The sequence below is a fragment of the Gopherus evgoodei genome, chromosome 3 (assembly GCF_007399415.2).
Source record: "Gopherus evgoodei ecotype Sinaloan lineage chromosome 3, rGopEvg1_v1.p, whole genome shotgun sequence".
Taxonomy (NCBI): domain Eukaryota; kingdom Metazoa; phylum Chordata; order Testudines; family Testudinidae; genus Gopherus; species Gopherus evgoodei.
Genome location: NC_044324.1, coordinates 2,918,424 through 2,983,777, shown reverse-complemented (window position 1 = coordinate 2,983,777; position 65,354 = coordinate 2,918,424). Strand labels below are relative to the sequence as shown.

At 60.3% G+C, this 65,354-nt stretch overlaps 1 protein-coding gene across 1 annotated transcript; it reads left to right on the top strand.

Annotated features, from left to right (window-relative positions):
- Positions 1 to 13,891: 13,891 nt before the first annotated feature.
- Positions 13,892 to 64,762, top strand: TNS2 (tensin 2). Its single transcript, XM_030554516.1, is given in 30 exon segments — positions 13,892 to 14,066; positions 33,176 to 33,287; positions 34,378 to 34,415; positions 40,791 to 40,829; positions 44,250 to 44,289; positions 45,751 to 45,799; positions 46,003 to 46,177; positions 46,855 to 46,905; positions 47,067 to 47,189; positions 47,359 to 47,423; positions 48,114 to 48,197; positions 48,340 to 48,452; positions 49,112 to 49,172; positions 49,264 to 49,339; positions 49,539 to 49,668; positions 50,404 to 50,469; positions 50,824 to 50,940; positions 52,316 to 53,208; positions 53,210 to 53,747; positions 54,023 to 54,179; positions 54,641 to 55,485; positions 56,016 to 56,144; positions 56,923 to 57,054; positions 58,434 to 58,526; positions 58,962 to 59,039; positions 59,670 to 59,747; positions 60,192 to 60,360; positions 60,720 to 60,788; positions 62,322 to 62,351; positions 63,473 to 64,762. Coding segments are annotated over 30 exon segments (4,788 nt in total). The 5' UTR covers positions 13,892 to 13,970; the 3' UTR covers positions 63,615 to 64,762.
- Positions 64,763 to 65,354: the final 592 nt, after the last annotated feature.

The window sequence follows — 65,354 nt, the reverse complement described above, 5'->3', positions numbered from 1 at the left end:
TGCCCTCACTCTCTCCCAGCCTCTGACCATGCAAACTCTGCCTTGCAGGCCTTGCGCGCACGCTCTCTCTCTCCAGGTTAGCCATAGGCATGCACCTCCCTGGGAGTCCTCCCAGCATCCCTCTGGAGTGCCCAGGCCCTGTGCCACTCAGCTCATGCAGAGATCTGAGATCTGCTACTCCCCAGGAATACCAGCTTCAACTCCGGATCCCCACGCTCTGCTTAGCACACCGCACTTGGAAATATGTCTGGTGAAAGGAAGAATTTAAATTCATTGTCGCAGAACAGAGATTTAAAAGACAGTAAGTACGAATATGGGGAACAGTTACATAGCAAAGAAAATCATAACACACCTGCTGAAGCCTAAACTTAACCCATCTCCTACAGGCTAGCTTACCCCAAGTCCTTCGCCCCAGTGTTTTCAACCAGGATGACTGAGATTCCCCCTTTGATAAGACTGAACATACTGTCAGCTTGGTTTCACAGAACTGAAGGATCCTAGGGTGTCTCTGCAGCACCACGCGTAGCAGGTCTGACCTTTGATCTTCACCTGAAAATAGGGTCTGTCCCCCTACAGAACAGTTTACCTCTTCCCATTAATTTCTCTGCAAGGGTGTGCAGATGTACCCACGGGGCTCAGCCTTCCCTTGCCTTTGAGCACCAGGGGCTGCGAAACGGCTGCGAAGCCCAGCGCTTGCAAAACACCAAGCTCCTTGCAGGCTGTCGGAGGTCCTGAGGCCGGGAACAGGATGTTTGCTCCCCGCGCTGCCTCCCGTACGTTTTTGCAGGAAGCTGGAACTGGCAACGCTGGGACTTTGTGGCTTCCTAACTGCACCGAGCTGAGAACATGCTTGGCCTTGTCTACCTTTTTTTTTTTTTTTTAATCACTTTGGGGCCTGATTTCATTCCGTATCTTGCAGGAGAAACCAGCACAATCAGAGCTCTGTGTCCAGTCCCTGGGCTTGGATGGCTTTTGTGTTACTCTGGCCAAGACTAATTCCACACCGTCACCCACCCCCAGATAACAATCGGGCTTGGGGCAGGAGCGCTTGGCATTGCAGATCTTCTCCCCGGGAAAGATATTGGTGCAGCAGCTGGCAAACCTGTGCCATCCCGATACCCCACCTTCCCTGCGGGAAGGGATCTAAAGTTGTGGAAACCTAGCAGAGCTGGCTGGGAATGGGAGAGGGGAAATCAGCATGAGAATGCCCCAAATCTAGGCATCCTCAAGACGTGCGTTTATCTAGTTCCTCCTCAGAGTTTGTGTCTGGGGTTTTTAGTTGTTAGAGAGAACCTGGCGTAGGGGCAGTTCCGCTAATAGGGCCAGATATTCAGCTGGTTTCACTTTGCAAAGCTCCATTGACTGTTTTATGCACCAGCCGAGGGTCTGGCCCAGTGTGGAACTGATTGAAAACTCTCTAAAGGGGCATGTCAAACAACTGAGCCTGTTTGAAGGCAAATAGTACTTTTTAAGAGGAGTCTGGTGCACCGTTTGGTTAAGCAGGGTCCTATGTGGGTTGCGTAGCTGAGAAATACACCCCTTTGCTGAAGAATAATGCTGCAAAAGTTAAGTTTTTGATGTTTGATTAGAGCATAAGAACGACCAGACTGGGTCAGACCAAAGGTCCATCTAGCCCAGTATCCTGCCTTCTGACAGTGGCCAATGCCAGGTGCCCCAGACAGAATGAACAGAACAGGGAATCATCATGTGATCCATCCCCTGTTGCCCATTCCAGTTTCTGGCAAACAGAGGCTCGGGACACCATCCCTGTCCATCCTGGCTAATAGCCATTGATGGACCTGTCCTCCATGAACTTATCTAGTTCTTTTTTGAACCCTGTTATAGTCTTGGCCTTCACAACATCCTCTGGCAAGGAGTTCCACAGATTGGCTGTCCATTGTGTGGAAAAAAACAACTTCCTTCTGTTTGTTTTAAACCTGCTGCCTATTAATTTCATTTGGTGACCCCTAGTTCTTGTGTTAGGAGGAGGAGTAAATAACATTTTTATTTGCGTTCTCCACACCAGTCCTGATTTTACAGATCTCTATCATATGCCCCCCTTAGTCATCTCTTTTCCAAGCTGAAAAGTCCCAGTCTTATTAATCGCTTCTCATATGGAAACTGTTCCATACACCTAATAATTTTATTGCCCTTTTCTGAACCTTTTCCAATTCCAATATCTTTTTTTGAGATGAGGCGACCACATCTGCCCACAGTATTCAAGATATAGACGTATCATGGGTTTATATAGAGGCAGTATGATATTTTCTGTCTTACTATCTATCCCTCTCTTAATGATTCCCAAATTCTGTTTGCTTTGTTGACTTCTACTGCACATGGAGTGGATGTTTTCAGAGAACTATCCACAGTGACTCCAAGATCTCTTTCGTGAGTGGTAGCTGCTAATTTAGACCCCATCATTTGATATGTATAGTTGGGATTATGTTTTCCAAAGTGCATTACTTTGCATTTATTAATATTGAATTTCATCTGCCATTTCGTTGCCCAGTAACCCAGTTTTGTGAGATCCTTTTGTAACTCTTTGCAGTCTGCTTGGGACTTAACAGATTCTAGCTGTTGAGGTTGTAAACATAACCTTGAAAATGTGAACAGGATGTACGCTGATGCAATGATGTCTGCTTGAGTTTGCACACAGCCTGAAACAATAGCGCTGGATGGCCTGATTCAGGTAACTGTGCTGTTAACTCTGAAACCTAATGATGGTCAATTGCCAATGCTATTCCTTTTCACAGAAATACCCAGGGTTACAATCTCCCTCCAAGTCTGGCCTGCAGGGCCTCTTGGCTGAGGCATCTCCCTGGACCTGGCCCACTGCCCAAAGTCCCCCTCACTCTCGCCAGCTTCACACTGCTTCAGCCTGGTGGCGGCAGCTGCTGCTCTGCCTTCAGCTTCCTGGGCTGCTGCTTTGGCCTCTCTGGCTCTGGTTGCTGCAGGTCTGCTCTCTCTGTGCTCTGGCTTTTGGGCTGCAGCTCTGCTCCCCAGCTCAGCTTGGGCCCCTGCTCTCTCTCCTTAGCTCGGCCCCACTCTATCCGACTCAGGCAATTCCAGCTCACACAAGGATGGGACCCCCCCCAGCCACCTGACTCCCTGATTAGCCTGGCCCCTGTCAATCAGGCTGAGCTGGTGCATTAGCTTCTCCCTATTGTTCCTGGGGCCTGTTGGTCTCAGGCTCCTGATTTCCTATCGACTCTTCCCCTTTTAGTGCTGGGAGCTAGCCAGTCAAAACGCCCCAGTCCCCTGACACACAGACTGAGGGAACCGCCTGGTAACTATTGCTCTGTCCTCCACCTCCAAAGCCATGAGGCAAATCCATCTTTGCACAAGTGCTTGCACTACTCATCTTTCCCCCAAGCATCACCTTTTCTCGCAACAGGAAGGGAAGGAGCATGTGAGTAGTGGAGTGGGGACAGTGTGCTGTGGAGCTGCAAACAGTCTTTTCTGCTGGCTCCTCATCAAAGACCGGAAGGGAAGTTTGAACTACCTGCTGGAAAAAATCCTTGAATGGTAGAGTTAGTGCAGACTCTCCCCCTCACTCCCTTCCACCTCATTGACTTGATTCATTTCTCAGCCACGCTGTGGGGAAATCCTGTATAATTCCCCTTTCACCATGGGGAAACTGAGGCACTAAGACTGTCGCATGGCCCACTCTGCTCCTAGCTGGGAATCGCCCTGCTGTAACCACTACACAAACTGGACCCATTTCTGTTTGGTGCTGAGCCTCCCACAACTAATGTGAGACCAACTGGAGTTTTCAGGGCCATGCAACAAGCATGTTAAGGTGACCCAGGGTTCTTTCCCCGGGGGAATTAGTCTAACACTTCCCACAGGGCCGCAGCAGGGCTCTGTGCCCCTAAGAGCTCCTGCTTCTTATCAGATGTGGGCTTTGTCCTTCCTATCTATATTAGGAGTCGCCACCCAGTAGGAACCCAGCCTCTCTGGCGCTAGCAGAACTGGCAAGACGGCCTCTGGCTGTCTCATCTGTCTGGATAGCTGTAGTGTATGTGGCTATGGAGTGGGCATTGCTCGGAGAGCCGGATGAGCTGGCTTCTGTTCCTGGCTTTGCTGCTGACCTGCTCTGTGACCCTGGGCTTTCCTGCCGTCAGCCTGAAAGCTCCAGCGCTGGGACTGTGTCTCACCCGGTGCCTGTACAGGGCCCTAATCTCTATTGGCACCTCAGAACCTAAGTGATAATGGTGCTTTACCCAAGCTGGAGGGGCAGGGGGGAGATTTGCAGATATAGCATTGCCCACGGTCTAGACTCCAAGGTCCTGCTGGTCTCTGTGCAACAGCCGGGGGTCCCGGACTGGTGCTGGGCAGCAGGGAGGGAAGACAGGGTGCTGCTGAGGGAATGGGGAACAGTGCTGCCTCTGCCAGACCCCTGCTTTGCAAACGTGCACCTGCCTTCTCCCAGTTCTATTAGCATCTATGTGAGGTCAGGGCCCTCTTCAGCCAGACGCAGCACAGACACAGAGCAAGGGCCAGGCCCTGCCTCTAAAGACACCTATGGGCTAAACAGCACCAGCAAAGGGAGCATCCTCCTGCTGGCCATGTTCATCTCATTGTTACCTTAGATCCTCCTACATGTTGTCTCTTGTCCTATCCCGTTTGTAAGCACCTCAGGGCTGCCTTGTTCGTACAGGCCCTGGCACAATGGTAATCTGAATAATAACTAATGAGCTGGTCAACACAGCCTCAGCTGTGGGCAAGGTGCTTTGTCACTCTGCCTCAGTTTACCCTCCTAGACGGTGAGCTCTCTGGGGTAGGACTCAGCTTTTTGTTCTCTGTTCATAAAGCACCTAGCGCAATGCAGGGCTGGCCTATCGCTAGGATTCAGAGTTGCCACTGCAGTGCAAATAATATTTATTAGCCCTGTTTTATCACAGGGAAGCTGAGGCGCTGGGAGGTCAAATGACATGTCTGAGGAGCCTGGGAATTGAACCTAGGTATCCTGAATCACAGCCAGTGTCTTAACCACAGGGCTACCCGCCACTCTTGGTTTCCCTTGGCCCGTTGCTGCTCCCTTTACATTCTAACTCAAACATGACTGTGATTAGCAATTCAGAGGCTCCCCCAGCCCCTTCCAGATGTTGAAAGCCCTCCTTTGTTCTGCTGTGACTCACATCTGTGTACACATCTGCGGCCACATTTCTGCAAGCACAGGATGCCGCGATTGAGATGCTCTCTTGGGACTGTCTGTGTTGGCAGCTGTTCGCCTTGCTTTAAAGATGGCTTGGAATGGAAGAAAATGGCTTTGTGTCCCTTTTTTTGCTGCTGCTTTATTAGGTGTATTAGGGTAGCACCGAGAAACCCCATCCAAGATCCAGGCTCCACTGTGCTAGGCACTGTACGAACACAGGGGCCTGGTCTTCATCAGGGTAAAGGGAGGTGTGTGTGTGAATCCTAGTATAGACCAGGCATGTAGCAGCTTTGATTAGAACCACGTGACATTCTTCAGCTAAATTTTTTTTTTCTGAAACAAATGCAGATTCAGGTCCCCCAAAATGTGTTTTGCAAATTTGTGTTGGTTTCAGCACGTTATTTCAGTCCAGCCCAAACCAAACCAGTCCCCTCACAACATCCACAAAGCATCCGAACGTGTCATGTCTGAAACGACATTCTGTTTCAAAATTTCCTTCCATTTTTTTTTTTTAAAAACTACAAACATTTTTGAAAAGCGTCAAAATGCAAAATGAAGTGGGAAAATAGTTTGACTTTTCAGTTGGCCAAAAATTTCCAGGGCAATTTTCATTTTGGGGTTGACCTGAAACAATTTTTTCTCCCTTCAATTTCTCAGAACTGCCTGTAAACCAAAGAACCTCATTCCTCCCACAGCTCTAGTTTTGACACCTACTGGCTGATCAATGCCAATTCTAGACCCCTCCCTGGTACTGGAATGAACAGAGCATAGGGCTGGTGAAGGAGGAAGGGTGAAAAAGTGTGTGTGTGTATTGGGGGGGGGCGGGGGTGATGTTCCAGGGTAGAATCACTGGGGATGGGAACCAGTGTAGGGACAGCAAGGCTAATAGTCACATCGTTAGAAGCAAGGAGTCAAAATTTTTAGAGCCGATCAAAATTTTCCATCAAAAATGGGAAACTGGGTTTCCAAGTCAAAGACGCTTTTCACGGGAAATGGCTGCTTGCCTCAAACTGTCGCTTTCTGGCCAACAACTGCAAAGTTTTGACTAAAGCCCAAAGTTTGTTTCAAGTTTTGGTCAAGATTTGTCTGTTTTTTCCCATAAAAAATGGAAACCTGTCTTCTGAAAATGCCCACAGAAGCAACAAATGGTTGGTTTTCATTGCAAATTTGCTGTTGGGAGCAGGGAAATGTTTTTCATCCGACGCTGGCAGCTTGATTTAGCTGTAGCGCTGGCTGGAGGGCTCTGAGAGTGAGTGACCCTCTTAGTGAGGCAGGACCGACCCTGGGGCAAGCACATTCCAGGCTTAACCACGTGAAGCATCCTCTTGCCAGTGTGATCCTCAGGATGGGTTGATCACATCTGACTCCCGGCACAAAGCCGGCAGGGCTTATGGGAGAAGCATCACCACGATTCAGGCATGTGACTTTCCCCGCACCCCGGTTTGAGCTGGTGCTAATAAAGTTCACTCCTGCAGCTGCCTGAGGCTCGTGGGATGGACAAACCAGACACAACAGATTGCAAAAAGGGCAGCTCCATCCACCCAGGCCATCTAGCAAGGGAGGGTGATGCCCCAAGGGAAGTATATAAGATCTGCCAGGCTGCGTCAGGCCAATGGTCCATCTAGCCCAGTAATCTGTCACGGACAGTGGCCAGTACCTGAGCATCACGGACAGTGTACAGGACAGGGAAATTTGGCAGCGATCCACCCCTGTCTTCCTCTCCCGGCTTCTAGCAATCGGAGGATTAGAATCCCCCTTATTAGCAGGGGCGACTCCAGGCCCCAGCACGCCAAGTGCATGCTTGGGGCGGCAAGGCATGGGGGGCGCGCTGCCAGTCCCCATGAGGGCGGCAGGCAGGCTGCCTTCGGCGGCCTGCCTGCGGAGAGTCCGCTGGTCCCGCAGCTTCGGCGAACCTCCCACAGCCTGTGGGAGGTCTGGCGAAGCCGCAGGACCAGCAGACCCTCCGCAGGCAAGCCACTATGATTGGGGCAACAAAATGCCTAGAGCCACCCCTGCTTATTAGTATGAGGGATTAGATGCCTAATCAGCTGGATGGACTTGCCCTCCATGAATTTAGCTCGCTCTTTTTAAAAACCCAGCAATGAGTTATACAGGTTAACGGTGTGTTGGGTGGCAAAGCATTTCCTCTTGTTTGTACTCAACTTGCTGCCTGTTAATTTCATCAGGAGCTCCCTGGCTTTCTCTGCGTGGGAAGGGGTAAATAACACTTCACTGTTCACGTTTTCCACACCCCTGTCATATCCCGCCCTACGCGTCTCGTTTCTAAGCTGAACAGCCTCAATCTTTTTAGTCTCGCCTCATCCCGAAGCCGTTCCAGGCCCTGGATCATCTCAGCAGCAATTCTCTGTCCCTGTCCCAGTTCCACTATCTCCTGTTTGTGATGGAGTGACCCGGACTGGGCACAGGATTCAAAGCGCGGGTGCATCAGGGATTTACATAGTGATATTTTCTGTCCCTTTCCCTAATAGTTCCTAACATGCTGTTAACTGCTACTGCTGCACTTCAGTAGCTCCCGAGCAGCTCACGATCTTTGATAGCGTTGTTCTCAGGCTCCTGCCATGAGGTAGGGCAGTGCTGGGGAACTGAGGCACAGGCTGTATCTACAACAGTGCCGTCAGCCGCACACATCATCACCCAGGGTTCCTGGTGGGCACGCACAGCTCCCAATGCTGCAGCTTCACCTCTTCAGTTCTTGCGCGAGCTCGATTTACATCCTGTGACTGCGGGGTAGACATATCCCAAATCACACGGGCTGCCTGGGTCTCCTAAACCTTAAACTAACCCCTAGCCATGAAGCCATCCTGCAGTCAGCCTACAGCCTTGGAGGCAAGGGCGAGAGCTCTTTGGAAGATCGTGATCAGATACTGTGGAGGGAGGCCCGATCACTACAGTAGCTCATCCCTGGCCCGTTCCTGGCTTTGCAGATCAGGACCAAGCCCCCTGACCTGCCAGCAGAAGCAGGTTGGGAGCCGGCGCATGGAGCTAGATGCTGAGGGCTGATTTTTATGCTGACACTGTTCCAAGCCCTTCCAGTCCTGAGTTCCTCTGAGACGCTTCGGGGCCTGTGGGATATTGAGTTTCTGTCTCTGTTATTAAAATGCTCTAGGAGCCATTCACCACTAACTGTGCATAGCTCCCTAGAGCTACCAGCTGGAGTGCAAGGCAGGGGCGGGCGCTGTGGCCTTGCCAAATGCGTGGGCCTCTGTGACAAAGTGGGAATGTTCTTAATGTTTTCTCCGAATGCTGTGTGGGTGCCTCAGTTTCCCCTATGCCTTTCTTAAGTATCTAGGTGGTGGGATAAGGGTGTGTGATGCTGTCTGCACAGAGAATGGGTGACACCTTGTCTCCTGGCAACTGATGGCCTGGGCCCCTCCCCTGCAAAGGTGCCAGCTGAGGGTGTTGGAGAACAAAGAGATCGGGTGGTCTCCTGGCCTGGGAAAAGATAAAAGTGTCTCCCAAGCCAGCAGAGAGGGTAAGAGCCAAGCTGGTTTGAGCCTTCTCCTGCTAAACCAAGGGCTGTGAGTTCAATCCTTGAGGGGACCATTTAGGGATCTGGGGCAAAAATCTGTCTGGGGATTGGTCCTGCTTTGAGCAGGGGGTTGGACTAGATGACCTCCTGAGGTCCCTTCCAGCTGTGATATTCCATGATGGGGAAGAGTCCCACAGGGGTTAGCACTTTGATGCACCTGGGTTCAATTCCCTGCTTTATTGTCTATGCCTTTCCTTTCCACAAGTCTGTGCCTCAGTTTCCCATCAATACAAGGGGGGACAATAGCCCTGTCTCACAGGGGGGTCGTGAGGGTAAATCCATTACCAATGGCAACATGCTTTGAGAGCTAGTGAGGGAAGGTGCTGCCTGTTCTGATTTCTCTCCTGGGTCCTGCTTCCAACACCCCCCTCTCCAGTGTATCTTATTCCCCTGGGAAATCCCAGGGGCGGCTCCATCAGTAGTTCAGACCCACAGTCTCCCACTCTCATCTCCCCTTTACCAGTCATGGGAAGAGTCAAATCTCTAGAGAGAGACAGAGTTTGTTTAAAAGACTAGAGAAGTTCCTGGAGGATAGGTCCATCAATGGCTATTAGCCAAGATGAGCAGGGATGCTGGCCCGAGCCTCTATTTGCCAGAAGCTGGGAATAGGCGACAGGGGATGCTGATTCCCTGTTCTGTTCATTCCCTCTGGGGCCCTTGGCATCAGCCACTGTCGGAAGCCAGGACACTGGGCTAGAAGGACCTTTGGTCTGACTCAATCTGGCCGTTCTTATGAGACTCCTTAGAAAGAAGGAAGGAGTTTGTCTGGGGATTGGCAGGGGGCGGTTGGCTGGTTCCGAGCTTCTCCCGCAGAGACATTAAACCCCAGCCCTTGGTTAATTCTCTCTCTTTATGGCACCAGCTAATGTGATCAAGGGGCATTGCAGGGGTGGGGGGTTAGAGGATTCCATGGAGGGCTTAAAAGGGCTTTTGCTGACATTGATTTCAGCTGCTCCTTTGCCCTTGTTCCTAATGAATTAATCCCGGCCTGGCCAGAAAGAGGGAGCAGCTAAGGGAACCCAGGTACAATGACGCAGAAAGGATTCCCACGGTGTGTTCTGCTCACTGAAGATAACCTCCCACCGTTGCAGCTGTGACCCTGGGACAGGCCCCCCACGGGCTGGGAGCTGGGCTCAAGCCCCCAGCCTACGGTACTCAAGGCATGAGGCATTTTGGCAGGAGCTAGAAGGCTGGGCCATTGCTTTAAGGGCCCATTGGCCCAGCCACTAGACCACACAGAAGAGCCGAGCATTCTCAGGGCAGGTCCAGCACCGCTCCAGCTGGGCATGATGTCACAGCTACAAAGTGAATCAACGAGGCTGATTCCAGCTGGGAAGAGTCAGCCACAGCCTCGGAAGTGAAGGAAGAAGTCACCAGGGGTGACAAAGTGGGACTGTTCTTAATGTTTCCTCTGAATAGTGTGTGGGTGCCTCAGTTTCCCCTATGTGTTTCTTAAGTTTCCAACGGGCATAAATGGCCGACACTCTGTCTCCTGGCAACAAATGGCCGGGGCCCTTGCCCCCCCCAGAAGGGGATGGCTAAAGGTGAACAAAGAGATCAGGTGACCTCCTGGCCCAGGAAAGAGACAAAGGCCAGAAGGAGGGGCTGGAGGGGGTTTCAGTTGGGGATGAGGGGTGAGTGCAGACGGGGTGGTCTGGCTCACTGGGCCCCAGAATGGACCTGGCCGAGAGGCCCTGTTCTCTGTACCTACAAGCTCTGTTTTAGACCATGTTCCTGTCATCTAATAAACCTCTGTTTTGCTGGCTGGCTAAGAGTCACGTCTGCCTGCGAAGTGGGAGTGCAGGACCCTGTGGCTTCCCCAGGACCCCCCCTGGGCAGACTCGCTGGGGGAAGAGCACAGAGGGGCATATGCTGAATGCTCCAAGGAGAGACCCAGGAGGTGAAGCCATGTGAGCTTCTTGCCCTGGAGCCAGTCTACTCCAAGGGAGAGGAGGCTCCCCAAAGTCCTGCCTGGCTTGGTGGGGAGCAGTTCCAGAGCATCACCTGGGGACTCTGTGACACCAGGTTCCCCAGGTGGCAGGAGAACTCCCCCTTTGGGGAGGCGAGCCCTCCTACCCACGCACCAGAGCCCTGAGCATGGTCCCTCCCGCGCCCCACTGCAAGTGGAGGAGCCCCAGCCCTCCTGAGTACCTGGCCTGCCCCAGCTCTGGGTCGAGTCACTGTCTCACCCCAGCCGTCCACAGGGTCTGACATGGGCCAGGGATCTAAAGCCTCAGAGAGGGCCAAGCGCCTGGCAGCGAAGAATCAGGCAGATAAATCTGTAAGCAGTTTGTTTTGAAACACCCTCCATATCTGGCAGCCAAGAAATGTGCTATTTTTAAGGCTGAACTCTGGATAACCTTGAACCTGACCTCTTCCACCCAACCACGCAGGCTCCCAGCTCCTCCCCGCCTGCCACAGCCCCGGGCTCGGGGTGATTTCAGCAGGGCCCAAAGGGACACGCTGTATCTTCTTGTTTTGCTGGGATCAATCTCCCCAGATTCCCCCCCCTCCCTGCCCCCACTGCTTCAATGAAACTAAGCAGCCGGAGGCTGGAATTCGGTGATGGTTTCCCATCCGTATTAGCAGCCTCTGCCCAGCCAATCGCTGATCCCAGTCATCGAATTGGGAGACTCTTCCGCCCCCGGCAATGCTCAGCTTGGGACAATGCCTCTCTCCCATTCCTGGGAGCTGAGCGCCATTCAGATCGTCTCTTCCCGCGGCCTCGGAAGTGAGACCCAGAGGCTAGCACCGAGGAGCCCTGACTGAGATCAGGGGCCGGGGTGTTGTACAGATCCTGGGGGATTTGTGTGCACCAGGGAAATTCCCACTCATGTAACTGGGATATTAACACACGCTTGATTTCCCCAGACAAGGCCTGAGTGAGAAGCAGCCCCTGAGCCCTGAGGGGGCCTGGCATGGCTCGAGGTCACAGAGCAGGTTGCAAGCAGAGCAGTGATTAGAACCCAGGTGTCCTGACCCCTAGGCTGGTACCTGAGCCACCAGCCAATGCTGCCCCACTCTGCTGAAGACCCATCTTGTGAGGGCAGAGATGACAGACAGAAACTCCTCAGCCCCACACCTCGGGGCTCTGTTTGTTTCCCCCTTGGGCAGGTTTGGGGAGGCGGGTTGACCGTGCATTTGTGACCCAGCAGCAGTGGCTTCAGAGTTAGGGATCAGCTGGGAAAGGAAAACCAGGGAAAACGTGTCCCAAAGCCGAGGCCGTGTCGGGTGCCAGGGCTGGGAGCTCGGAAGAGCAGAATGAACGTAGAGTCTAGGGCCAGCTGCGCTGCTGCTGCTGGTGGCACACGTTGCTTCAGTGACACATTGCCACTGTGCCCACCGAGGCTCGCCAATTGATGTCATCTGGAGTGGCATGTGCTCGGGCTAGAGGGGGCTTGGCGCTGGGAGCGTAACCCCCCCTCTGTGGAGTGTTGAGATGAGGATCCTGCGGTACTCCAAAGCCAGGCATCAGGATCCTGGCCAGGGCACGGACCCTGCTACACACAGGGCCCAGGAGCTGCCACGGCTGGGCTTGCAAACAGGCCTGGCCCCGAGCAGAGCAGCTGAAAACACCGGCAGATCTTACAGCAAAGAATCGGGTTGCAAAATGGGCCCGTTTTGCCCTGGAATATCTTCTCCAGAGGGCTCCAGCCCCACCCCCCGGCCAGTGCTCCCAGTTCAGTCCTGGGAATGATCGCTGGACCCCACCCGCTGCCTATTGGCAGGGGAAGCTCTTTGACCACAGGAGCACTCAGGGGCACAAGACACAAAGAACCAGTCGCAGTCTGACCCGGCAAGACGGATACAGGGTGGAGGGGGACTAGGTGCCCAGAGGGAAGTGAGTGGGGCGGAGCGGGGAATAGCCACCATTAGGGCAGGGAATAGCCCACATCTCCTGATCGCTGATCTAAAGCATCAGCCATGAGGCCACTGCTTAAAGCCGCGCATGTCCCCTCCAGCCCGTGCCCCTGCCCCCCTGCCCCCGGCCGTAACCCAGCCCCGTCAGAGCCGCGCTGCCCAGTGGGACTCAGCTTCCTCACGGCAGCAGGAAGGAATTTGTCGCCCGCCTGCTCTGGGATACTCTGTGTCGACACTGGTCCCTCACATCAGGGCAACGGTTCTGACCCCCTGACCCTTAAGGCCAGGGCAGGGAAGCCCAGGACCCCGCAAGCTGCAACTGTGGTGCTGCTGGGTCGCCGGGCCCCGATCCCAGCCCACGCCTTCCACGTGCAAGAGACTAAATCCACCTTCATCCCAGCCCTGGCTCCATCCGTGTACAACTGCTCCAGTGCCCCACTCCCCAGCCACAGCTCGGAGGGGCACTTCCACACACCAGGCCAGGATGCCTGGGTTCTCACCCAGGCTCTGTCACCGGGAGGCCTCAAACAACCCCCTTCCCTTCTGCTGACCCACGTGGGTGGAAAGCTCCATCAAGCCCTTGGCATCATTAGCAGTTAATTAATGAGCAGGTGGCCAGCAAAGGCAAGCTGCAGAGGCCCCTACCCACACCTATGACCTGGGGGTGGGGGTGCTCTAAAACAGGGGACTGCCTCTAGCCCCCCTCCTGCCGGCTCTCCCAGACCTGCAGCTTGTGTGGTGGCACAGGGGTGGGGCGGATGCCTTGTTCCTCCACTTCTCTCCTTATCTGATCTGCTTCCTGGCCATGTGGACGGCCTGGGAGAGATGGGAAGGGGTGGGTGGGTGAGTGGGAAGCAAAGTCATTCCTCCTCTTGGGAGCTGGGCTGAGGGTCTGCAGCCCCAGAGCCGGAAGGCTGGATGGAAATAGACGCACACATAGACACACACACACATATATATATCTACACAGAGCACATATATCTATTTGCTCTGGAGGGGTTTCAGAGCAGAAACATGTTTCCAATTAGCCACTTCCACGGCTTGGAATCAGGCACTGAAACTAGGATCCCTTCACCCTTAAAATCTATGCCCCCCACCACCACCCTCCGCACATCATTAGCCCCAAAGGTTAAGACGCCTTCCCCATCAGCTCCTGGCCTGGCTGCATCTCGGAGATCTTCTGTCTCCACCTGTTGACGGCCCCAGCGGCGTGAGCTTGCAGCTCACCCTGGCATGGCTGACTTTGCTTTGGCACCAGACGAAATATTATTAAGCGACTGTGTGTCAGAGCAGAGGGGGGAGCAGGGCAGGAGGTGGAGTTTTCAAGGCAGTTTCAAAGAGCCAGAGGAAGAAAACAGCAGCGTAGACGGAGGAAAAGCCGGAGGGAGCGGTGGGGACCTCATGGGCTGGGGCAGTGGCTCCAAGTGCTGGGGATACGACTGCTGCCAGCCACCCCGGGGGAACAAGGGCAGCCAAACAAGAATGCAACTGACCAAGGTGTGTTCTCAAAATTGCGCAGCAAGGGGTGTGGGGGAAGGGAAAAGGGTCAGATCATATGACGAACAGCTTTAGGGAGGGAGGAAGAGCTGCGGGGGGGGGGGAGAAGTGCGTGTGACTGCGGGGGGTTCACCGTCAGGGGATGGGAGCCGTTGTTTTGCAAAAGGTGACGCGATCTAGCGGGTTAAATGGGAAACAGGAACTGGGAACTCCCTGGATTGGCCTCCGATTCCCAGCATGAATCACTTACCCTACGGTGCCTGGCCCCCTATCTGCACAGTGAGGGTCCCAGCTCAGAAATCCCCCTCCAACAGCTCCTGAGGAGAGGGGACCCAGGGTCCGTGGTAATGGAGCAGAGCAGGGCCCAGCTGGTCCTGTGGCTAGCACCAGCTGATTCAAAGGCAGGGGCAGCCCTCCCCAGTATGGACTATTATGCAATCAACATTGCACCAAAGAAGAGCCTTCCTGACCCCCTGTGACTGGCATGTGCCCTGAATTAAATCCGTGGATTTACATCCTTGCTAATAACAAATACCAACTAGGACCAGCGCATGTTCCCCCAGAAACAGCCAATCCTTTTTTTTAACCCCAAAGTCCCAGCCATTTCATGAGGCAGTGAGTTCCGCAGGCAGATTAGGATGGAAGGATGCGCTGGCCAACGTTCGGAGGACAAGAAGTGCTAAGTGTGTTCAAAGAGGAGAGGACATTGCTTTCCTCCTGCCTCCTGGGCTGCCAGAGGGGTTTGAGCCACCCCTCCCATGGACCACATGTTGGGGGGGGTGCCGCCCGTAGCGAGGAGGCTGCTGTGTCAGGGCTCCCCATTTCACCCGACGTGATGGGTTTAAGCGCCAAGCTGCGTCAGGGAGGTGAGAGAGCTGCTGAACGGGGACTTTTCCAGCTGGGAAAATAAAGCCCCTTTCTGTGCTGTTTGCATGTTCCCCAGGCATGGGGCCTACCCAGGGTTTGTGTTCCCCTGCCTGCATATTTTAATTCCTCCCTAGGCTGGGAGCTCTCGCTTTCCCTTTCTCCAAGCCTCTTTCTCTGGCCTTCTTGGCGCCCTCTGATTCGGAGGACGTTCTTTGCATTTTTTGAGGTTAAAACCTGATTTGAGGGGATTTTGTGTTTGTGTTTGGCCGGAGCAAGGGGAGCAGAGTGCACATGGGTGAGATCCAGTCGGGGATCCTCACAGATGTCTAATTCACAGGGAGCGGGGAGGAGGGACCAGGGGGCGCTGATGGGGGCCACTAGGAGAGGGAGCATGGAGAGAAGTGTGGACTCCAGGGCTCGTGGAACAAGTAACTGCTAGGAATCTACTCTGCTGGCAGGAAGCTACTGGAATTCAGCAGGACCAGCTGATGGAATCAACGGGGCCAGAACTGCCCCTGGAGATGACGGGGAAGCAGCGTGGTCTAGCAAAGGCAGTGTGACATATTGACTAGGGCATTGCAATGGGTGTCAAAACCCTCTGGGTTCTCTTCTGAGCTTCCTCCCTGATGTTAGATGAGTTGCTTCCCTGCTCTGATTGCCTCAGTTTCCCCTCTTTGGGGCAGGCACTGCCTCGTGGGCTGTGATCTCTGTTGAGAGGAATGCAAATCGCGAGTGGACGGTGTTTTATTTTACGCAGAAAGTTAGTGACTAGATTTGCCGTCTGCAGACGGACCATGGAGCCTGGGGTATATGGATGGGAGATCCCTCGGTATAGCTAAAAATGTCACTTATCTGAGCACAGCTGATGGGTGGAACACAAGTTGCAACAATGCGTCATTTCATCTCTTCTGAGCTAATTGAAACAGCAGCTGCCTGGGGTTTCAATGAAGTCACAACCCTTCAGTGACTGGGCAGAAGTGGCAGCACGAGAGGAAAACAGCCCTTCCCTGCCTACTCTGCACCCACCCTCTTGAGTCCTTGACGTGAGCTCCAGCTGTGGGACAGAAGGCTGAGGAGACCTGTTCCCAGAGCTTCCACTGGCCCACTGGGTGATGTTAGATAAGTCGCTTGCGGTGTCTTCCCCTTTGCTGCCTTGAGGAGCAGGGACTGTGTCTGTGGGGCCATGATCTTGTCCCCGGGGCCTCAAACTGCCATACAAAATCACTACCAGCGGCTTGTTCTCCCATTGCAGGGAACTGGAGGGCAGGAGCTTGTGGGGGTAGAAGCAGCGGCTCGGATGCCCAGGGAGCAGGCCGACCTGATCAGCAGGGAGTGGCTTTGCAGAGTCACCCTTCTGCAGAAGGGAAAGTTTGCAGGAGAATTTCAAAGGCCTTGTTTGTATTTGGGACTCAGCCATCAGAGGCCAGGAACCGATGCAGCAGACAATGGATCTCGCCAGCTGCACTGGGTTAGCCGCACCAGGGCAAGCCATGGCTTGGTCTGAGTCGGGATCTGTTACACCCCATCCCTTACTGAGCACTTCCTGCAGCAGAGCCCTCCACAGGCCGTAAGGTGGGGCAGTACCATTAGCCCCATTGCACAAAAGGGGAAACTGAGGCATGGCAAAATGACTTGCCCAAGGGCACACAAGGAGTCTGCAGCAGAGCAGGGAGTGGCACCTGGGTCGCCTGTGTTGATGGCTGGTGTCCAGCCATACCGCCTGCCCACACTGGCTGCTGGCCATTGTCTGAACTGGGCTAATCCCCAGTCTAGACATGGATTTCGGGGGCAGCCTGGGGTGTGTGCATCAAACCCAGGTGAGGTCTCTCAAAGCCCTGTTATCATGGCGTAGCTCCTGGCCATTTGATTTCATCTCACAGCACTTTGTTTAGCTGCCAGGCAGGGGCCTTAGGTGAGAGTGCCAGAGGAAAAGATCTCACGGATGTCGCAGCAGTGGTAGGGTAAGGCTGGCTGGCAAGGTGATTTCCACGGGCCCATCACCACGGCATCTGGGCATTTTACAATCATGAATGGATTTTATCTTCACAATATACCCTGTGAGTAGGACAGGACCATTGCTCCATTTAGAGAGGGTGAAACAGGCCCGGAGAGGGGAAGAGAGCGATCTCGAGATTTTTCCAAAAACCTGGAGATAGAGCCCTGGGCTGGGATTCAGGAGACCCAGGTTCTACTCCTGGCTCTGCCAGCAACTGTGGGCAAGCTACTTTGCCGCTCTGTGCCTCAGTTTCCCCCTCTGAAGAAATGGACAGTAATTCTGTTTGCGCTCCCCTCCCATTAGCCCGCAGAAAGACATAGAGACCCTCAGCTGCAAGAGGCTCTCCATGCAAAGCAGCGTCGCCGCGTGTCCTCTGTTTCTGAGAATGGTGTCGTATCCCTCAGAGCCTGTCTGGCCAGCGGGCGGGGGGAGGCTTGAGGGAGGAAACTGCCTGGGGGGTAGAGGAACATGTAGGCCCAGCTCCTGTGTGCAGTGGCACATGTGCTGAGTCCAAGCCAGGACTTTGCGCAAGGCAGCTGGGCTAGAGGGAACCGCAGGGTCTGTCTAGGCCAGACGTGGGCAAACTACAGCCCACAGGCCACATCCGGCCTGCGGGACAGTTCTGCCCTGCCCCTGAGCTCCTGCCCCAAGAGGCTCGCCCCCCGGCCCCTCCCCTGCTGTCTCCTCTCTCCCGCACAGCGCAATGCTCTGGGCTGTGGGGCTGCAAGCTCCCGGGGTAGCGCAGCTGCAGAGGGTCTGCACGGTGCATGGCTGACTCCAGCTGGGTGGCGTGGCTGCCTGTCCTGGTGCAGCTGCGCTGCCAGCCACTGGTGCTCCAGGCAGTGTGGTAAGGGGGCAGGGAGCGGGGGGGACGGGGTTGGATAGAGGGCAGGGGAGTTCGAGGGGCGGTCAGGGGCCTGGGGTGTGGATGGGGTGGGGGTGGTCAGAGGGCAGGGAACGGGGGGTGTGAATGGGGGCAGGGGGGCTGCAGGCGGTCAGGGAGGAGTGGTGGGATGGGGCAGTGGGGGGCAGTCAGGGAGAAGGGGTGGTTGGATCGGGCGGCGGGGGGTAGTTTGGGGCGGGGGGTCTGGGGGCAGTCAGGGAGAAGAGGTGGTTGGATGAGGCAGGGGTCCCGGGGGGCTGTCAGGAAGGAGAGGGGGGGTTGGATTGGGCAATTAGGGGTGGAGGATCTGGGGGCAGTAAAGGGACAGACAGCAGGGGCGTGGATGGGGATGGGGTCCCGGGGGCATTGTCAGGGGGTGAGAAGGAGGGGGGTCGGATGGGGACAGGGGCTCAGTCAAGTCTGGCTGTTTGGGGAGGCACAGCCTCCCCTACCCGGCCCTGCATACAATTTCTGAAACCCGATGTGGCCCTCAGGCCAAAAAGTTTGCTCCTCCGCTCCGGTCTAGGCCCAGCAGCCTCCATAACAAATTATCCAGCCCAGCCAAACTTCTGTCCCTTGCTACAAGCAGAGTCTCTGTAGGGCCGTGGTGGGGAGCTGAGTCTATCGAAGGGTTAATGCTGAGCCCCAGTTGGTTCCAACCCGGAGATGTAACTTCTCCTTGCCCCCGTGGGAGCTGAGGGGCTGGTGGGGTGGAGCCTACACCATGGGCTGGACACCCCCCAAGCCCAGCCAGGCCCCAGGGCTGCGAAGCAGTCGGGGAGTTTTTGGGGAGTGGGAGTCGGGATTTTACACCCCAGACATTATCATGGAGAAGGAGAAAGACGAGGTGGCAGGCTGGAGGCCACGGGGGCTCCCCTGTAGGGCTCCTGGGGTGGGCGAGGCAGCCTCTGAAGGGGGACAGCAAGGGAGAGCAGAGAATGGGAGGGGTCCCTAGCCCATGCCCACCCCCTACCCCTAGATCCCACTCCACTCTCCCATCCCCGGCCCTGTCCTGCCCACCCCCAGCCCTTCCAGCTCCCTGCCCCAGCTTGCTCCCAGGAATCACCCTGCCCCCCATCATCCTCCCAATGCCCCTGCCCCATTTCCACCCACAGGCCCCCTGCTCCATTCCCAGCTCCTGCCGGTCCCACATGGAAGCATGTGCCTGAGGGGTAAACCCAGCCAGGTGCCTGTGCCCACCCTGCAGTGAGCCAGGCCGGGCACAGCAGCTGCTCTGACAACCCTGTTGCTCTGGCCTGGCGCTGCCAGAACGTCCTGGAGCCGGGCCACAGGCCTGGCAAAGCCAGGACCCCCTGCTCAGGTTACTGATCTCAGCCGCCCCCTTGCTCTGCCCCTGGCCCCCCACCCAACCCTTCAGCACAGCCACACCGAGCTAGCCGCGTGGGCAGCGGAGTGAGGGGAGCTGGCAGGGACCCTCGTGAGCCAGACTCCACAGGCTGCGCTGACGAGGCTGGCAAAGGGTTAATTAAGGACATTCCCCCCACACACACCAGTACCCCCAGGCTCTCCATACAGAATAGAGAGGAGACTGGTTAGGAACTGGTACCCGGGGCCAAGGGCTCCGTGGGCAGATCCAGGGGCACCGTGCTAGCCCAGCCTCTGGGGCAGGTTGCACCTATTGCTGATGCCGGGGCCGGTGGCCCTGGCTGGCCCTTCACCGAGGGACCTGAGGCAGGTTACAGTGGCTGGGGCAGGGGGGTTAGAGCTTTTCCCCCTGCCAACCAAGCTGCTGTGAACCCCACTCTCTCTCTCCACAAGCCCCTCATCCAGCCCTGCCCCTGTGTGCCCAGCTGGCATAGAGGGCACAGTCTAGGCAGAGACCCTCCCCCCAGCTGGAGAATGGGGTTGGGAGTCACCAGCCCGTGCCCACCACCATACTCCTAAGTCTCAGTGGGCCAGTTAGGACCTAACTGAGACCCAGCAAACTCATCTCATGTCACATACACACACACACTCACACGTGTTCCCAGCCTGCAGCACAGATTCAGGGCACGCGTGCACACACACACACACACACACACACACACACACACACACACACACACACACACACGTGTTCCCAGCCTGCAGCACAGATTCAGGGCGCGCGCGCGCACACACACACACACACACGTGTTCCCAGCCTGCAGCACAGATTCAGGGCGTGCGCGCGCACACACACACACACACACACTCACACGTGTTCCCAGCCTGCAGCACAGATTCAGGGTGCGCGTGCACACACACACACACACACACACACAGTCACACACACACACACACGTGTTCCCAGCCTGCAGCACAGATTCAGGGCGCGCGCGCGCACACACACACACACACACTCACACGTGTTCCCAGCCTGCAGCACAGATTCAGGGCGTGCGCGCACACACACACACACACACACACACACTCACACGTGTTCCCAGCCTGCAGCACAGATTCAGGGTGCGCGTGCACACACACACACACACACACACACAGTCACACACACTCACACGTGTTCCCAGCGTGCAGCACAGATTCAGGGCGCGCGTGCACACACACACACACACACACACACTCACACGTGTTCCCAGCCTGCAGCACAGATTCAGGGCACTGGGCTGCCAGCGAGCTATGCCCTGGGCATGGATCTGTCTCTGTCTGCACTCCCCCAGCTGGGAACATGTATGGGGAGAGGGTGGGTAAACCCCTTCCTAAACCGGCCTCAATCCCTGGCGCCCCTGCCCTACTCTCAGGCTCTACAGCCCCCGGGCATGGATTCTAACCCCCCCAGGCCCTGAGGAAGCTGGATCCAGGCCTGAATCCCAGCAGCCAGCACAGACAGCCTGGCCCCGCTCCAGCTCTGATAACAGCCTTCCCCTCCTCGGAGCAGGAACAGTACCCTGACAGGGAGCCTGGCGTGATGGAGTGACAGTGGCCAGGACACCGGATGCAGGCAGCTCAGCCAGGCCCTGCTCAGAGAGGGAGTTGGCCATGGTAGGGCTAATTGCCTGTGACGAGCCCATGAAGGAGGCTGAGATCGGCAGCCAATTCCCGCCCCCCTCCCATTTCCTTTCCTCTGATATTTAGCCCCAAGGGAACCGCTGCCAAGATAATAAATATGTTCAAAAATTCCCCTGAATTGGCAACAAGCCCCGCTCGCTCACAGCTGCACAACAGAGATCGGGGCCCTGGTGTACCGGAGACTGCACAGCCACAGCCACAGCCACAGCCAGTGAGTGGGGAAACTGAGGCACAGAGCAAGGCAGGGCCTTGTCAAAAGTCATGCTCTGGGGCAGACCCAACCCAGAGCCCACATCCCCCTCAATCTACTCCAGCACTCTGCCCACTGTGCCACACTGTCTTCCCTTCTACTTGGCTGTTGCGCACATCGCTGAGCACCTGGGCACCTTCTGAAGACGTGGCCTCCTGAATGGCGGGTGGGCAGACTCTGATTCCTGCCACTGATCGCCAAGCACTTTGCAAACAGGAAGCCCCACCCCACCTTAGGGAGGGGTGGACGCTAAGGCCCAAGGACCTGGCCGAGGTCACACAGCGAGGCATTTGCAGAACATCCGAATGCTGAACTTCTAGCATCCCCCGCTCCAATCACTAGTCCCAACTCCCCTCCTCGGCCTGGGATGAGAACCCAGGAGTCCTGACTTCCAGCCCCCTGCTTTAATCACTAGACCACTCTGCCCTCCCAGAGCTGGGATGAGAACCCAGAAGTCCTGATTCCCAGCCCCCTGCTCCAATCACTAGACCCTGCTCCCCTCTCAGAGCCAGGAATAGAACCCAGGCGTCCTGATCCCCCACCCCCTGCTCTCCTCACTAAAGCCCACTCCTCAGTACCAGACCTGGTGAGACACAAACAGCTGATGTGCTTTGATGCTGTTCATTCACCTTCGGGGCAGCAGAACCAGGCGGGGCTTGTTTCACGCCCTCTCCCAGGTAGCAGCCCCTGGTGAGAAAGGCAGGTACGTAGACTGTCAGCTCTTTGGGGCAGGGGCTGTGTTTGTGCAGCCCCTAGCACACTGGGGTCTTAGGACGAGATTGAGGGGGCACCGATAATCCAAATAAGAATAAGAATAAAACTGGAGCCCCTTTGCCAGATGCATCTTGCCCCATGCAGTTTGGTGCCTGCCCACAAGGTGGTGCCCCATGACCTGTGCACAGAGCCCAGGGGCTGATGGCACAGAATTTGCTTCCCCGGGGACTTGCACTGGGGATGCCCTGGCGAGCCTGGCTCCAAGCCATGGAGGTCACAGGAAGCCGGCAGAGTTCCTCCCAAGCCCGGCTCCTGAGTGCTATGGGCCCTGCCTTCACCTGGGAGAGCGGGTCAGGGCCAGGATTTGGGAGTCAGCAGGCAGAGCGGGGCATGGGCGCAGCTCGAATGCCAAGTTGGGGGCGTTAAATGGGGGTAGGGGGGCAGCACAGAGCACCTGGCTGCTCGGGCAACTGCAGCTACCTCCTTGCTAAGAACTTTATCAGACCAAGCAACAGTGTGGTCTAGTGGGCAGAGCACTGGGGTCTATTTCTGGCTCTGTCGGTGACTTGGGCAAAACTCCACCCCCGCTCTGTGCCTCAGTTTCCACTCCCATCCTATTTGGATGGCGAGCCTTTTGGGGCAGGGGCTGTCTATGCAACACCCAGTGCAAGGGGCCCCTGGCCTCAGCCCGTATTGCAGGTGAGGGTGGGTAAAGGGGCAAGGCCCTAAATCAGTTAACAGCCTGGCCCCTCACGTCCTTCGTTACCGTGCTGCCCCCTAGCTGGGAGCATCCTGGGGCCAGAAGAGGGAAGGGGTCCCTGCCTCCCCATTGGAACAGAGATTTCATGAAATCTCCCCTGCAGGGAAGAAGCTGCCGATAGCACCTTGGTCCAGCGAAGATGCCTATTGCCCCTGTTCCCCGGCCAGCCCTGCGGGGGCCGCCCCAAGGAGCTAGGTGGAATGAAAGGAAAACACGAGGCCGGAGGAGCGTCAGAAACGGTCCCGGTTCTCGGACTCTCCGGAGCGCAGCTGGGTTTCAAGGGGGCTTCAGACACTGTTTGGGGTCAGACACGGGGGTCAGGACGGGACTTGGGTCACGTTTGCACCCAGCCCAGCCCAGCAGGGGATACGGGCCAAGTGCCGAGCATGGGGGGCAAGCGTTGGCCCCAGCCCAGCCACTCTGTCCAGCCTCTGACTCCCATGAATCCAGGGGCCACTAGCCCCAGGATTCCTTAGGGCCAAGAGGCCAAGCGATTGATCCCTTGACATTAACGCTTTCTGCGCCTTGCAAGGGAGGTCCCAGGCCTGAGCTGCGTGAGCCGTTATATTAACACTCCCTGCAGCTGCTGGGCTGCCTGTGTCTGGGGGCTAATCTCCCCCGCTGCCCTTAGATGATTTCATTTCTGTGGCAGGAAGCCAGCACGCTCAGCCTCCCTGCAAGGAGGGTGGGAAAGGGGGCCGGGGCGAGCGGCTGAGGGAGGAGAGGGTGTGTTTTCCTCGCTGCTGCTCCGGGTTAAGGGAAGCCAGGGCTGCATTCTGGAGGATTTGCTCTGACCCAGAGGCCCAGGAGTTTCCCCTAAGCAAGATCGCCAGTGGAATAAGACAGAGGAGACACCGCTGTGTCCGGCCAAGGGGGAACGGCTATGCCCGAGCCAGCTGCTGGGCAGCGAGATTAGCATGAAGGTAGGGACCGGGCAGAGCCCTGGGCCGGCGGGCAGCTGTCAGCCCCGTCATGGGGCGATGGGGTGGGGAGGATGGAGCGATGCTGGTTCTCTAGGCAGCCATGCGGGTCCTGGGAATGGGACATAGGATTTAAGGCCGGACGGGACCACCAGGTCATCGGGTCTGACCTCCTGTGCCTGCCAGGCCACCAAACCCTCTCCTCCCCGCATGCTACACCCCACAGCTGAGTGCAGACATTCCCTGGGGGAGGGGGAGCGGGAGCGGGGTCAGGGGAAGCCCCTGGCCCTCTCTGCTGGGGGAGGAGGGGTGTGTCCGATACAAGCAGCTGGTCCTTAGCGTACGGTTTAAATCAATGCAAAAGCTGCAGGGCGCTGGGATTTGTCAGGGAGAAATGGATCCCAGACTCATCATTAGAGAGAGCTGGAGACTGGGGCAATCATTCTTTTTCTTTCTTTCTTTCTTCTGCACCCCAGTGCTGTATTCACTAGGCCACATGGCCTCCCTATAGTACTGCCAGATTCTGATCGTTGTTATCCCCAGTGTAAATGCAAAGCAATGTGAATGGAGTGACTCCAGATTGATACCGGTCTAACTGAGAAGAACTGGGCTCGAGTTTTATTAGAAAGCAGCGTCATTCAGGGGTTGAACGCTGCCGGCCGCGGCGTAGGGGCTTGAAGTCACTTCCACTCTTTCTCCAACCATCCATCCTCTGTGTTTATTTAATCGGTGCAGCCTGATCTGCCCCTTCATTGGAAAAGGGAATGGGCCGAATTCACCACTGGCATAAGCACAGGCAACTCCACTGTTACAGCAGGGAGGCCTGGATTTGCCGGTGCCCCGCACGCTGTGCCTCTCTGCAGAGCTGGCGGCTTGTTTTGGAGCCTGGTTGGGAGCTGAGGGCCTGTGAAATTCTAGTCTGGAGTGGTCCGTTCCGTCGCCGCGGCTTGCTGGGTTTGAGGGCACAGAGCAGCTGGGCTGTGGCAGCACCGCATGCCTCGGTGCGTGTGAGAGAGCATGTGAGGAGGCGCTGGCGGGTGGATCGATTGGCGTGGTGGTGTACAAAAGCTGCTGAGCCAGTTGCAACCCCTAGTGTGAACCTGCTGCGTGAGCCCTCGTGCCAGACCTCTGCACCAGGGTGTGCAGCTCCGTGTGTGCAAAAACACCCAGCGGGGGGAAACCTTTAGGCTTGACTTTCGCCTCCCTAGGTCTTCACACCACGCACAGTCAACCTGTGGAACTCATTGCCAGGTGATGTCGTGAAGGCCAGAAGTGTAACCGGGGCCCAAAAAGAATGAGATATGTTGATGGAGGATAGATCCATCAATGGCTATTAGCCAAGATGCTCAGGGACACGATCCCCATGCTCTGGGTGCCCCATAACCTCCGCCTGGACACCAGGGGATGGGTCGCTTGATGGCTGCTCGTTCTGTTCGTTCCCTCTGAAGCATCTGGCCCCGGCCACTGTCGGAAGACAGGATCCTGGGCTAGCTGGAGCCCAGGGTGGCCGTTCCTATATGGACTCAAGACCTGCCAGATCTCAGCATTTGCCTCCTTTTGCTCTCCTTGATAGCTGGTTCCCCGGCCAGGCCTGGGCTGAGTCGCTCCCCCCACGGCTGTTCCCAATAGGAACAAGCAGGCAAAGAGAACCGTTTTCCAGGTCTGGAAACCACGTGGTTCTCTGGAGGCGAGGGGACGCCCATGCCCCATCTTAAAGGGGCAGCTGCCACTCGGGCCGCCGATCACTTCCCTGGGCTGAGAAGAGCTGGAAACCAGGCTGGGCGGGTGGGACAACGCGGTGGGGGGGTCCCTGCTGAAAACTGCGCCCCCTCCAGGCTTCTGTGGGAGACTGCAAGTGGAAAGATCTTTCCCCCCACAAAGCCTCTGGCCCTGGCAATGCCAGTTCAGCGCTGCAGAACAAGAGGAGTGAGATGGCTCTCTGGGGTGCTCCAGATGGCTGCAGCACCCCGGAATCGTGGTGCTCCCCTGCACGTGGGCTCTGTGCATTCTTGGCCTCCGGGCGAAGTTTCAATGCTGTCCTGCCCCCAGGGCAATGGGGAGCAAGGATCCTGTCCACAAAAGGGATGCTAGTAGCCCAGGGAGGAACGAGGTGACTTGCGCTGGGTTGGTACCATGGGAGGAGTCAAGGCTGCTTGGATGTAGCATGCCTGGTAGTCAGAGCAGGAAATTGGCTGGCAGGACTCCTGGTTCTATTTCTGGCTCTTCTGTGGGCAGGTTATTGCATAACCCACTGCGGGGTGTCACACCCCTTCCTCCTCTGTGGCCAGGGCCGCTGTTGGAGGCAGAGTGGTGCCCCAGAGAGCTCACAATCTAGCCTGAGGATGGGAGGGGAAACTAAGGCACAGAAAGGGGCCATGACTCGCCCCGGGTTCCCCAGCAGGAGGGATGGAGCCGGGCCTAGAACCCAGCTGTCCTGAGGCCCAGGCCAGTCCCCTGACCTCTAGAGCAAGCCAGTCTCAAAGCGCAGGTGTCTCCTGCGCTTTGAGCCCTTTCCGGGGCATGTGCAGGGGATTCTCCAGGCGATGGGCATCAGGACTGATCTGAGGTGCTTGGGGAACAGGCAGTGTTGGAAAAACTCAGGACGGAGGGAGCTTGGGTTTGCACGAGAGCTCCACTCCCCCGCCCAGTAATTAACCCAGGGCCAGGGCGGCAAGGAACTGCGGCGGGAATTTGCCAGGGGCTGGTTAATTAGCGGGTCACAAGATTCCAGTGGCAGCCCCTTGGCACCCTCCCAAGGTGCCTGCGGCCCTGGCAGAGCAGAGACAGCGGAGAGACACAGCAGAGGCGTCAGGCCAGGAGCAGGGGGACAAGCGCGGAGCAGGGAAGGGGGAGGATGGCAGAGAGAAATTCAGGCCGTCTCAATTGTGCCCTGCAATTCATTCTCCAGAGCTGTGTCCACTCTGGCTTGGAAGGGGGAGCCGCACAGGGAGACGGTTCCCCCTGGGGCCCCTTCCCAGTCAGTTTGCCCCAAGATCACCCTGATTACCCAGGAAGGAGCACCCCTTCCCATGCTGCCTGCCACCTCTTTGCCATGATCTGCCCCCGTCCATCCTCGCTGCTTTGACCTGTGCACTGGGCCACGTGGACTCTCAGCCTTCGGGGCTGGAGCCTGGTTTGCTCCATGTCTGTACAGCACCTAGCGCGTGGTGGGTGCTATTGGCCCAAACTTGCCTGATCCCCCCTTTGCCCGAGACAGGATCTCCAGCTCTGAGCCAGCACACAGTGACCGGAGGCGAATGCTTGTTTAGGGGCTGGGAAGTGGAGGGCTGCCTTTTGCTCAGGCGCTCTACATCCCTGGAGAGGCAACTGAAAGGGGGAGAAAAGAAAACAGGATGTTCAGGATTCACACACACACACCCCCCGGCCACTCTCGCAGGGCTCCGCCATGCCCCTCGAGTGGGCCAACCCCACCAAGGCTGAAGAGCTGGAAAGAGCCCCTGGGCTAGGAGAACTGTCCCATAGGCTACGTTTACATTCAGCGGCCCTGGGTTCGAGTCCTGCCATGAGCCACCCACGGCTGTGTCCTTACAGGGGGCTGAGTTCCTCTCTCGGGTGGAAGGGAGAAGTGAAAGCTGATCTGGCATCTTCCAGCGAAGGCCTCCTAGCGGGAATCCCATGCCAGGGGGTCTCTGAGTGGGGCTGGGAGCTCTTGGCCTGGGGGGATGGTATCTGTTGTTGGATGGGAGGGCCGGAATGAATTATTCCTGTGCGTGGGGAGGGAGAAGGTGTCAGGCCCTGACTCTCAGGCTCTCTCTGCTGCCGGGAGTGAGAGAAGGTGGGGGCTGGGGACTCCTGTCCATGTTTGGGGCCTGCCCGCCCCAGGTGACAGGGGGCTGCTGACTCCTCCAGGCCTGACACTGAACTGCCTCTGGGAAGGGGCCAGCAGCAGCTGGGTGTCCCGAGTGCATCGGTGCTCAGCCCTGCCCGGCCCACGGTGCCGCGTGCGATCCTCACCAATGACAGGATCCGAGATGTGTGAGGTGGCCGTGCCAGAGCCCAAGCCCAGCCGTGTCCTGGCGGCCAGGCCCCCGCCTGCGGTGGCCTTCGCTTTGACCTCAGCACGAAGGGAAGCGGCTATTGTGAGTCAGGAAACACCAGCTCGTCCCTTCGTCCTGATCCCAGCCCCTGGGCCGGGTTCTGGCTCATTGTTTCCAGCCTCACATCCTATCCCACGCGCCCTGGCCCCCTCCGGCTCTGAGCGGGCTGGGCTGCTGGGGCAGTTAGACCTCTGCGGCTGGGACGGGCTGAGCCCACCGTGCTGTCTGGTGCCACCCTGGATGGGGCTGCGTCGGCGCGGGCGGGCACACTCCCTGGCCAGCCCAGTACCACGCCCGCTGCCATGAAGCCTAAGAACACCGTGGAGATGCTGCTGAGGGCGCTGGGGAGGCGAGAGAGCACCCGGGTGCCAGGCTCCAGCAGGGTAGGTGTGACCCTCCCTTGCCCCCACCCCCCAACTCAGCTGACAAACCCACCAGTCCAGGGAAGGTGAGGGTGGGATGGGGTGGAGAAAAAAGGATCAACTCCTCTGCAATGGGGGTTTGGGGTGTCAGCAACATAGGGGGTCACTTGGGGGACAAGCCCCTCTCATAGGATCTAGGGGGGGTTAGCCATGGGGCTCACTTGGGGGTCAAATCCCTATCATAGGATCAGGGGGGATTAGATATGGGGTGCAGGTGTGGGGGGAGTCTAGCCCCTCTCATAGGCTCTAGGGCAGTCAGTCACGGGGGGGCTCCTGTGGGTCCGACCCTCCATTGGTAACCAGGGTAACATGGAGATGGGGGGGTGCGCTAAGGGAGGCCAAGCCCTAGCCAGTGGGAGGCGCTCTGCCCTGCCCGTGCAGCGGGAAGGATGTTGAGGGTGGGGGCCACGTGTAGGTCCCGGGGCCGTCCGAAGGTCCCGCGTCCGGCTGACTCATAAATAGCTTCTAGGAGGGCCTGGCCTTGTGACGGGGCTGTCAGGGCGCCGGGGCTGTCAGGGCGCCAGGCCTGTGCTAATCGGCATAACCCTGGAGCGCGGCCCAGCCAGAGCCATTCCAGGCTTGGAGCAGCAGGAGGAGAGGCTGGAATGTGGGGCCTCTGCTTCCCGGGGCACAGCACGGCCCGGACGCTCCAGCTAGTCCCCTGGGCCGGATCGCAACCCTTCAGTAAAGAGTGCAGCATGGTCCTGAGCCCTAACGGGAGACAATGAGCAGAGATGGTGGTGTGTGTACAGCAGGGACGCTGGGTGGAAAGCTGGGGTCAGGGTGTTGCTTCCCAGGCCTGGCCCTGCACATCTCTGGCCGATGCACAGCGCACAGGGCACCGGCCTCCCCTCTGCCACCCTGCTGGGCGATGCCCACGGCTCTCCAACGTCCGCCCCGCCTGCCTCTCAGGGAATATTTGGGGGGGCTGATCTGGAGCCAGTGCGCCCCCTCCTGGGGCTGCATTTTCTGACAAGCTTCACTGGGGGAAGCTCAAGCCTCTTTCCCTCGCTGGCCATCCCCTGCGTGAAACGAGTTTGCTGGGTCTCAGCCCAGGTCCTAGCCAGGTGGTGTTGCCAGGCTGCACAGCGGGCTGAGCCCATAGCCAGGGTCCGTGCCAGGTTTGCCCCCTTTCCCTGCCCCCACAGCACTGCTCTCGCTTCTCTGCCGTGATGACCCATGCCAGCTGGATTCCAGCGCGCTTGGGCAGGGTAGTCTCAGGCACTGCTTTTGCTGTGTAGACAGCCCCACCGTTTATACGCTCCCAGCCTAGGCGCTTTGGGGATTATAAAACACTCTCACGGACGGTTCTAGCACCAGCGTGGGCGGCTGCGATCGGGCGACGGTGGCGCAGGCACTAGGAGATGGAAATGACAGAGACATTCTCTGGCTGGCCAAGGGCCGTGGCTGAGGCTTGGTGCACACAGAGGGTTTTACCAACCTGGTAATTTTCGTGGAATTGGTTTCCAAACGAGAAGCGAGATCCCTGGATTCCGGGCAAGACATTCCCAGGTTCCCTCCCTCCTGGGTACCTGACCCCACATGGGAACCAGGAAGTGAAACTGACAATTCTGCGGGGAGGGGAGTGAAACGGATCAGCGTGGTTTTGGGATCCCGTGCCAAGGGATTGACTGGACGGGAGGTCTCTTTGGACCGTTCAGTTGTGGCCTGATCCGTGGCCCAGGGGAAGAGAGGCTGGTTCTCACATCGATCGTTTGACAGGGCCTATTTTAAGGCCGGGCACCCTCCCTACCCGCTCCCTGCCAGCCATTCTCTGAGCACGGGCGTGTTTCCTGAGCAGGGAACACGGAGCTCAGCTTTAGGGGAACCTCCCATCCCGTGTATAGCTAGACTGAACTGCAAGGGCCAGTGTCTCTGCTGTGGCCTGGTGTGGGTGCCGGGGGGCATCGGCACATGCTCTTAAGGGGTGCAACAGGGCCCTGCCAGTCTACTGGACACCAGGAGCGACCGGAGAGGGGCGGCAGGGCAGAGACTGTCTATGGGGCATCGGGAGCTGCCGTTCTCTGCCAGCTATCGAGGGTGGGGGGTGAATCTCTAGAGGGAGGGGGGAACACATACTCCCGCCCAAGGGTCATAGCATGGATGTCTTTGCCCTTGATCCACCCTTAGGGTGGCACTCACAGGGGCGCTACCCCGGAGGAGGTGCTGGGCACACCTGGCTGCTCCTTGTCTTGTCCCCCCTGCCAAGGGCAGGGCGAGGGGGGTAGAGCAGGGATGGGCCAGGGAGTGACGCCAGCTTGGGCAAGGGAGGGTGTCTCTCATGTTATAGGGAACCCTTCTCCCTCGCTGCTCTGCCAGCTGCCCGGCCTCCCTCAGGCTGGCGGGGAGGTCACAGGCTCAGGCTGAGGAGGCCTGAATCTCCCCTTTCCCGAGTTGAGTGGGGGCTGGATCTGGGTCCTGGCTCCATCCCTCCCTCTGCATTTCTCCTTGTCCTTCCTCCCTCTAGCCTAGCTCACAACACCCCCCTCCCAAACGATGGTGAACGGGCCCCAGGCACCTAACTCTGCCTGCAAGTGGGTGCCCTGCTGGGGGCCAGCCTGGGGCATGTGGATGGGCTGGAGTATGCCCAGTCCCTGGGTGATGCCTAGAGGCCTGCAGGCCCGGGGACGAGGGCCCAGCTGTGGGTATGACCCAATGATGCTGGTACGCTGCCCGAGGCGCGGGCACTCAGCAGGCAGCATCGTGACCCGAGCCAGTGAGTAAACATGTTGTTCTCCCGCCCGGTTCCTGGACTCGGCTGGGAACGGGGAAGGGCTGGCGGGGGGGGAGGAGGGCCCTGACTGTGTCGCAGCTCCCCACGGGTAACGATTGCGAAAGGCAGGCAGAGCCGAGCCAGATCCCTGCTGTATTTCACCGCCGGCCTGGGCAGAGAGCAGCCCGCCCCGAAGAGAAAGGACGCAGGGTGGGAGTGCCCTCTGCCCACCCCCATGCCGGCGCGTCTGGAACAGGATGCTGGTAAGCAGTGCCGGTGCGCTGCGGGTCAGCCTGGCTGGGCGGCACCGCCCACGGCCTGTGCTGCCAGGGGTCGGGGCTGGAGGCTGGTAGGGTTTAAGGATGCGAGGGGCAGGGAGTGGTGCATGGGTGGGGGCTACACCATGTGCGGGCCAGCAGGTGTTTCTGATCCTGCCCCGCCCAGTGCCCGCCGCCGTGCAAGGACGCTGCAGTTCTTATATGCCCGGCTGATGGCACGAGGAACGGGGGAGGGGATAAGCCATCTAAGTGACCTGGCGACTCGGCTGTCCATCAGCCCAAGCTAGTGCCAAGCCGGCTGCACAACCGTGGTGCCCATTGCTGGCGTATCTGAGCCCCCCCCGAGCACCTGTCTGGAGCCAGTGGCTCGGCTGGGCGCTCTCTGTTGGACACGGACCCATGGGTGACTGTGGCGGGTCCTGTGCCAGGCATCCAGCTCAGAGTGAGGAGGGGGCATATTAGCACAACAGGGTTTAGCCCCCATCCCCACCCCCCGATCTCGCTGGGCCCTGCCTGCCTTCTCCACATCTCGCTGGGCCGGGGCCCTTGTCCCACCCCCATCTCGCTGGGCCCACCCTCGATCCTGCCCTTAAGAACGAGCCTTGTTTTCGCAGAACACGCCGGGCAACAAAGCGGGCGATTCATGGCTATTTATAGCGCGGGCGGCCATGCCCGAGCCGGCATGAATGGCCCATTCAGCGCGGTTTACACAGGCGCAGGCACAAGGCCTCTTTCCGTCACCCCTTCCCTTCCCTCCCTCCCCAGGAACGAACTACATGTCCCAGGAGCCTCCTGCCCTGCCTGGGGGGGCAGCGGGGGTGGGGGAGTGGAGGATGCCTGGCTGATTTCAGGCATCATTAACCAGATGGGGGGAAAGCCTGGCTGGAACCAGTTTGGCGCAGCTCCTGCCAGCCTGGATTGAATGGCTTGGCAGCCGGGGGGGGGGGGGTAGTTGGCTCCAGTGTCTGCTGGATGGTGCGATGGAAGAGAAAAAAGCGGGGGGCTTTGGGGCCACCCTATGTCTTTCCTGAACTGGTGACCAGCCCCGGAGTGGGGTTAAAGGTGGGGTGAGGTTCTCAGCCCCCCCCACCTCCCATCACCTTCATATGCAAAACCCAAAGGGAAGCGTGGCCAGACCATGCAATGGGGCTCTGGAAGCAGCAATAAACAGCCCCTGCACTTAGGGGGCAGCAGTAGCAGGGCTGGTCTCTCAGTGGGGCAGGGGCTGTCTTAGTTTTGAGGGCTTTCAGGGCTAACCCCAACGAGGCCTGTTAACTCGGCCCGCCTTCTAAACCCACTCACCTCCCACTGCAAAGGTGGTGGCATTGCTGCTGTTACGGCAGCAGGCGCTGCGAACAGGGTCCTATCGCGCCGGGTGCTGTACATATGTACACAAAACAAAGCTGTCCTGCCCCGTAAAGCTCATGGGCCAAACAGACCAAGAGTGAGAGGGGAAACTGAGGCACAGAGCGAATAAGTTACTTGCTCAAGACCACTGGTAGAGCTGGGGGTAGAACCCAGGTGTCCTGGCTCCTAGTCTAGCACCCACCCCTGTGCCTCGTTCGCTGAGCCCAGTGGTAGGCTCTGGCAAGTGGAATTTGGCCCTGTGTAACTGACCCCTCCCCAGCAGAGGGCCGGTGCGTGGGGGCAGGGACAGAGACTCTGCGGGGAATCCATGGCATTTCAGACCAATCCCACACACACACACACACCCCAGCCGCACGGCTGGAATCCGGCTCCTCGAGAGGCTGTGTTTCCGGCCAGCCAGCTGTTGCGTTTCTGGCTAATTGGTGCTGCACTGTGGGGCTGGGAAGCCAGGAGGGGGATGGGGGGATCAGCGGTTGGGAGAGGCCCCCTGCACCTGGCAGGACACATTCCCTGCCCCTCCGTGCAGAGCTGACAGTCATTGGCCCTAAGTGGCGCTCGGAGGGGCTGGGGGAGTGAAACTTGGCAGTAATACCCTGCGGCGTAGGGCCTGCTATGCCCGGGGACTGGGGCATGGAGTGAGCTGTACAGACCGAGTGCCCCCTGCAGGTGGGTGTCCAGTGCCCTGTCGCGCTCTCCTTTAAGGCACCTCCAGAGAGGCAGTATGACCTAGTGGCTGAAGCACTGACCTAGCACTCAGGAGACCTGGTGTCTCTCCTTGGGCCCGCCACTGTCCTGCTGGGGGACCTACACACTGCTCTCCCCATGCTTTAGTGACCTCAGTACCAATTCTGCCATGTGTTTGCCTCCGTAGCCGGAGAAGGTGCCCGAGCCGCACAGCTTCAAGGAGAAGGCCTTTAAGAAGAAGAAGAAAGCGTGTGTGGTGTGTAAGGAATCCATTGAGGCACTGGGCCTCGTCTGCCAAGGTACCAGCCCCCATCGCCCTTGCCCTCCTCAAACCCAGTCCGAGGGATCCCAGCCTGGAAACCCGCAGCCTCAGCAGCCAAGTACCCAGGGCACTAGCACCAGGACTCGCACTTCCAGCCCCTGGGCTCACCAGGAGCCAGGCCCTAGTGCACTAGCACCAGGACTGGTACTTCCAGCCTCTGGGCACACCAGGAGCCAGGCCCCCGTGCACTAGCACCAGGACTCACACTTCCAGCCCCTGGGCTCATCAGGAGCCAGGCCCTAGTGCACTAGCACCAGGACTCGCACTTCCAGCCTCTGGGCTCACCAGGAGCCAGGCCCCCGTGCACTAGCACCAGGACTCGCACTTCCAGCCCCTGGGCTCACCAGGAGCCAGGCCCTAGTGCACTAGCACCAGGACTCACACTTCCAGCTCCCGGGCTCACCAGGAGCCAGGCCCCAGTGCACAAGCACCAGGACTCATACTCCCAGCCCAGGGCTCACCAGGAGCCAAGCCCCAGCACACGACCACCAGGACTCACACTCTCAGCCCCCGGGCTCACCAGCAGCCAAGCCCCAGCAGACAACCACCAGGACTCACACTCCCAGCCCCCAGGCTCACCAGGAGCCAGGTTGCAGCACATGAGCACCAGGACTCATGCTCCCAGCCCCTGGGTTCACCAGGAGCCAGGCCCCCATGCACTAGCACCAGGACTCGCACTTCCAGCCCCTGGGCTCACCAGGAGCCAGGCCCTAGTGCACTAGCACCAGGACTCGCACTTCCAGCCCCTGGGCTCACCAGGAGCCAGGCCCCAGTGCACAAGCACCAGAACTCACACTCCCAGCCCAGGGCTCACCAGCAGCCAAGCCCCAGCAGACAACCACCAGGACTCACACTCCCAGCCCCCAGGCTCACCAGGAGCCAGGCTGCAGCACATGAGCACCAGGACTCATGCTCCCAGCCCCTGGGTTCACCAGGAGCCAGGCCCCCATGCACTAGCACCAGGACTCATACTCTCAGCCCCTGGGCTCACCAGGAGCCAGGCCCCAGTGCACTAGCCCAGCTGCGCAGGGATCTCCCTTTCACACCCCCTTTTCTCTCCCCTACAGCCTGCAAGATCGCCAGCCACAAGAAATGCGAAGCGAAGGTAGGAGAAGGCACGATGCTAAACTGGGGGCAGGGGGGAGATGGCTAGGCCCAGTCTTTGGGACCATGTCCCTTCCTGGCCACAAGTGATGGGCAAACCCAGCTGACGGGCACCCAAAGCGGCAGACAGGGGTGTCTGTCCACAGAGGGTGACCCCAGTTCCACCCTGCACGGCCCAGCGGGCACATGGCTTGGAGCACTCCCCCCGCTCCAGTTCCCAGGCCATGTTCAGTGGGTACTGGGGGCCCAGCGAGGGATCCCCAGAGGCTGCAGCCAGAGGAGATGCTCACCAGCCTCGGGGAGGGTTGCTCTCCCCCATGGGGCAGGAAGAGGATGGGGACCTGCCCCCCAGAGGGCAGGAAGAGGCTCCTGGTGGCAGGGAATGGGGGAGCTCAGCCAGGGAAGGGAGCCACTGTGGGTGGCAGCTTCAGCACTGCAGGAACTGGTCCCTGTGGCGCCAGGGGGTTGGGGGAGGGAGGGATGAAACAGCCTCAGTGACCCAGGCTCCTGCCCTGTTTGCTGGGGGATCCAGGCTCTTATCTCTGCCTGAACCAGCAAAGGGCAAGATAGCAGCTGAAGGGAGCACGTCTGAAGAGCAGCAGGAACATGGGGCCATGGGAAATGTCCTGAACCCAGGAAGGGCAGAGTGGGGGCCGGCAGCATGGCCGAGCAAACATTCCCCAGGGCTCTGGCATGAGATGTGGAGTCCTTCCCTCTCAGAGAGATGGACCGTGGCTGCTAATGCCAGAACGGGTTTCTGGGGGCTTTCTGTGAGCTACGCTGGGAGAACTCAGATTTACTGGGGCTCTGGCAGGGCACTGCTTTAGGGAAGCTCACAGCGCTGGGGTCCCAGCAGGGCACTGCTTTGGGGAAGCTCACAGCGCTGGGATCCCGGCAGGGCGCTGCTATGGGGAAGCTCACAGCGCTGGGGTCCTGGCAGGGCACTACTGTGAGCAGGGCACTACTTTAGGGAAGCTCACAGCACTGGGGTCCTGGCAGGGCACTGCTGTGGGGAAGCTCACAGCACTGGGATCCCAGCAAGGCACTGCTGTGAGGAAGCTCACCACCCTGGAACACTGCTCCAAGCTTTACTCTCATCCCCTCCTACCACACCTGGCTTGAGACCCAGTGCCAGGGACGGTTTCGCATGGCCCAGTACTCGGCACGCTCCAGGCTTTGAGCCCTGTCTGCCGGATGCAGGTGGCCCCATGCTGAACCCCACGGCTAGCTGCAGCCCTCACCGTGCCAGAGCCCCTGCGTCTCTGGCCCTTTAAACCTTGGTTGTGTAATTATGGTTGCGCGGAGCTGGGAGTTTTTCTTGGCCCTGGGCCAGCGTCTGCAGCTGGAGGCTGCTGGTTCTCCTCCGGGATTTTCCGGGGCTCTTTGCTCGGTGCAGACCCCTCCGTCCGTCCGTCCGTCCAAGGGGCGGAGGGCCATGCTGGAGTCAGATGAGGGGAAGGCTGGGGGTGAAGGGAGAAGTAGTTGAGCGAGGGAGGAGAGGATAGAGGGAGCAGAGAAGATCCTGCACAGGAGGCGGAATTGGGGGGCTCCTCCCATGCGGGGAACAGCTGGATGGAGAAACCCGGCATCCTAAAGACGAGCGCCACCCTGCCCTGCTGACCCGCAGGTAAAGCTCCGCTGCTGACAGCCAGGGGGACCTGTGGGGACAGGACAGAACACCCCTCTGATCGGCCCTCTCCGCCCCCTCAACCGGGGGCAGCCTAGGGCAGAGGAGGACCTGATTGCTAAGAGGACTCCATCTCACCAGCCCCTTTGATTGCCCTTGGGCTTTGCCCAAGAAGTGCCTGTCAGGGGCATTTATCAGCTGGCAGGAGGTGCCCGGGGGGGGGGGGTCCAGAGCCAGCTACGGGGAAGAGTGGGCAGGGCTGGGCTCCATGTCCCAGCAAGCACCCTGCCCAGAGGAGCTATCTCCGTTCAGTGCGCTCCGGATGCCAGGGTCCCTTAGAGGTGAAGTTACGCTGAGCTGACACCTTGTGAGAGGGAGGTTTATAGACTGAGGCATTATCTAGTGCAGTGGTCCTCAAACTTTTTTACCAGTGACCCCTTTCACACAGCAAGGCTCTGAATGCGAAACCTGCCCCCCTCATAAATTAAAATCACTTTTTCTATGTTTAACACCATTATAAATGCTGGAGGCAAAACAGGGTTTGGGGTGGAGGTTGACAGCTCACGACCTCCCCGTGTAATAACCTCATGACCTCCAGTTTGAGAACCCCTGATCTAGTGTGTAGAGGACTGGCAGCAGGACTCCACTGTTCCTTGCTCTGAGATGGAGTGAGGTCTAGTGGTTAGATGAAGGGGGTTTGGGGCCAGGACTCCTGGGTTCTATCCCAAGCTCTGGGAGGGAGTGTGCTTTAATGGTTGGAGAAGGGGGGCGGATAGGGAGCCAGGACTCCTGGGTTCTGTCATTCGTTCTGCTACCGACACAGTGATTCCACAGTACCTGCCACACTCTGTGCCTCAGTTTCCCCACCTACAAGCTGACTTTCGGGGAGGGGAGGGTGAAATGTGGCAGTTGGTAGAAGCAACATGCTCTTCAAACACTGATCCTGTTTGTAGAAAGCGGGGCTGAGGGAGCAGCCAGGGGGACCCCTTTCCACATGGCCCCTGTAGCTTTCAAGCCCATTTGCCTCACTCCCAGAGTTTCTGGTTACGGTGCTTTTCCCACATCTCAGCCCCCTCTCCGTCCCGCAGGCCGAGCCAGATGTTTTCCCAGGCTGAAGCTGAGAGGCAGACCGGGGAGAGGGGGCAGGAAGTTTGCACTGAGGATGATTTGTGCGACACACTTTGCTCTGGACAGCAAATGTTGTTCAGACAGAAACTGCAGGAGGGGAAGGGAGGGGAGTTAACAGGCCGGGGGATGAGGGAGAGGATTGCAGAGGGATGCAAGGTCACTAGCAGGCGCTGCGGAGGAGATGGCTCTTGCACCAAGATGGGACAGGCACCAAATGCCTAGCCAGGACGAGAAAGAAGGAGGGAGAGGAAAGGAGATTGGATGTGTGAGAGGATCCTCGGGTGGGATGGGGAATGCAGGCCGGGGGATGGGGTGTCAGATCAGGGAGGGATTTGGAGGTCAGGGAGGAGGACAGGCCCAGGGGTGTCAGATCAGCATGGGGTTCGGAGGGTCGGATCAGTGAGGGATTTGGAGGGCAGTGGGAAGCACAGGGTGGAAGGGTCAGATCAATGTGTGGCTCGGGGCAATGGGGAGCGCAGGCTGGGGGCGGGGGGGTGTCAGATCAGTGAGGGATTTGGGAGGCAGTGAGGAGCACAGGCCTGGGGGTGTCAGATCAGTGTGGGGTTTGGAGGGTCGGATCAATGAGGGATTTGGGGGGCAATGAGGAGCACAAGGTGGAGGAGTCAGATCAGTGTGTGGCTCGAGGGGGATGGGTTCGGAGGTCTGATCAGTGTGGGGCTCAGAGGGATGGGGAGTGCAGGACAGGAGAGGGGGGCTGGATGGGAGCTCAGTCCAGAGCAGGGCGGGGGGCCAACCTGTGGCTCTGGAGCCACCTGCGGCTCTTCAGAAGTTAATATGCGGCACCTTGTATAGGCACCGACTCCAGGGCTGGAGCGACAGGCACCAACTTTCCAATGTGCCAGGGGTGAGGGGCTCACTGCTCGACCCCTGGCTCTGCCCCAGGCCCTGCCCCCACTGCACCCCTTCCCAACCCCTCCCCTGAGCCTGCAGTGCCCTTGCTCCTCCCCCCTAGAGCCTCCTGCACACCACAAAACAGCTGATTGGGAGGTGCGGAGAGGGGCGGCGGGAGGTGCCGGGAGTGGGGCGGGGGAGCTGATGGGGGGCTGCTGACATATTCCTGTGGCTCTTTGGCAAGGTACATCGGTAAATTCTGGCTCCTTCTCAGGCTCACGTTGGCCACCCCTGGTCCAGAGGATGAGCTCAATGAAGGGCTCGAGCAGGGGGAGGCAGGCGGCCTGGGGATGGCAGGCTGCTCCGGGGGCTGGAGGGGTTTCAAAGCCTGGAGGCTGAGTGGGTGGGGAGAGCTGTTGGAAGGAGAGGGGGCAGGGGGACGTGGACTCATTTCTTCTTATGCAAGAGGCATCCCATAGCCTTTCTCCTGCCAGTTCCTTCCTAAGGGAAGTGCCCCCACCCCCATGGCTCTGGGGGGAGCATATAGGCCCAGCCGGGGGCGGGGGATGTACCTGGCCACTCAGCCCCACAGCTGCCTGGGGAGGGCAGGCCGCGGGGTGGCACTCAGTTCAATCCCTCAGCTGGCTCGTTAAAAGGCCCATCTAATTTTACGACCATTGTTAACAGAGATTTATGTGCCCTGACGGATTCAGTCTCATTCTCCAGGGTGCGGGCGGTCAGGAAGGAATCCCCTCTGCACAGCACGCCAGGTGTTTTATGGGGCGGGGGGGGGGGCAACAGTGACACATCTGGTGTTGGACACAGGATGCCGTCCCAGGGAGACCCTGGCTTGGCAGAACCCACCTTCCTAATTCTACCTTCCCTGCCTGGCGGGACCTCTGCATGCACTGTAATTAGGGGCTTGTTGGTACTCGGTGCTGGCATGCGGGGCTGTGGCGCTGCCAACGCTGGGATGCCTGGGGCTCTGCCCGGCCCCAGTTCCACTAGCTAGTGCCCAGCCAGCCGTGGCTTGTCCTCTCCCTGCACAGGACCAGCACCTCCGTCGGCTGATGTGCCCCCGACTGGCATGGGGAATGAGAGAGGGTGTCTGGGGGTCTGGCTGCAAATGCGGATGAGGGGGTTCATTCTGTAGCCATGCCCTGTCTCCCAGAGGGTTAGGGGCAGAAGTGTGGGGATGGAGCGCGGTTGCGGGTCCCTTTTGGTTCTTAAGTGCATTCCTGCTGCTGCAAAGATGTCCAGGATCTGGTTCTTGGTCTGCGATCCCCATCCCCTCTCTCCCCCCGAACCCCTTATTGATCCAACATGCCCCCCTGCCCGTGTCTCCATTACGCCCCCTCTGATCCCTTCTGTGATCCAACACGCCCCCCCACCCGCCCGCCCACATGCCCCATCCCACCTCCCCCCAATCTCCTCTGTGATCCAACATCGCCCCCCTGGCCTGCTCTCCCCACGCCACCTCCCCCCGAATCCCTCACTGATCCGAACCCCCTGAGTTGTCTCCCCACCCCATTCTCCGCCAGTTCCCAACCCAAGCCTAAGCCCGGGCTCCAAACGGAGTTGCTGGGGTGCTCGCGGTTGGTGGGTGAGCTCTGACAGGGAGCCCCATGTCTGGCCAGCTCCTAGGACGGTGCCCAGGGTGTCAAGATGGCTTGGATGGAGATGTGCCAGGAGGCAGCACAGGTGGGGTGGTATGTGGCAAGACATGGCCTGGATGGATTGCCAGGTCCTGCTCCCTAAGCCAGGCCTGCTAGTGCCCCACGGCCCTTGGGCACACAGCAAGGGGGATCCGGGCAGGAGGGAGTGGGTGAAGGGCAGAGAGGCGCGGACGTGCAGGAGCTGACTCTGGCGGGGGCAGGCTGGCACTGGGGGGGCGGTGGAGGGGAGGGATGTACGGTGCAGGGCGGATGCTCAGAGCTCGAGCTTGGGAACAGGGAGGCCACAAGCCCAGGACCCGCAGCCTTCGGCTTAGCGTGGAGGGTAGATGTAGCAGGAGGCGCAGATTCTTCTGGAGCAGCTCCTCGCCCCACACGGGACTGGGGGGTGGGGAATTGTACTCCCCTTAATACCGCGGAGAGACCAGCTCTGCCCCCAAGACACTGGCATGGACCCCCCCCACCAACCCAGCGGCCTCAGCTCGTCCCTTAGTCAAAGACACCAAGGCATTATGGGAAAGGCAACCTTGGCACAGCCAGGTGCCCCCCTGATGGGGGGGGGGGGCAGGGGAGAGCTCACTGGCCCCCCTACGAATCCGTTTCCTTCTCTCTGGCTGGAGCCGGGCCGCCTGGCATGAGACGGGGCAGAGTGGGAGGGATGGGGCCGGGGGCAGGTGAGGTAGGGTCCAGGCTGAATGGGCTCACTGTGCACCCCCAGCCCAGGGTGGGGCGCAGCCTGTTTATGTTTCTCTATATATAGCCTCCTCCCATCCCTCCACCCCAGCCATGCCGCCACCCAGGCCCTGCCATGAATCGCGGCCTCTGTATGTGCCCGAGCTGGAAAGGGCCAGTCCGGGCCAAGAAAAACACCCCTTCCCCACGGCCAAGGGGGGGGTCCAGCCTTCTCGCTGAACAGAGCCCGCCTCACGGGCCAGCCTGGTCTCCTCCTCCCTGCCCCCAACCCAGGGGAGGAGACGTCCCGTCTGGAGGGGGGTGGAGGAAGCGTCCCGGTGGCTGTCACCGCACAGATTTCTAGGGGACGCTGCCCGGCTGGGGTCCCCGCACCGCGCTGACCCCCTTTGGCTTCTTGTTTCAGGTGGTGTCATCCTGCCAGCCCCTTCCCCCGCCTGAATTGGTAAGTGCCAAGATTAGTCTGTTCCCATTCGCACCCCTCTGGCGATCTCTCACTGAGCCACTGGCTGCTAAAATGGGTAAGGGTGGGGGACAGAGGCGGTTTCCATGTGCCAGCCGCGGGAGCCGCCAGCCTTGCTACCCCTGAGTCCTTATCTCCTGGCCCTGGGTCCCCGGTCGATTGCGCTGGAGGCCTGGATCGGGGCATGGATGGGAAATGGCTCAGGAAAGTCCCAGAGTGACGGGCCGCAGTGTGGGATGCTCAGAAAGGAGCCCTCGTCCCTTGGCCTCGGTGCCGACCCCGGTGCCAGGCACCATGCTGCTGGAGATGCCATCTTTCAGGCCAAAGGGAGAACCAAGCACCTGGTCACTCCTGCTCCTTCAAGATCTGCAGGAACTTTTTTCAAGAATGAGAGCCTCCTCCACCCGATCCTGGCCAATTTCCAACCTGTAATGGGTAATGCCGGGCTCCCTGCTGGGGCGCTGGCAGCAGGAATTAAACCTGGGCCTTTGGGATCTTAATGCACAGGATCTAATGCATGAGCTGACAGATCTGCCTCACCTCGCTGACCCTGTAGCAGGCTCATCAACCTCTCTGGCCTAGATCCCTCCAGAGGCTGCTGGAGATGCACAGCGCCCTGGCATGGAATACACTTGGATTCACTTCCTGTCCTAAACGGGATGCAATGTAGCTCCTAACCAGCTGCCAAGTCCCACCCCATAGCTGGCTGCATTTCAGCGCTGAGTGAGCCATTCACCTATTCCACTGGGCTCTTCGACTTTCGGGTGCCCAGCTGGAGGCCTGATTTTCAGCAGCTGGAGCTCCTGATCGGAGTCTGGGTAAATTTCAGGGGCTTCTAAACCAGTGGGAAGTGGCACAGATACCCATGTGCCGAGTGAGCCTTGGAGTCGGGTGACAGCCAGGCCTCAATGCAGGGGCATATCCTGGCATGGAAAGCTGGGATAATCCCACTGGATGGAGCGCAGTGGCCGGCCTTCCTGGCCAGTGATAGGGGATGAATTGGAGACTGAAACAGCCAAGGGCTGGGTTGGCTGGATGGCTTGTGGGACCAGGCTCAGACTAGTGAGTAGGTCACTGGTTTGAAGCTGGGTTAGGACAGCAATGGCTACTAGTTGTCACCGGCTGATGATCGTTTGGTGGCCTTTGCCTTTGGTGTCTCAATGGACAAGAGTCCCCCATGGCTGGCAGACTGGGTGGGAGGGAATAGAACTCGTCTCCAGAAGGAATAGTCTATGTCTGCTGCTGCACACCCATGCCCGGGGGCTGCACTAGGTACGGCAGCAATGCAGCAGCGCGAGGAAGCTCGATGCTGCTGTGTCTGCCTGGTGCACAAACAGCTGGGTGTGGACGTCAGCCCTGGGACCTGCTGTGTGGTGAGCTCAGGCCTTGGCGGTGAAAAATGGTCCCACTCCACCCTGTCAGAGAAGATCCAGATGTAGCATCTCCCAGCCAGTGGCTTTGGCAGGAGGGTTCCTCTCTGGCCTGAGACAGGAAAGTTCCCTGGGAAACACTCCAGGGCCTGATTCTCTATCATTCTGCGCCTTGAGTTGGCACAGTGGGGGCAAATGACCCCAGCATGTGAAGGCCAGTCAGGCAAGGAGCGTTCTGATGATGTTCAGAGTCGCGGGGGGCTATAGTGGGACTCAGGGGGGCTGGGTTCAAATCCATGCTTTGCCACAAGCTTCAGGTGACCTTGGGCAAATCACTTAGTCGCTCTGTGCCTCAGTTTCCCCACGTGTACAACAGGGATAATAGCCCTGCCCTGCCTCATGGGGGCGCCTCAGCGAAGGTGAGGTGCTCTGATACTATGGCGAGAGAACTCACCTAGGTACCTCAGCTAGAAGTTGTGCCGACCACAGCCCAGAATTTCTGAGCTGCCAGCCTATGGTCCCTCTAGCCTGATGCTGCCGATGCAACACTAACGCTCTCAGGCAGCTTCCTGACCCCCACAGCTGGTGTTGGGCCTGGAGCATGGAGACTGAACACACAGATTTGCTTTCTTGGTGCAGTCAGGCTGACATAGTCCATTTGGGAGCCTAGGAGGCCCCTAGATCCATTCTTGGGCACCTAAATAACTGGCTGGATTTCCACCAACAGCCCCCATGGACCTCAACAGCTTTGCCCTTAATGGCCATGAAACATATGAAGATGGCAGCTTGCTAGGCACTCCTCTTCCATGCTTCATCTTCCATGGCCGTATCCAACCCTGGCCACTGTTGGCTATGGGGCTGGATGGACCCTGGGTCTCTTCTGGGCCGGATGGACCATGAGTCTCAGTCTCTTCTGAGAGGATGGGCCATTGGTGTCTTCTGGACAGAACAGGCCTCCGGTCTGTTCCCCTTGGCTGAGTCCTGCATTGCCCTCTCCATCCCTGGAGTCAATCTTAGCCCTATGTGCCCATGGCCAGTGTGTGGGTGACTCCAGCACCCCACCTTGCTCTGTGTCCTAGCTCATGAGCCTGGGGCCGAGAAGCTCCTGGAACTCTGGCCAGCCTTAGCTTTCCCCACTGGCCCCCTTTGATCCTGAGAACAGCAGGTGTTTCCTTTCCAGACCTCCTCAGCCTGCTGTCAGTTTCACTTCCTGCTGCCCACCGGTTGTGCCAGCTGGACTCCAGGCCACTTGGGAAGGATATGGGGCCACGATTCAGATGAATCCTGAGGCCTCTTCAGTGAGGAGCTATTGGCTCCGTTCCCAGCAGCCAGGGGGGCAGGGGCACCCACAGGCTTCCCCTGAAAAATCTCAGCAGAACAGGCCGAGGAACTCACAGATACCAAACTGGTCCCCTGGGTGAAGTTCCAGCTCATCCCTCCTTATTACCTGCCTTAGAGGGCTCAGCTGAGATTGCGCTGGGTGCTGTACATGCAACAGCTGCCTCCTTGGCGAATGCCCATGTGAAACTTGAAGCATGAGCTGCTAAAGCACCAGGCTTCAAAGCTGTGAAAGACTCAGGGGCTTACCTAACAGAAAGCACACACAATCTAATAAGGAGATGAGAGGCTTGGGGGGAAACTGAGGCACACAGGCTCACCCCAGGGGCAGAGCTGGGACTAGAACTGAGGTCTCCAGTGTCACTGAGCCACGTCGGCTAACAAACAGGTCACTCCACCAGCTGAGGCTATCAACATTGCACCTTTGACCAGCCCTGAACGGCCAGCAGTGCCTCTTGCTGCTTCTTCCCCGTTCCTGACGTTCTCCACCCCCAGCTCCGGGCCACATCACACAGTCGGTGGTTGTGGGACCAGGGGAGGTTTACAAACTCTAGCTGCTGACCTCAGGGCCAGCTGGCTCGGCGCCCAGGCCTGGCGTCTCAGGGAAAGTGGCCAATGCGTCGCTATCAATCTCCTTCTCCTCTTGTCAACTCCCCCTCGCTCTCTTCTCTTTTCCCTTTTCCCCATACTCCAGAGGCGGAACAACCGCTCCGGCTCGGCGCATCGAGCACTTGGTGAGTCACCACCTCATTTATCCCATCGGACCCCAAATCTATGCCCCATTCCTGGCATGAGACTTTCCCTCTGCCCCAGTGGAAGTGGGGAGAGATCCCATCCCTCTTCCCCCAAAGCTTGGAGGGGTGGCTGGACGCTGGGATTTTTTATAGGGAGGGGTGCTTCAATGGGGGTGGTACCTAGTGGGATCTGAGTATAAACAGCTGAGGCAGGGATCCCTCCCGTGCTGGCCTGCTCCCCCAGCCCTGTCCCAGAGTAAATAGAAGAGAAGTGGCTCTCAGACCGAATAAACAAGCCACCAACAGAACTGATTTTCCACCCCTCTGCCTGCTCCCACCACATGGGGTACAGGATGAATGAGCTTCCCCACTCTCACTTCAGACCCTGCCCTCGCCAGTTCCAGGCATAACCCCCCAGTGTCGTTACTCTTTGCCGGCTCGCCTCAGCTCAGTCCCCCAGGGATGCACCCCTCCGTGGCTGGGAAGAAGGCAGATCTGGGAAGCAGCCATGGGGGTTGCTGACCCATAGCCCTGGGGGAATTCAGCCCCAGGGAGCCCTCTTCCTGCAGGGGTGCATTGCCCCGTGGACTCTGCCCCGTCAATTTCAGTGCAGGGCTGGGGGCAGGCTGGCCTTCGATGGCAGAGGAGTGGCACTGCATGGGACATTCTGTGTGAATGGGGTGGGGGCCAGCCTCCAAAACCTTCCCCTCGAGACATCCCCAAAGCCTGATGGGGGGAGCTTGCAAAGGGATCTGGGTTTCCCTGCCAGGACCCTGCATGGTTATTCCCACACCAGCCAAGCGTGGAAGGGAACTGGGCCATGGGGTACGGGGGGGGGGTGAATGGGGTGATGGAGGGGAGGGGGTTGGTTGCCCATCCCCCGGCCCTGCCCTGTGGGGCGTTGCCATAGGACCTGGGGTTGGGCCAAAGCTCCATTGTGCCGGCTGGTGGGAGCCCAGTGTGCTGACCTGTCCTACCCGCGCCCTCTGACGGGGCCCAATGCCCCCACCCAACCCTGGCTGCCCCCAGCAGGTGTCGCTGTGCAGCCTGGGGCAGAAGAGGTGCAGCCAGGGGGCGAGGGGTTAGCTTACTGGTGCAGATCTCACGCGGGGAAGGGGGGGAAGTTAGTGGAGAACTCCGCCCGTCCTCTGGGCTGGGAGCCGGGGCCCTCCGCCCACAGCCAATTCCATTAGGTCAGCGTGACTCTGGGAACAGAGCGAGGGCAGCTTGGATCCTGGCCTCTGACATCCCCCCGGGGGATCGCGAGTTGCAGGCTGGGCGCGGGCGGGACCCGTCCCTTGCTGTCCCAGCTCTCCCAGGCCGTTCCCACCCTGCTGCCCGCCCCACTCCCCAGCAGCTGGGCCTGGGGCTGTGGTTCGGTGCCAAGGAGTTGACAGGGGGTCACGTAGGCCCCAGATTTCCCCACGCTGACCAGCATCCCCCTCCCCTCTCGTCCCCCAGGGCTCCACCAAATCCTCCACACCTCGAAGCAACGCAGCACGCTGCCCAGGTGAGTGGGTGGGGCCGGCAGGGCGGGGGAGGGTACGGGGGGGGTTGGCTCAGACACCGAGTGGGGGGATCCACTGCTGGTCTGGGGGTCCCTCAATGGGGTGCACGAGGTGGGGTAAAGCCAGGCACCTGGCCAGGGAGCTGCCCACCTGCAGGGGTGGGGTACCCCCCAGAGCTGGCACACCCTGACACTCACCCCCCCAGGAGCTTCAGCCTGGACCACGTGATGGAGCGCAAGTACGACCTTCGACCTGACCTACATCAACCGAAACGCATCATCTCCGTCTTCTTCCCCCCCGCCCTGGAGGAGCAGCGTTACCGCGGCAACCTGCGGGAGGTGGCGCAGATGCTCAAGTCCAAGCATGAGGATAAGTATACGGTAGGGGCTGGGGAAAGGCAGCTGGGGCTAGTGGTTAGAGCGAGGGGGCTGGGAGCCAGGACTCCTGGGTTCTATCCCAGCTCTGGGGCGAGGAGTGGGGGGCTGGTGGTTAGAGATGGGTAGAGTGGTAGCTAGGACTCCTGGGTTCTATCCCCAGCTCTCGAGGGAGAGGGCACAAGTGGTTAGAGCAGGGAAGGGTGGGAGCCAGGACTCCTGCGTTCTATCCCCAGCTCTGGGGGAGAGAGGGGAGAGGGGAGTCTAGTGGTTAGCACTTGGGGGACTGGGAGTCAGGTTTCTGCCACTGACTTGTCCTGTGACCTTGGGTGAGTCTCAAGCACCTATCTGTGCCTCAGTTTTCCCCCATGTGGCTGCACGGGGATAACAATGTCAATCACCCTGCCCCGGCGAGGCTGCAAGGTTTCCTCAGTGTTCACATGGGATTTGTGCTCTGGCTAGCCACCGGGGCCCTCCCAGCAGGGCAGAGGGTGGGGTGCTGCAGCCGGCGGGGATTTGGGCATTTGTGTCTGAGGGGCTGCAGGTTGGAGGCTCAGCCCTAGGCGTGGGTCTCACACCAGGGGCTGGAGAGTTTGAGGGTCACGGGATGGGGCAGGGCCGGCTTGGGCCCCTTGGCTACAGTCGCCATCCCACAGCCAATGAGCTCGATCTCTGCCTTGCAGCTTTTCAACCTGTCCGAGAAGCGTCATGACATCAGCAGGCTGAACCCCAAGGTGAGAGGGGAGGGGCACCCCAACATCCTCTGGGGATCCCTGGCTTCTTCCCAGGGCGGGAGCAGCAGGAACCCCACTCTCTAGCTCTGAGCTGGCCCTTCCCAGCTGGCTGTGTTTGTGGGGGGAGAATCTAAACCGCTTGCACCCCCGACATGCTGCAGGTTCAGGATTTCGGCTGGCCGGACTTGCACGCGCCCCCCCTGGACAAGATCTGCTCCATCTGCAAAGCCATGGAGACCTGGCTGAACTCGGACCCCCAGCATGTCGTGGTGCTGCATTGCAAGGTGAGGGGGGTGGGACACAACGAGGGAGGGGGGGGAGGCAGAGCCCCTGCCCTGCGACGGGGTCATGCTGGGGTAGGGGGTTGGGCTGCAGCAGGGACACCCCCCAGGGACCCTGACGGTGCTGGAGGGTTAGGGGGGCGCCGGCCCTGACGCTCTCACTCCGCTGCAGGGTAACAAGGGCAAGACGGGCGTCATCGTGGCTGCCTATATGCACTACAGCAAGATCTCTGCCAGGTATGGGGGGGGGGGGGGCGGGGAGCTCTTCTCCTGGCTGACCCCCCTCTCTTGGTGTGTGCTCAGCCCATTCCCCTATTTCCACCCCCCCACCCCCCGGCTGCTTCCCTTCACCTGAGCCCCACTGCCCAGGGCAGATACCTCCCTCCCCGGCTGTTCCCCCCCTACTCTCCCACCCCCAGCCTCTCTCACCACCCTCGCTGTCCCTCCAGGGCTTTTTCCCCTCACCTCAGCCTACCCCCACCATGGTTGTTCCCCTCAAAATCCCAGGGCTGTCCCCCCTTTACCCCCACCCCCAGACTCTCCCCCTGCCCTGGCTGTTCCCCCCACCCCCCCAAGACTGTTCCCCTCCCTACTCCACCCATCACCCCAGCCTCCCCCCCACCCTGGCTGTTCCCCCCACCCCCAGAGCTGTTCCCCCCTCACTCTCATCCCCTCCATCAGCCTCTCCCCCTGCCCTGGCTGTTCCCCCCGCACCCCAAAGCTATTCCTCCTCACTCCCACTCCCTCACTCCAGCCTCGCCCCCACCCCGGCTGTTCCCCCCACCCCCCAGGGCTGTTCCCCCCACCTTTCTTCCTTCCCTCACCCTCCTCTGCTCCCCACTCCCCTTGAGCAGAGTCAGGCCCCGAGCCCGGGGGTTGCTCTGGTGGCCAGAAGCTCCTGCGCTGACCCTGTCCTCTCCCCCGCAGCGCGGACCAGGCGCTCAGCACCCTGACCATGAGGAAGTTCTGCGAGGACAAAGTGGCCGCATCCCTGCAGCCCTCCCAGAAAAGGTGAGGGGGGGGCGAGGGACGGAGGAGGGGGATGTGATGACCATTAAGGGACAGGGGAGGGTTCTCACTGGCTGGCCCCTCCCCCCAGCTCCACTCGGGGGGGCAGGACCCTGGGGCTGAGCTGTGCCCCCTGCACTCCCAGGTACATCAGTTACTTCAGCGGGCTGCTGTCGGGCACCATCAAGATGAACAGCAACACCCTGTTCCTGCACCACGTCCTCATTCCCGCCATCCCCAACTACGAGGCCAGTGGAGGTGAGTGCCACAGGACACACGCAGACTCCGGCCCCGGGGTGCCTGCAGACGATCACACATGCAAAATGTGCCGCCCACGCAGGGTGAAGCAGCCCTTGTGCACAAAACAAGGGCACACCCACGGGCGAGCCTGCCATCATGTGCAGAATGGGCGCACACACACAAGTGTGAACCTGCCGGCATCTGCAAAATGAGCACACTCACACGTGCACAAATGAGCAAGCATGTGTGGACTGGCAGACCTGTGCAAAGTGTGTATGTTTGTGTGCACGCCAACCAACGGTGCGTGCAAGCGAGCCCTCGTGAACATGCTGATGTGTGCAAACACACTAGCCCATCGGCATGTGCAAAATGGGCCACGCTCACACATGCAAATTTGCCGGGGAGTGCAAAAGGGCACACTCCCAGGCACAACCCCCAGAGTCCCGGGGCACACACACGTCCTGAACCGGCCATGCTCTCTTGGGGGTGCAGGCTACACCCAAACGGCCTGCACGTATGGGTGTGACATTGCACCCTTGCCAGGGAGCTCCCGCCCCTGTGTCCTGAGCCAATCACGAGGGCTCCCTGCCAGACTGGCTCAGCCCTTGGCTGGAACAGCCTGCCCCCTTACCCTCTGCGCCCTCTCCCCCTCCCTTAACCCGTCCCTCCCGCCCAAGGCTACCAGCCCATCCGGAAGATCTACCAGTCCATGCAACTCGTCTACACCTCGGGGATCTAGTGAGTATGAGGCACCTGCTGCATGCGAGCTGCTGGGCCCGGCCCCCAACGCTCTGATCCCAGCCCCGTGTTTCTCTGCCCTCCCTTACAGCAGTGTCCCGGGCCCCGGCCCCCAGAAGCTTTGTGTCACCCTGGAGCCAGCCCTGCTGCTGAAAGGGGACGTGATGGTGAGTACAGCCAGTTCCAGGAAGGGGCTTCCCGGGGGGGGCCTCTGCCGGGTAAGGAGTGGGCACAAAGTCCAGAGCCCCCCCACTGTCGGCTCTGAGCCTGGCAGGGAAGGGGGCACTAGCAACAGAGCAGGACGACCGGGGGAGCTGAGGCTCTCTTGCCTGCCGGGCAGTGCTGACTCTACTTCCTCTCCCCCAGGTGAAGTGCTACCACAAGCAGACCTGCAGCTCTGACCGGGACGTGGTTTTCCGCGTCCAGTTCCACACGTGCACCATCCACGGAGCCCAGCTCTGGTTCGGGAAGGATGAGCTGGATGAGGCCTGGCAAGGTGAGCAGGGCAGGGGGCGGTGCCACGGGCAGCTTCCAAACGGGGCAGCCACCTCCCCGGGGGGCTGACCACTCCCGGCCCTGGGCTGCTCCCAGGGCATCTGCATGCCGCTCAGCACCCCTGCCCCAGTGCCTGGGACCCCTCTGCTCGCCCTGTCCCCCCAGTGCCTGGGATCCCTCTGTTCCCCCCGGCCCTCTCATACCCAGGACCCTTCTGCGCCCCCTGCCCCCAAGTGCCTGGGACCCCTCTGCTCCCTCTGCCCCCTGGTGCCTGGGACCCCTCTGCTCCCCCTGGTCCTCTGGTACCCAGGAGCCCTCTTCTCCCCGTACCACCTCATACGTGGGTCTCCCCTGCCCCCTCATATCCAGGAACTCTGGGCTCCCCCTGCCCCCTCGTATCTGGTACTCCTTTGCTCCCCCTACCACCTCATACCTGGGACCCTTCTGCTCCCCCTGCCCCCCATGTACCTGGTACCCCTCTGTTCCCCCTGGCCCTCTCATATCCAGGACCCCTCTGCTCTCCCTGCCCCCTCATACCTGGGTCCCCTCCGCTCCCCTGCCCCCACTCGTACCTGGGACCCCTCTAGGACCCCTCTGCTCTCCCTGCCCCCTCATACCTGGGACCCCTGTGCTCCCCTCTGCCCCCTTGTGCTGGACCCGCCACCCGCTCTTACTGCGTCCTCAGCCAGTAGCTCCTCTGTTCGCGGCTCACTACCCTCTCCTCTCCTCTCCCCAGACGAACGCTTCCCCTTCGAAGCCAGCGTGGAGTTCGTCTTCTCTTCCGGACCCGAGAAGATGAAAGGTGAGGGGCTGGCAGGCGGGGAGTGGGGAGAGTCCCCCCCCCGAGTGGTAACACCCCCTAAGCCTCCCCCACCCTGCTGCACTCAGCCAAGCTCGCCCAGGAATCCCCTGCCCCCTGGGCCAAGGCGGTAGGACCTCCCCTTTCCCCCACCAAGCCAGGATCGACACCTCCAAGCCAGAAGTCCCATTGCCCTGAGCCAGGAGACCTCCCCCAGCTGGTGGGAGCCCCCCTAATAGCCAGGTGTCTCCCCCCAGGCTAGGCTGCTCTCAACCCAGTCCGTGGCTGCGGGAGCAGCCTACACAGGGTCCATTTCCCAGCTGGAGCCCGTGGCCCTCACCGGTTCTCTCCCCTCAGGCCTGGAGACCTTACGGAACAGCCCAGCCATCACAGTGGATTATAACATCTCCGATCCCATGGTGCGCTGGGACTCCTACGAGAACTTCAACCTCCGTCACGAGGACAGCCTGGAAGGTACCTATGGGCACCAGCACAGCCACCCCCAGCCACCCACTCCCTCACGCCACCGGAGCTACTGGCCAGGGCTATGAGGCCGCTCATACAGAACAATGTGACTACGGGGTTGGGTGGAAATCAGGACACCAGGCTTCTCTTCTCAGCTCAGCCGCTGCCCTGGGGCCTTGGCCAAGCTGCTGCCCCTCGCTCTGCCTCAGTTTCCCCTCCCACCCTTTGTCTGTTCAGACTGTGAAGCAGGAAATGGTTTCCCTGCCCCACAAATATTTTCCAGAGTTTCAAAAATGTTCCTCTCTCAAATCAGAACGAAGAGTCAAAACCTCCAAAAAATCTGTGAACTGAAAAACCGGGGGGAAAAATGTCAGTTTGGGCCAATGGACCCAATGGGTCAATGTTTTGTTTCGATCACTCAGAACCGTTTTGGTTCAATTTTGCCCTTTCTCCCCTCCCACCCCCCATGGAACGTTTTCTTTCAAAATTGTCAAAACTTTTTTCCAGACATGGCTCGAGCCGGGAGATTTGCCGTCCCCGCCCCGGCTTCACAAACCGTTTCTGCTAAATCAGCATTTGTCTGATGAATTCCCCCCACATGCCATTTTGTCAGTAAATCCCCAACTGGCTGTAACAGCGATCGCTTTGGGGCCAGCTGCTTGTGGCATATGTACAGCGCCTAGCGTGGAAAGAGAAGGGGCGGCAGCAAAACCCACCCCTGAAGCAAGAGCCAGTGTTTGTGTAGGACCTACAGTTTTGCAGAGAGAGATTCCAAACCAAGGGGAGTGAATTGACAAAGGGATTGACGTGAGGGTCTGTGATGGTTCCTCTGATTTGGGGGAGGATTTGAGGGGCTGGGTTGAGGGGGCAGGACATGAATGTCTTAAGCAACCAGGAGATTTGTGGGAACGTAATCGGTCTGGGATATTTGGTCATTGGCAGGAAGGGTTTTTCCTGGGGTCTAGCACCCCCTGGTGGAACGAGACTAAGTGAATTTCTGAAGTCGTGCATGTGTGTCCATGAGTATGTGTGTGTTCATGTCTGTATGTCCCTCTTTGGGTTGTGTCTCTGTATATGTGTGTATGTGTGTGTATGTGTGTAACTTTATGTGTGTGGAGGGGAGGGTCTCTGTGTTCATGAGGTTGTGGGTTTCGGGGAGATTTTCAAAAGTATGAATGGGAGTTTGTGTGTGTGTGTGTGTGTATGTGTGTGTGTGTGTGTGTGTGTGTGTGTGTGTGTGTGTGTGCTGCCCCCTGCTGGCAGGGACGAATCCCACTCTGCAAGCATGTGCAGGTGCCTGTGGCTGATGACACGTGTTGGCATCCCTGTGCGGTCGGTGCCCGCGTTGAGCCCTGACTGGGCCCTGCTGTCTGCTCCCCCACAGACATGGCCCACACCCGCGGCCCCATCGACGGCAGCCTCTACGCCAAGATCAAGAAGAAGCGGAACCTGAGTGGCTTCTCCGCCGGCGGCGGGAGCCCAGCCAGCGCGGACTCCACCCAGCCAGGCAGCCGCTTCCTCTCCGTCAGCAGCGACTCGGGCCACTCCTCCATGCTGGCCGAACCCTCCCCTCCCGCCAAGCTGCTGCCCACGCCGGCCGAGCGGGAGGAGCTGGACAGGCTGCTTGGAGGCTTCGGGGTCAAGGCCAGGCCGGAGACCCCCAAGCAGCAGAGGGGGGCATCCCCGCACCAGGAGCTGGGGGATGCCCCGCACAGCAATGGGGCCAGGGACAGGGAGACGGCCATCTTGGAAGACGACCTGGTGGAGATGAGCCCCTTCGGGCCCCTGCCGTACCCCAGCCGGCGCCCCGGCCTAGCCCGCCACTGCTCCTGCCGCCTGGGCTACCGCTCGCAGAGCTGCCCGGGCGCCCACAGCCCCGAGAGGCTGCCCAGCGGTGCCTACTACAGGCCAGAGGGCACCTTGGAGCGCCGGCGGCTGGTCTACAGTACCAATGGAGTCCACCTGCACCCCGCCGAGGGCTACCCCTGCCTGCCACAGGAGGCCGGGCCGGGGGAGAAGCGGCGGGTGTATCGCTCCCTCTCCGAGGGCCTGCAGCCCCTCGCCCACCCCTACGTCTATGAGCTGCCTCACAGCTCCAGCAAGCGAGAGGACCTGGCCTACAAGCCACCCAGCTACCGGGAGGTGCTGCTCCTGGAAGAGGAGCCAGGGTGCGGCTTGGAGCTGTGCCCTTGCCAGGACTGCCAGGAGAAGGCTCACGAGGAAGCCGGCCTGCCCCCCACCACTGCCTTCTACGGCCTGCACCCTGGGCAGCCGTGAGCCTGAGGAGTGGGCCCACGAGAGTGCCAAGTCCCCCCTGTCCCGGGCAGGGCACCCCGGCCAGCCCGTGCCGTTGCTGATGCCGGCCGCCTACAGCCAGCGCACCCGGGGGCATCACGAGGTGTTTGACTTCGAGCCCGCCCACGCCAAGATGCCGACGCACTTCGGCCACGGCTACCCGGCCCAGCCCATGCCCGGCACCCACCAGAAGGGCCACCAGGGCATGGAGCAGAGCCTGGAGACCTTCCACTACCGCTATGGCCCCCCCTACCCCGCCCTGCTGCCCCACGGTGCCTATGCCTGCGGCACCCCCACTCAGTGCCCCCAGCCGCCCTTCTACGGCCGGTCCCCGGCCAGGCCCTGCACCTCCCCGCCGGACATGCGGCCGTACACACCAGGCTACCACTCGCCCCCGTCCGGCTCGGCATCCCCCGTCAGCTCGGCCTACCCGGCCTCCAGAAACCAAAGCTACGAGCCCCAGTCCCCGGAGACAGGCCAGGGCTACCCACACCCGGGGCACCAGGACCAGATACCCGCTGGTGAGTGCCTAATATGGCACCGGCTACCGGGCTAATGGTGGGGACTGGCTAATGGCCCGGGGGGGGGCTGGTGTGTGGCTAATGGGGGGTGGGTAATCTTGCCAACAGCCAGGCAGGGGAGGGGGTTGGTGGTGGCTAAAAGAGGATGGTGGGTAGCTAATGGCTGTAGGGAGAGGGGGCTGGTATGTGGCCGATAGGGAGGGAGGGAAATCTGGCTGACAGCCAGGAGGGTGGGGGGCATGGCTTGCCTTTCACTCCAGCTGCTCTCCCCCCAGAGATGCAGGGCCATGGAGAGGAGGCGCCCTGGCGAGACGTCCCTGGCTCCCTGCACCAGCCCCACCGGGAGGCTCATGCCGCCTGCCCCGCGCCCCCTGAGCTGTCGGGCCCGCCGACTCCTCTGCACACCAGCAGTCCGGTGCAGAGCAAAGACAGGTGCGTGCGGCCCCATGCACAGGGCGGGGGACGCTTATGGAGTCACCCATGGGACAGAGCTGGACCCAGGGATCCCAGGGTGGGCACAGCGAGGCCCAGCGGCAGAGGGGTCCGAGGGCCAGAAACAGTCTCCCCACACACACACACACACTCGAAGGAGACCAGCTCCCCTGCCAGCCCCGCCCCATACCCCTTGATGATGCCCAGGGCACTTCTCCCCCGCACCAGGTGTCTCAGGGTCAAAGCTCCCAGCCCCTAGGGGGACCCCCTAGGAAGCTGTATCATCCCCACTAGATACAGCTTCCTAGGGGTCCCCTGGGGAGCCACCAGCCTATGCCCTGCTGCCATGGCACAAGCTTCTATCTGCCTCCTGTGGGTTGCGGGTTGTATTGTGCCCTGCCATCCATGTGTTAGCTGGTGCCTAGGGTGATACTGAGTGTGCCCCCTCTGTGATTCCACAGCCCCGCGATGCCCAAAGGCGGCACCCCGGCTGCCAGCCTGCAGGAGAGCTCAGCGTGCTCCAGCCCGGAGGAAACGGCCCCACCCAGCGCCAAGAGGACCCCAGAGATGAGCTCAGCCCTGCCAGGGGCCGCGCCCAGCCCCACGCAGCCCCCTTCTCCGACACAGGCCTGTGGCCACGGAGCCACCTCCAGGGCCCAGGCCAATGGGCCGGCCCTGAGGCAGCCCTGTCCCCGAGCCCACAGCCTCGCCAGCCCACCCCAGGGCACCGGCCTATCCAGGGTGAACCCGGGAGAAGCCCCAAGTCACCTGAATGGCCCCAGCTGCCCAGCTGTCTCCCCTGATTCACCCCCCAGAAATGGGACCCCAGCACACCTGCTGCCCCCTGGCATGGACAGGCTGGCCCAGCGCAGCCCCCTGGGCGCGCCTGTCCACAGCCAGGCCTGCACCAGCTGCAGAGCGACAGCTACGCTCAGGAACCCAGCCTCCTACAATGGGCACCTGCCTAGTGATAGAGCCGAGCTGGCCCCGGGCACCCTGGCCCGCTGCCCCAATGGCAGCCCCCTCCCGAGCCCCATTGCCTCCTACAGCCCCTCCGACCTGCAGTGCTCCCCGACCCCTGCCTTCCCCATCGCTACAGCCTACTACCCGGGCAGGGAGAGGAGCCCGCCACCCCCAGGCTCCCCCAGCCAGAGCCACGCCCGCGATTCGCCGCAGCAGCCGCCGTTGCCCGAGAAGCGCCACACGCTAGTGTCTGGCAACTGGGAGAGGAGCTCGCCCCCAGGACGGGGCACTGGGACGGGCCACCACGTCACCTTCGCACCCGACACCACCAGGCCGGACCCAGGTAGGAGATTGGCTCCGCTGCGGGGAGGGGAGGACGGCGCCAGGGCCCTTCATAATCTGCCAGCCCAGGGAGTGAGGGTCTGAGCTGCCCCACAGCCAGCGCTCCTGCCCCACTCCCTACAGCGCCACCTAGTGGGAGAGGCTGGGCAGACTAGCTGGGAACTCCTGCTATGGCCAGTGCTCCTGCCCGATCCCTACAGCACCCCCCTACTGGAAAAGGCTGGGCTGTAAGCCAGGCGCTCCCCCTATGTCCAGCGCTCCTGCCCTGCTCCCTGCAGCGCCCCCTGCTGGAAGAGTCTGGGCTGAAAGCCAGGAGCCATTGTGGCGAATGTCACGTCCCGCCCCGTCCCATAGCACGTGAAGGAAACTAGCTACGCCAGCGGCTAGGGACGGGGCATTTGCTTTCGTCCTGTTTTCCCCGGTCCTATGCAAAGCAGCCAGGGAAGAAAATACAAAGCAATGACGGAAAGCGAGAGCCCTCCAGTTTAGTAGGTTCCCGCTTGAGACGTGAGCACGGTTTTCTTTCACCAGCATCCCCGTCCGGCTCTCCGGGGGCCCGCTCGTCCCTTTCAGACATGCAGCCGGAGAGCCACAGCAACGTCAAATTTGTCCAGGATACGTCCAAGTTTTGGTATAAACCCAACCTGTCCCGGGACCAAGGTACAGTGTGCTGGGGGGCAGGGCTTACCTTGATTCAGTTCACACACGAGTCGGTTAGAATTTAGCAGCAGCCATTTCATATATTTTTAAGTAGGAAAAATCTTTCTCTTGCCCTCCACTCCTGCTCCAGGCTGCGCTCAGTTTCCAGAGGTGGGACTAGAACCCAGAGAGCCAAATCCCACCTGTTCCAATCACTAGACATCACGTCCATCAGAATCCAGGAGTCCTGACAGCTGCCACCCCTGCTCCAGCCACTAGATACCAGTACCTCCCAGAGCCGGGGATAGAACCCAGGAGTCCTGACAGCTGTCACGCCCCCTAGGCTCTAACCACTAGACCCCCCTCCCTTCCTCCATTTGGGGATAGAACCCAGGAGTCCTGGCTCTCAGCCCCTCCCCCACCTAACTAGTAGGCTGCACACCCCTCCCATGGGGCTAGAGACCCCGACATACAGAACCATCCAGGACACCAGGAGCATCCTCAGAGCTCAGCTGTCCGGTCACCCCAGTTAGTCTGTGTGGAGGGGCAGCCTGGGACGTGGAGCCTGAATTCCATCCCATCCAGGGCCAGGCAGCTGGCACCATCTGGGCATTAGCTGAACCCTGTGGGGCAAGAGGCAGCGTGCCCCTCCCCAGAATGGCACCACACCTGCAGCACTGGGCTTGGCTGCTACAGAGCATGGGGAGCCGTGGTTCTCTGCACACATCCGCCATCGTGGGGGGTGACGGCTGGCATAGGAGGCTCAAACAGGCTCTTTCCCTTCTCCCTCCCCGAGCAGCCATTGCCCTGCTGAAGGACAAGGAGCCTGGCTGCTTCCTCATCCGCGACAGCAACTCCTTCCAAGGTGCCTACGGGCTGGCTCTCAAAGTGGCGACACCCCCGGCCAACTGCCTCACCCTCCCTTCGAAAGGTAAGACCATGCCCAGGCAGCCACCATCCGGGGCGCTCAGACAGCCCCGGCTGAGCCCCGCAGCAGGAACCGATCACCATTACCCCCAGGTTGTAGGTGGGGAAACTGAGGCACAGAGCGGGTCAGGAATCTGCTAAATGAGCCTGTGCCAGAGCTGGGAAGAGAACCCAGGAGTCCTGGCTCCCAGTTGCCCCGCCCCAGCTCTAGCCACTAGACCCTGTTCCCATCCCAGAGCCAGGAACAGAACCCAGGGGTCCTCGCTCCCAGTTGCCCCGCCCCAGCTCTAGCCACTAGACCCTGTTCCCATCCCAGAGCCAGGAACAGAACCCAGGAGTCCTGGCTCACAGTTCCCTTGCCTCAGCTCTAGCCACTAGACCCTGTTCCCATCCCAGAGCCAGGAACAGAACCCAGGGGTCCTCGCTCCCAGTTGCCCCGCCCCAGCTCTAGCCACTAGACCCTGTTCCCATCCCAGAGCCAGGAACAGAACCCAGGAGTCCTGGCTCACAGTTCCCTTGCCTCAGCTCTAGCCACTAGACCCTGTTCCCATCCCAGAGCCAGGAACAGAACCCAGGAGTCCTGGCTCCCAGTTGCCCCGCCCCAGCTCTAGCCACTAGACCCTGTTCCCATCCCAGAGCCAGGAACAGAACCCAGGAGTCCTGGCTCACAGTTCCCTTGCCTCAGCACTAGCCACTAGACCCTGTTCCCATCCCAGAGCCAGGAACAGAACCCAGGAGTCCTGGCTCACAGTTCCCTTGCCTCAGCACTAGCCACTAGACCCTGTTCCTATCCCAGAGCCAGGAACAGAACCCAGGGGTCCTCGCTCCCAGTTGCCCGACCCTAGCTCTAGCCTTTAGATCCTGTTCCTATCCCAGAGCCAGGAACAGAACCCAGGAGTCCTGGCTCCCAGTTGCCCCGCCCCAGCTCTAGCCACTAGACCCTGTTCCCATCCCAGAGCCAGGAACAGAACCCAGGAGTCCTGGCTCACAGTTCCCTTGCCTCAGCACTAGCCACTAGACCCTGTTCCTATCCCAGAGCCAGGAATAGAACCCAGGAGTCCTGGCTCCCAGTTCCCTCCCCCAGCTCTAGCCACTAGACCCTGTTCCCATCCCAGAGCCAGGAACAGAACCCAGGAGTCCTGGCTCCCAGTTCCCCTGCCCCAGCTCTAGCCACTAGACCCTGTTCCCATCCCAGAGCCAGGAACAGAACCCAGGGGTCATGACTGCCAGCCCCCTCCCCTGCTCTACTAGCCCTTCCATTGCCCTTTGGGTGCCCATCCCATTGCCAGGGTGCTCCCAGCCCCACTGGCGCCAAGGAGGAGGCAGGGCATGGGGCTCGGGGCGGCAGCGAGGGTCTCTCACCTGGCTGAGTCCCTGCCCCAGGTGACCCCATGGAGCAGCTGGTGCGTCACTTCCTGATTGAGACGGGCCCCAAGGGGGTGAAGATCAAGGGCTGCCAGAACGAACCCTATTTTGGTGAGTGATGGGGGGTGGGGGACCCCCGCTCCTGTCCATCAACTCCCCAGCCCTTGATTACCTGCCCTTGGCATGTCGTCCACACAGCGATCGGCACCCACAGCAGGGGGCATCGTGCCACCCCAGCCTGTCCCAGGCACGGAGCTTTGCCTTGGGTCTCCTGCGAAGATGCCAGCTCACCCCTCCTCTTGGGGCTTCTGCCCCCCCACCCTGCAGGGGGGAGCCTGGAGTGCACTGGCCGGGGGAGGGGCAGCAGGCTGGACCTGCTTTGGGGTCTTGGAGGGGGTGAAAGCAGAAGGATACCGGAGCTGGGGCTTTGGGTAGCAAAGGGCATCGAGGAAGGGGGCCAGGGCGGGTGCACGGGGAAGAGGGTTGTGCGGGGGCAGCTGGTTGTGGGCTGGGGCAGGGGAAGCTGACTGTGTGTGTGCCCTGCAGGAAGCCTGCCCGCCCTGGTCTCGCAGCACTCCATCACCCCTATCTCTCTGCCCTGCAAGCTCCGGATCCCCAGCAGAGGTACGTACCCGGGGGAGGGGGCACCCCCAGCCCAGGCTCCCGGGACCTCTCAGCCGCAGGGGCCCGTGGCGATGGGCCCATCTGCCACTGCTGCAGAACATGGGCTGCACACAGCCACTCTGGCACCCAGGGAGGGGGCAGCACCCTCCACGCACCCCTCTGCCAGAATGGAGGGAGGCCCTGCCCTGACTGCGCTCTCCCACAAGAGGGTGCTACCCGCAGGTTTGAATCCCGCCTGCATCTCTGCCCGGGCCCTGCTGTGGGGTGGGGGGGATGCACTCGGACTCCTGGCAGTTCCCAGCTGCTTGGACAAGGCTCCAGGCTCTGTGAAGCCGGCACACAGATCCCTCCCAAACATGGGCTTGCTTTGCAGGCCAGATCCCCCACCCCCACACTGACACGAACTCAGGCCGCACAGACATGTGAACCCAGGAGTCCTGGGCCCCAGGGTGTGCTCCTAGCAGAGCTGGGAATGGAACCCAGGAGTCCTAACTCCCAGCACTCGCCCCTCCCCCTGCTCTAACCACTAACCCCCCACGCCCCTCCCAACGCTGGGAATGGAACCCAGAAGTCCTGGTTGCTTGCTGCAGCCACTAGCCCATGCTGCCTCAGCATCCCTCTCTCGCTCAGATCCCATGGAGGAGACCTCGGACGTGGCCATCCCCACCAACGTGAGCACGGCGGCTGATTTGCTGAAGCAGGGAGCGGGTAGGTTGGGCGGGCCGAGCAGGGTGGGCAGTCCCAGCACCCCCTTGGGGCTGGAGCCGGCTGCGGTGGCACGGGGGCGGTAGGGATCCCATGGGTAGTTGGGGAGGTCCTGGGAGACGCCCACCCACTAGCCACTCAGCACAGAGCCAGCCCAGGTGGGGACAGGGACACCATACAGTGGGCCAGGCCCAGCCTCATGCCCACCCACCCTGGAAGCACAGGGCGGCCTGGATGGGAGATCCGGACTGAGCTGGGGGGGGCCTTCCCTTGGGGTGTGCAGAGGGGGACCTGGGGCGGGGGTGTCACAGAGAGTTGGGGGTGGGGGTTGGGGCCAGCTGGCTCCCCAGTCAGACCTGTGGGTGGCGGAGGAGGCTGGGGGTTGGGGGCGGGGGGAACGAGGCCCCAGGGGCTGCCCCTGCCACTGACGGCCCGTCCCTCGCCCAGCCTGCAGCGTGCTCTACCTCAGCTCGGTGGAGACGGAGTCGCTGACGGGCCCCCAGGCCGTGGCCAAAGCGGCAGCCAGCACCCTGAGCTGCAGCCCCCGCCCGCTCGCCTGCCTCGTGCACTTCAAGGTCTCGGCCCAGGGCATCACCTTGACGGACAATCAGAGGAAGTAAGTGACACCCCTGCCTAGAGGGGCAGCCTCGTTGGGCATGCACACGCTGCCCCCCTTCTGCCCTGATCTAAAAGAGGAGTGCCCAGGCTCTGCCCAGGCCCCAACCCTGCCCTTTCTGGGGCATCCCTTGCACTCTCTGCTTACCATGGGGCATCCCAGACCCTGCCCCCCACCTACCACAGGCATCCCTTGTCCAGACACCACCCCTGCTGCAGCACAAATACCCCTCCCCCATCTCCTTGCAGCCCCTGCTCCAGTCCTCGCGCTGGGGGGCTGGCCCTGCCCCAGGCCGCCTGCCCCAGGCCGCCTGCCCCAGTGCCCTGCACTGACACCCAGCCATTGGCTTGATCCAACAGGCTGTTCTTCCGGCGCCATTACCCCGTGAACAGCATCACCTTCTGCAGCACGGACCCACAGGACAGGAGGTAACGGACAGTTCCACTCCCAAACAGTGGGGGCTGGGAGCGTCTCCATAGCCTGCGCTCCTGCCCCACTGCCCACAATGCCCTTGCTGGGAGGGGCTGGGACTGGAGTAGCCGGGAGCTCCCACCACAGCCTGCACTCCTGCCCCGCTCCCCACAGCACCCCCTGCTGAGAGAGGCTGGATCTGGCGTAGACGGGAGCTCCCCCCAGCTAGCGCCCCTGTCCCACTCCCCACAGCGCCCCCTGCTGGGAGAGGCTGGATCCGGCGTAGACGGGAGCTCCCCCCAGCTAGCGCCCCTGTCCCACTCCCCACAGCGCCCCCTGCTGGGAGAGGCTGGATCCGGCGTAGACGGGAGCTCCCCCCAGCTAGCGCCCCAGTCCCACTCCCCACAGCGCCCCCTGCTGAGAGAGGCTGGATCCAGCATAGACGGGAGCTCCCCCCAGCTAGTGCCCCTGTACCACTCCCCACAGCGCCCCCTGCTGGGAGAGGCTGGATCCGGCGTAGACGGGAGCTCCCCCCAGCTAGCGCCCCAGTCCCACTCCCCACAGCGCCCCCTGCTGGGAGAGGCTGGATCCGGCGTAGACGGGAGCTCCCCCCAGCTAGCGCCCCTGTCCCACTCCCCACAGCGCCCCCTGCTGGGAGAGGCTGGATCCGGCGTAGACGGGAGCTCCCCCCAGCTAGCGCCCCTGTACCACTCCCCACAGCGCCCCCTGCTGGGAGAGGCTGGATCCGGCGTAGACGGGAGCTCCCCCCAGCTAGCGCCCCTGTCCCACTCCCCACAGCGCCCCCTGCTGGGAGAGGCTGGATCCGGCGTAGACGGGAGCTCCCCCCAGCTAGCGCCCCAGTCCCACTCCCCACAGCGCCCCCTGCTGGGAGAGGCTGGATCCGGCGTAGAGGGGAGCTCCCCCCCAGCTAGCACCCCTGTACCACTCCCCACAGCGCCCCCTGCTGGGAGAGGCTGGATCCGGCGTAGACGGGAGCTCCCCCCAGCTAGCGCCCCAGTCCCACTCCCCACAGCGCCCCCTGCTGGGAGAGGCTGGATCCGGCGTAGACAGGAGCTCCCCCCAGCTAGCGCCCCAGTCCCACTCCCCACAGCGCCCCCTGCTGGGAGAGGCTGGATCCGGCGTAGACGGGAGCTCCCCCCAGCTAGCGCCCCTGTCCCACTCCCCACAGCGCCCCCTGCTGGGAGAGGCTGGATCCAGCGTAGACGGGAGCTCCCCCCAGCTAGCGCCCCAGTCCCGCTCCCCACAGCGCCCCCTGCTGGGAGAGGCTGGATCCGGCGTAGACGGGAGCTCCCCCCAGCTAGCGCCCCAGTCCCACTCCCCACAGCGCCCCCTGCTGGGAGAGGCTGGATCCAGCGTAGACGGGCGCTCCCCCCAGCTAGCGCCCCAGTCCCACTCCCCACAGCGCCCCCTGCTGGAAGTGGCTGGATCCGGCGTAGACGGGAGCTCCCCCCCACCAGTATCGCTGTCACTTGGAGCAAATATAATTTTACCTACTGAGAGACAAAGACCGTTTGTTTGTTTAACTGCAGGTGGACGAATCCGGACGGCACCACCTCCAAGTGAGTGCGGGGAGGGACCGGGCCAGTGCTGCAGCCACAGCCCGCCGGGGGCCAGGGGCCAGCACCAGAGAGCTGCTCTCTCACCTGGCCCTGGTGTAGAGTCAGAAACCCTGTGACCTGCACAGCCCTTCCCCCGGGACCCCTGCACGGCCGGGACAGTGACTCTCCCCTGGGGACCCGTGCACGGCAGAGACAGAGACCCTCCCCCCAGGGACTCCTGCATGCCGAGACAGAGACCCTCCCCCGGGGACCCCTGCACGGCCGGGACAGTGACTCTCCCCTGGGGACCCGTGCACGGCAGAGACAGAGACCCTCCCCCCAGGGACTCCTGCATGACGAGACAGAGACCCTCCCCCGGGGACCCCTGCACGGCCGGGACAGTGACTCTCCCCTGGGGACCCGTGCACGGCAGAGACAGAGACCCTCCCCCCAGGGACTCCTGCATGACGAGACAGAGACCCTCCCCCAGGGACCCCTGCATGGTCAGGACAGACAGACTCTCCCCCGGGGACCCCTGCACGGCCGAGACAGACAGACCCTCCCCCAGGGACCCCTGCATGGCCAGGACAGACAGACTCTCCCCCGGAGACCCCTGCATGGCCGAGACAGACAGACCCTCCCCCAGGGACCCCTGCATGGCCAGGACAGTGATCCTCCCCCAGGGACCCCTGCACGGCTGGGACAGACCCTCCTCCAGGGACCCCTGCACACCTGAAATAAAAACTCTTCCCCAGGGACCTCCTCCACCCTGCCCAGTAACCTGCATGGCTCTGCTCTGGGCCTGGGTGGAGGAGGTCCCCGGGGAAGAGTTTTTATTTTGTGTGTCCCATGGATTCTCTTGATTGGAGCGTCCTTATGATTTCACCCTGTTTCACCCGCAGGTGGACATGACAGGCCTGGGGTGGGCACAGCAGGACTGGGGGTCAGTGGGGCTGGGGTGGGTGCAGCAGGGCTGGGGGTTAGCAGAAATGGGGTGGGTGTAGTGGGGCTGGAATGGCACCGTGTGGTGAAGTTTGACCCAGTGGGGACAGGTCAGCATGGGGGGGCCAGGGCAGCGCCAGGGGTGGTGGGGCTGGCGTCTTGCTGGCCATCTGGCTCCAGTCTCATCTCCTCCCTCGCAGGCTCTTCGGCTTCGTGGCTAAGAAGCAGGGCAGCCCCTGCGAGAACGTCTGCCACCTCTTCGCCGAGCTCGACCCCGAGCAGCCGGCCTTGGCCATCGTCAACTTCATCACCAAGGTCATGCTGGGGCCGCACAGGAAATGAGCGAGGCCGGGAGAGACGCCAGCCCTGCCCCTTTCCCCCGGCCAGCGCCCAGCCACACAGGGGGCAGCGGCTCCTAGCGGGGGCAGTGGCTGGGCTGCGGGTGCAGCCCACCCATCTCGCTGACCCTGACACAGGCCTGATCCCGCTCGCCCTTCAGTCAGGATGGGGCGGGGGGTTCTCATCTGGCCATTCCCCCCACCCCCAGCTCGAAGCTTTAACCTTGTCAGAGACACCAAAAACCAAAGGCACCTGGCTAACGGGGGGCCCAGTTCGGTCACACGCCCTGTGGTGGCACAGCAGGGGTTAATGCTCAGGGCTCTGGAAGGGGGCAGCCTTGGGGCTGGTGATCTCAGCAGTGTGGGGTCACTGGAGACAGCGGGGGGCATGGAAGAGGCAGGCAGCCAGGGGCTGGGCCGTTGCCGAGGGGATGAAGGCTCCTAGAGGGGGAAGTGTCCGAGAAGCTGTATGTGCCGAAGGAGCAGGGGGCAGGAGCACGCGGCAGTTAGCAAGGCCAGGGCCCACCCCAGGGTGCCTGGCCCTGCATGGGGTTGCCAGGAGCCGAGGGAGTGGGAGAGACAAGTTCACGCTCCCGGCATGATCAGTGCAGGCACTTGGCTCTCAGCATGCCAAGGCCTGGGCACGGGATTCAAGAGCAGAGCCAGCATGGTCTAGGGGGTTACAGCAGGGATGGGGCTGGTGATCAGGACTCCTGAGATCTAGCCCCTGCTCATGGATAGGGGTGGGATCTAGCATGCCAGAGCCAGGGGGCTGGGAACTAGGACTCCTGGGTTCTATCCCCAGCTCTCCCCCTGCTGGGCTGTGTCTTAGCAAGTGCAATGTCAGTACTCATGCGAGGGGCCGGTTGTTTCTCGGAGGACCAGCTGCCTACGGAGGCAGGCTGCTCCCACAGATGAGATCCTGCCAGCGCAGGCAGGGGCCAACTCAGGCCCTGCTGCCCGAGAGCGACAGTGCCTTGTGGGGAGAGGGAACCGGGGCCCAGCCAACACCCCACAGCAGCTTCGCCAGCCGCCTCCAGTGCAGAGCAAGGGCTGCAGCCGGCCGATGCCGAAGGCCGTGCCGTGGGGGTGGGATTTACTAAAGAGAAGAGATCTATTTTTGTCTAATAAAGAATTTATATGAGCTCCAGGCAGAGGCGTCTCTCTAATGTCTATGGGGGGAGTGGAGCATGGGGCTTTAGCCAGCCGCATATTAACAACCTGCCGAGAAAAATGCCCTCGCAGCCGGCACCAGACATCTGCACCGCTGCGTAGCCCGGCTCACTGCTCTGGGCACGCTGCCTCCAGGCCCATCTTTGCGCCTACCGGGCTGAGCCGAGCCTGGGATGTGGGAAGGGGCTCGGGGGCCCAGACCCCTGTCAGCTTGGAGCAGCAAGGGAGAACTCAGCCAGCAAGCGGGAAGAGGAGCTCCCATGGGGGGGCTAGGTCCAGACGGTGCAACGAACTCCTGGGATCAAAGGACCAGCCCCCCTCCCAGGGCCAGGTTTTTTGCTCTGACCAGATACTTAAAAAACAAACCAGGGAAGGGCGAACGAGCCACCCGTGACAGATGTTAGCCACGCTGCGTAATGCACGCCTGGAAGATACTAGCCTGATGAACCGTGATGGAGAAGATAGTTGAGGAGACTAGACTAGCCCCCTTCCTCCTTGCCCCTGGCCATTCAGAGCTGCCAGACGGCTTTGCTGCAAGTTAACTGTGAAGAAACCAGCAGCTTGGATGGAA